This window comes from Nycticebus coucang, chromosome 1, assembly GCF_027406575.1.
Source record: "Nycticebus coucang isolate mNycCou1 chromosome 1, mNycCou1.pri, whole genome shotgun sequence".
NCBI classification, from domain to species: Eukaryota; Metazoa; Chordata; class Mammalia; order Primates; family Lorisidae; genus Nycticebus; species Nycticebus coucang.
Window position 1 is genome coordinate 104,404,250 of NC_069780.1, and position 72,089 is coordinate 104,476,338.

The 72,089-nt window shown below is 36.1% G+C and overlaps 2 protein-coding genes across 8 annotated transcripts; one reads left to right on the top strand and one right to left on the bottom strand.

Moving 5' to 3' along the window:
* Positions 1–1,980: 1,980 nt before the first annotated feature.
* Positions 1,981–29,506, bottom strand: CEP44 (centrosomal protein 44). Of its 6 annotated transcripts, XM_053585345.1 has the most exons (13): positions 29,266–29,506; positions 27,794–27,902; positions 25,145–25,283; positions 24,203–24,350; positions 22,879–23,025; positions 22,442–22,561; positions 8,278–8,451; positions 6,819–7,025; positions 6,397–6,504; positions 6,057–6,132; positions 3,229–3,350; positions 2,939–2,976; positions 1,981–2,182 (listed from the first exon to the last, which is right to left on the bottom strand). In XM_053585345.1, exons 3-13 carry the CDS (start codon positions 25,231–25,233, stop codon positions 2,140–2,142), a joined length of 1,272 nt encoding a protein of 423 aa, XP_053441320.1. In that variant the 5' UTR covers positions 25,234–25,283; positions 27,794–27,902; positions 29,266–29,506; the 3' UTR covers positions 1,981–2,139. The 6 variants fall into 6 exon arrangements, 4 of the variants coding, with proteins under 4 accessions (XP_053441320.1, XP_053441340.1, XP_053441312.1 ...); XM_053585365.1 differs by lacking the exon at positions 27,794–27,902 and having other exon boundaries at positions 25,145–25,223; XM_053585337.1 differs by lacking the exon at positions 27,794–27,902.
* A 277-nt stretch (positions 29,507–29,783) lies between these two features.
* On the top strand, positions 29,784–59,312 carry FBXO8 (F-box protein 8). 2 transcript variants are annotated; one of them, XM_053585382.1, is made up of 6 exons: positions 29,784–29,998; positions 38,835–39,171; positions 42,180–42,306; positions 54,692–54,810; positions 56,802–56,998; positions 58,714–59,312. In XM_053585382.1, exons 2-6 carry the CDS (start codon positions 38,843–38,845, stop codon positions 58,899–58,901), a joined length of 960 nt encoding a protein of 319 aa, XP_053441357.1. In that variant the 5' UTR covers positions 29,784–29,998; positions 38,835–38,842; the 3' UTR covers positions 58,902–59,312. The 2 variants fall into 2 exon arrangements, with proteins under 2 accessions (XP_053441357.1, XP_053441366.1); XM_053585391.1 differs by lacking the exon at positions 29,784–29,998 and adding an exon at positions 45,814–45,931 and having other exon boundaries at positions 38,838–39,171.
* Positions 59,313–72,089: the final 12,777 nt, after the last annotated feature.

The window sequence follows — 72,089 nt, forward strand, 5'->3', positions numbered from 1 at the left end:
ACTTCAAAAATGTTTCTTTTTAAAATTGAAATGGAGTTTTTCAAACAGGGAAATATGATCTTATGTTTTATGGAAAATCACTTATTTTATGAACCACAAGGTGGTGCTATAATTCCATGCTGGTACTGATATGTCACTTAATTGGTAGTTTATTCTCTTATAACTGTAATCTCTTGATTTTTATAAATGTATCTGTATTGCAATTGAAAAAACAAAGATAACAGGCTTCATTAATTCTATAAATGTTTACTGCAACTCTATTAAATTCAGGGTTGTATGATTCTGTATGCTAACATAAAATTTCATATTTTTAAAGTCTAGTAACTAAGCATTTGTTAGGATACTAAAAAGGATATTTTTACTTATAATTTAATAAGTATTTATTGTTTTATATTTGACAGTGAAATACTGAATTATATAATATAAACAACTGAATAAATAAAATATAATCAGTTGATCTATATAATAAAAAAGAAAAATACACTCCTGTTTTCATTCGAAATAATGGGGGCAGTGCCTGCGGCTCAGTGGGTGGGGCACTGACACCCATATACCGAGGGTGGTGGGTTCCAACCCGGCCCTGGCCAAACTGCAACAAAAAATGGCCGGGCATTGGGGCGGGCGCCTGTAGTTCCAACTACTTGGGAGGCTGAAGCAAGAGAATCGCCTAAGCCCCAGAAGTGGAGGTTGCTGTGAGCTGTGACACCATAGCACTCTACCGAGGGTGACAAAATAAGACTGTGTCTCCAAAAAAAAAATGGAATCCATTTTCTTGAGGATTATCCAGTTTTGAAAAGATAATTAACTAGCAGTTTTGTTTTTTTTTAAGAGACAGAGTCTCACTTTGTCACCCTCAATAGAGTGCTGTGCTGTCACAGTTCACAGCAACCTCCAGCTCCTGGGTTTAGGCAATTCTCTTGCCTCAGCCTCCCGAGTAGCTGGGACTACAGGCGCCCGCCTCAACGCCTGGCTATTTTTTGTTGCAGTTTGGCTGGGGCTGGGTTTGAACCCTCTACCCTTGGTATATGGGGACAGTGCCCTACTCACTAAGCCACAGGCACCACCCAACATAGCAGTTTTTAAATGAATTTCATTTACCCCTTGATTTAGCTTCATCTAAGGCTTTTTTCTCTAAGAAAAAAAAAAAAGCCCCGCCAAATTCTCACCATTAAAAAGCAAAACATCTCCCTGTACCTATAACACTGTGCAGCCACAGTGTCAGTCTGCCCTGCGGGCCTGAATGTGCTACAGGGCTGAGCACTAAATACTCGCTGTGCTCCCCACTTGAGCCTTCAGACCCACTTCCACATAGCAAAAGGGAATCTTATTCTTCAATTCTCAGTGTTAATTGAAAAGATGTCACTTTTTTATTTAAGCACAAAATAGCTGTATTTTGCATTACTTAATTTTTAACTATTTTTTTTTTTTTTTGTAGAGACAGAGTTTCACTTTATGGCCCTCGGTAGAGTTCCGTGGCCTCACACAGCTCACAGCAACCTCCAACTCCTGGGCTTAAGCGATTCTCTTGCCTCAGCCTCCCGAGCAGCTGGGACTACAGGCGCCCGCCACAACGCCCGGCTATTTTTTGGTTGCAGTTTGGCAGGGGCCGGGTTTGAACCCGCCACCCTTGGTATATGGGGCCGGCGCCTTACCGACTGAGCCACAGGCGCCGCCCATGCATTACTTAATTTTTGATGAGCACTTTTAACTTCTTGGTACAATGTATTCATCAGTACAGATAGCAAGATGGTATACGAGAGCCTCCCGGGTACAATACCGAGTCCCAGTTGGAATATTTCCAACAGCATGTAAACCCTCCAGCCTGTACTTTAAAAAACATACTACTTAGCAACTGCCAACAAATGTTAACACAGACATAAAGCAATGTGATGACATCACTCTGCAGGAGAAATGCACTGGAACATAAGGTTTCCCTAAGAAAAGTGAAACAGAGTAAAACAGTATAATCATAGCTGTGTGTTCAAGTATTTTTATTCAATAATGAAAAAACTCATATACCAAATGGAATTTATATTAACATAAAAGTGCACTATATTAAAATTGTATTAAGAATTCTTAACATATACAAAACGTACAATAGCCAAAGTCCTAGAGAAGTTCATGTAGAAAATTCTACAATTAATGATTTGGGCATTTCAGTAACTCTGCAGTTTCTTCAAACCTGAAACATAATAAACAAGATAATGTATTAAGTAAACAAATAACTTATAATGAGGCATAGGATTTAAGTTGTTGAAATTATGTTTTTTGGCCCGAAATAATTTGAATGTTGTTCTTATTTATAAGTATAGTTATTAATAAGTAAACTTAAGTATATTACAGCCAGAGGGGAAGAAAAACAACTAGAGTTAATTTGGAGGCTTATATTCTTGGAGTGTAAGTTACTTCAGTACTTTTAAAATTTCAAAAGAAAATTAGTGTTTTAAAATAGCAGGCTGTATAATAATCTAATATATAGTTTCATATTTCCTTTGAACTGCCCTTTACAAAATCATACATAATTTCATTCATACTGGATAAAAATATCATTTTCAGTATTATCAATAACCTGAAACAAAGGACCAGTGATACTTTAACAGTAACTGAAAATATCTCCAAACCATCCATCAATATATTAATATTCTGATAATATTATGAATCAAAAACAAATAATACTGATAGACTACCAACCAAAATATCTCTAAAGTCTTTAATCTGCAGTTAATTCCATTAACAATGTTTTACATTACTTGTTGGAAACCACAACAGTGACTCATCTCACAAACACATACTGTAGGTGGATTTATTATCCACTGGAGTCCTGAAGGAAATTCCATAACTGACTGAGAGACCCCTTTGAGGTCTCTCATATCTACTTGCAATCCAATACAGTTCCCTACAGAGAAATGAATTCCCGTTGCCCCTTTCTGTTACTTACATTTTTTTCATCCTTTCCATTTTCTGGATTGTTGTTTCCTTTAATTTAAAAAGCAACAAATTTAGGCAATTTCTCAAAGAAAACCACCATTAAAGATGGACCATGAACATATAAAACACAGTCTGAAACACTGCATTAAGTACTATTTACTTGTCCGAAAGAATTTTTGAAAGATTTAAGATTTATACAGTGTTGCTATTTTCTGGCTAACAGTATATACAACTAAAACTCAGGCTAGTTCTCCTGACCTTAGAAAGGAAATTGTCTAAGCAGCTGCCAGTGTTTCTTACCTGAGAAATCTCATTCAAACAGTAATGAATGGTCGAGGCTCTGGGGGTGGAATCTGTTGATACTGAACTGTAACCAGAGGACAGAGGAATACTCACTGGTCTCTCTCCTTTGATTTTTCTATCTGTGAACAAATTAAGTTTTACATTACGTTTTCCTCTCACAATAGAGCAAAATGTCTAAAAGTGTTATTGATAGGTGGAAGAATAGCATTATTTTTATAAAAATAGGCTATTTGTATATACAGATCAAAGAAGAGTTTTCAGTACTCTTTAAGGTAACAGCTTAGATCTAGATGTTAAAAGAATTGGCTGATAATAATTACTAAAGGCAATACAATCATTGTCATGATAACAGTTTGAATAAACAGGTAAATTAATAATTTTTTTTTTTTTTACTTTTTGAGGCAAAGTTTTACTTTGTCACTCTTGGTAGAGTGCTATGGCGTCATAGCTCACAGCAACCTCAAACTCTTGGGTTCAAGAGACCCTCTTGCCTCAGCCTCTCAAGTAGCTGGAACTATAAGCCACCTGCCACAACACCTGGCCATTTTTAGAGATAGGGTCTTGCTCTTGCTCAGGCTGGTCTTGAACTCATGAGCTAAAGTGATCCACCCACTTTGGCCTCCCAGAGGGATTACAGGCATGATGAGTTACCATGCCCGGCCTAATAATTTATTTTTAAATGAAACCTACTGAATCATGTATATTCTTTTCTTAAAATGATGAAATCTTTGATAGCCTTGTATAGGACTTAACAAGAAAAAAAAGTGGTATCTACAGATATTAAATAATGAATAGCAATGAATTTGTCTTGATGCTTTCATTCTGCAATGTCTAAGGATTTCATAAAAGTTTTACCGCTGATGGCAAGTAGCAACTATTACTAAAACTGATTACCTATACCTTTTAAAAATCAAGAAACATTCTACCCTAAGTTGATGCTTATGGAAAGAAATAACACTTGAAATTTAAGATCACATAGTTTTCTAAAAAGCTAAAATACTGAACATTTCAGGTATTCATTTGACAAAGTGAGAGTAAGTCTTTCCTACAAAGGAATGAGAGTAAGGACCACAACAACTAGTAGAGGACCAGCCCTTATTTCTCAGGGAGCCACAGTCTTTTCTGCCCATCTTTCTTGCCATTTGTCCCATTCTCCTATGTTTTTCTGTATAATGGCTTTCTCAGCTCACTCACCAGCATTAACTTGGACCACATGGCTAGTCCAGTCCCGGGCTGACATCATTTGAGTGACTTACTCTTGTTGTCCTAATTCCAGATCCTAAGAGAGAGAATGTAATTTGGCTCTACACACTTTAGGGCTGGCATCCCCTAGACTGGGTGTCTATTCTTGGTCCACTTGGTTGAGGCCAGGGGGCAAGATCATATGATACAACCCTGAAGGCTACCTAGACCCAGATTTCCTGGAAGGAACTGTAGACAACAGGTGGTTTTAAGAAATAATGTGAAACTAGGCAGGCAGTGTATCTACCTCATATACCATAGATCTTGTAATATTTTCTATGGGTAGAAATAGGTACTCTCTGAAGGTAATGAACATTTCCTATGTCACTCCAAAAAGACAGGACCCAGAACAGAGAACAGGACTGGGGAGACATCAATAAATAAGAGGGTGAAGGAATGGCCCTCCTAGCCTTGCTTTTTGGGTCCAGAGTTTGTGGTTGTTAGCCTTATTCAAGTGTATGCCTCATTGTGAGAAAAGGCTGGGATAAGGGAGATGGCACACTATTCAGAGATATCCCTATAAGGATTCCAGAGTTATGGAGTGAGGCATGTAGGGAGAACACCAGCTATACTTAATAGCCAGATCACTTAAGTGCACGTTACATTTTTCATATTGCTTTCCCAAGCCTTTATCAAAGTCTTATTTGATAACTTCAATAATTCCTTAGCTTCACTATAGGGGATTGAGAAAAGAAACAGTACCTAAGTTCAGGTTAAAAATGAAAGGGAAAGCAGTGGACAGCTGTTCAGAGCATCAGTCAGTAGTGACCACTAAGAGAGCTCTGTGAAAAACGGAAATCTTCCAACACTAGATCTTCCAGGCAACTCTCCCTACATGACCTTTCACTGTCAACTTTGAAGGATTATCATTTTATTCCATGAAGAGAACCAGTTGAGTCCTTTCCTATTTAATAATCCATAAGCCAGTACTTCCAAATCAAGGACCAATGTGTATATCCAACTGATTTCTGGATATTTTGTCCTGTTTCATATATAATTTAATATGTTCAAAAATGAACTTATTATTTTTCTCAAATCTTCTCCTCCTCCTGAATTCTCTATTTTATTAAAGAGTAATGACCATTTACTCAAGCATATGGGCCAAATGCTAGTCAGTCCAACCTCTTCCCCCAACTTCTATCTGTAACCACTGCTTATCTCCCAAATAAATCACCTGCTCTTTATCCTATCACTGTCATAGCAGAGTAATACTGTCCTTGCCTATCTTTCCTTTAATAAATCACCTTCCTGCTATCTTGATGACCTTTCTGAAACACAAATCCGAGAATGTTAGCTTGAAAAGCAATCTTTCCAGGGCTCTGGGATAAACTCCATGGTTTGATCCTTTTACTCTTCTGTTTCAACTTCCTTCGTGTGCCCACAGCACCCTTCCTCCTAATCGTACTGGAACACACCACACTGGTACCTTGAGTAGTCTGTTGGTCATTACTGTGTTTGACTTAAGAGCTTTGCAATCTTTAAACAATAAAGCTCAAGAAAATTAAAATGACCAAGTACCCATAAAAGCACTTTTCTGAAAACTCCTTATCATACTACCAGTCTAATACCCTTTAGGGACTTACCAAGATTCGGAAGATCCATGTCACTACAAGAAGTGTAGTCTTCACTCATTTCATTAAACTCTATACATCCATCAGTCTGGAACAACACAGTGAGATATTCAGAAGAAAATAAAAAATGTTCTCATTTTATATTCTTACTGCCAAACATAAAATAAAAAGATGAAAAGATAAACATTTAAATTTTTTAAATTATTTTAATTTTTAATTTATAAATAAATATGTATTTATATATACTATATATTCCTATGAATAAAAAATCTTTTAATATGAATAATCTTTTAAATATGAAAGCAGATAGCAAACTTTTCAAATCTACCAACTTCTTCTAGGAAAAACAGACCCAAAATTGAAATCCTGAGGTGGGGGGAAATTTCTTAGATTTGATAAAGCAATGGCTAATTTGGTAAATATTTCTGTGAGATCCACAATATGATTGTAGTAAATGAATCTGAAAAAGGAAAGGAACAGTTATAATTTTAATTTTTTCTCTAATTTTTTCAACACTGTGAAAATAAGACATTTGTACAAGATATAAAATAATTTCAAGCTTTTCATAAACAAAGTCAATCATGTTCTCATTTCATTACAGGTTTTTCAGGTTATCTCATTTGATGAAGAGAAAAACAATGGCCAGAGCAACAACAAAATCTTTATCTTTAAACAAGACTTCATTCTAACTAGCCTTCCCATTACCAAAAAGGACACATATAAAATACTTTATTGTGCCTGATATATTCTCTAAGTGTAAAGAAAAGTAAATACCTTTTTAGACAATAGCATTTCTGTTTCAAGAAGAGTGATCCGACTCAGAAGATGAGTCCAGGTCTTCTCATTCACCATAACTTTCCCTTTCATGTTTTCTTCCAGGTATTCTAACCTTTTCTCTATCCAAGTCAGTTTTTTAAGCTTTTCTTGGCATTCAGCAAGCATAGTCTGTAGTATAATAATCTCAGGACTAACTTTTATATCCTATAATGATTAGAAAGTTTAAAAATAATATTACACGAATTACAGTTCCTTTAAAACAAATGTATTCTCACTGCCACTGTCATTTCAATAGTTAGGAGAGACAGGATGATATGAGGGCTCCGAAGGCTGTCTCTGGAGGCAGACTATTTGGACCCCTAGACAAACTCATCTGGGATTTATGACCATCTAAAAACATATGCATAAGATTACCTACTTCATATTGTTCTTGTGATGAGCAAATGAGTTATTTTGTATAATATTCTTAAACCAGACCAAGTAGTAAAATAAAACTGTCATTAACTAGCTTCTTGGAAAACCACGTAGCACAAAGCTAAGAGGAAGGGACAAAACAACAGTGCCCTAAGATTGCTTGGTTTGCCATATAATAGAAAATAAGTTGAATGGCCATCTGGTAGTTTTTGTCAGTGCCCAGTATATATTGACATACTGAGATGTACAGAAGTCACAAGACATAGAAGGATTAAAGAAAAAGTTTTAGCAGAAACCATAGAGCAGGGATCCTCAAACTGCGGCCCGCGGGCCACATGAGGCAGTGTGATTGTATTTGTTCCCGTTTTTTTTTTACTTCAAAATAAGATATGTGCAGTATACATAGAAATTTGTTCATAGTTTTTTTTAAAAAGCTATAGTCTGGGGCAGCGCCTGTGGCTCATGGAGTAGGGCGCCGGTCCCATATGCCAGAGGTGGCGGGTTCAAACCCAGCCCTGGCCAAAAAAAAAAAAAAAAAAAGCTATAGTCTGACCCTCCAACGGTCTGAGGGACAGTGAACCGCCCCCTGTTTAAAAAGTTTGAGGACGCCTGCCATAGAGCATTTGTGGCTATTAAGAACTTAAGAACAATATAAAGGGTATTTCAAGAGGGACAGAAAAGGACAAAAAGGACCCAGAAAAGAAAATTAAAAGGGAATGAAGCATCCATCTTTTTCATTCACCAGTATAGGAAATGGGCAATAGAGAACCTCCACTGTACACAGTGTCTCTCTTGAAGCTGAGTGCTGTGTCTTATTCTTCTTTACATTATTTGTAACACTCAGCCCAGCATCCTAAACATAAGCAGCAAATAATACCTGTTGAATCATATACAGTAAAACATGCTGATTCTTACATGGTGATAACATAAGTAATGTGTCACGATTAACAGGTCAGAAGTGCCCCAAAGTTAGATGCTGAAATAATCACATACATCAAAACAAGAAATACTGGCATCTGTTAAAGAGGTCTAAGACTCTTACTTGCTGCTCAGCCTTGATTTCAGGGCCCTTTACTTCGGGTATCTTTATTTCAGCAGGCTTTAAGTCAGACACAGCCACTGCTTCACTAACACCTGTTACTGTGCTTATCCCTATGTCTTCAGGCCTGTCCACACTGTCTTCATTATACAAGTGACGGATCACCACTGCTTTCTTCTGCATGAAGAAAAATGTGTAAGAAATGCTTTAATGTTTTCCTCCCACAATTACTTTCAAATATACAGTATTTGTGCAAAAGAACAATCTTCTTTTAAAGATTTTAAAAAGTTTAAATTACCACACACAATGTATACTAAAACACTATAATTACAAACATTCGTAATGATTTATGTGTGATGATGAAATTGTGGTTATAATTTTCAAAGCATTCTTATATTTTTGGAAATACACTAAAATATTTATTAAATGATGTCTAGTACTTGCTGCAAAATATTCCTGTTTGGGGAGGGAAGATGTTGGGGAATAAAGATTAGCAAAAGAGTTGACAAATTGTTGAAACTGGATGATGAGTACTTTTATAAATGTATGCAATGTTCCAGAGCCAAAAGTTATTTTTAAAAAAGCCTGTCACATAATTCACATATAAATAATCAAAAACTGCTTCTGTGAGTAGACTCATTAACTTTTTTTTCTGTTAAACAAACCACAACATAATAGATCTTCAATTAATGATGCAAACTTCATAACAACAAAAGGAAGTCCTGACAAAAAGGCACTAGATCAAACTATGCATTTACACAGGAATCTTCCACCTACTTTGTTTTCCTAAGTCTGTATTTGCACCATAAAAACTGTGAGGAAAGGGGGGAAGAGCAAGATGGTGGCAGAGTAACAGCTTCCTTGCACCTGGGCACGATGAGACTGGGGAAAGAAGACTCCAGGCATCTCTGGCTGGTGGGATCTGCCCAGAAACACCCCTTTGGGGACACAGGGAATCAGCGAGAGACTTCTGGACCCCAGGAGGAGGACAAAAGCAGTGGAGAAATGGCAAGTGGGAGCGTGTGTTTATTCGGTCTAATCCCACCAGCAGCTGTAAGTATAGCAGCAGTGAGATTGCAAACTGGAAAGGCCTTCCCTGGGAGCTGTTTTGGTTTCTCTTTTTTGGACCTGGCACTCAGCTGAACTATCTTGGGAGAACTTGGGCAAGAGTGCAGAGGACTTTAAGTGTTGTCTAGGGCCCCAGACTGAGCCACTGAGTCAGATGGACCTAATAGTGTTTGGCTGTGGGCTGCAGGGAGCCATTGTGGGAGAACTGCCCCAGCAAGCTCCACCCTCAGGGTAGCAGAGCAAGGAGCAGGCGGGAGACCTTGGGTGAGTAATCTAGTGACTGAGCAGCCTAAAGGCGGGGACTGAGACACCTTACAGCCTTGGCCCTCAAGGGCATAGTGAAACCAGTTTTGGTACACTGGGTAAGTGGACAGCCACCTCAGCAGTGATCCCAGCAACAAGTGCTTTCCTGGGAAAACTTCTACATAGCCAAGCTTAGCAGTCTAAAGCGCCTTTTAAGCAGATTGAGGAGAGATTTATGCTCCTCAACCCCTGGAGGGTTTGAGAAATGAGCAGAAGCCTCCAGTCTCCATTTCCTATAGCCATGTCAGCATTGTGATTAACATCTCATACCTCAGAAGATCACCTGTTGCACAGACAATATTCAGCAAGATATATATACTGCTTTTTCTTTTTAATTTCCACATTTTCCCTCTACATTTTCCCCTTTCTTTTCTTTCCTCATTTTTCTAGTTTAAATATAATTATCCATTGTGGCCTTCTTTAACAATTAGAACTTCATTTTTGTTAGTGTTTCTACCTGTATTATTTGGTTTTTCCCCTAATTTTATCCCACAAAGTTTTCTGTTTGCTTGTTTTAGTTTGATTTATAGCATTTTTGTCTTCCTCTCTACTTGGTGGAGGTGGGGTATTGTGTCTGAACAGATTATTAAAGAGCTGCTGACCTCAAGGGAACCACCTACCTCAGCACCCCCAGAGGTTGGGCGTATTTAAGACTGGGTCGAAGAACCCTACTGTACACCTATACTGCTCCTGCCTCCCTCTTTCTGTGCTTCTCTTCTTTTTGTCAACATGCCCTTTACTCACCCCCTCTCCTTTCTCTTTTTACTTTTTTTTTCTTTTTTTCCCTTCTTGCTCTTCAGTCTTCTCATCCTTCTGATCCTATACCAAAAAGACTCATTGAAACCCTAGTCCAGCTAGTACAACCTTTCTGGAAGGAAGTATGGAGAAACCTCAAAGCACTCAAGCTAGACCTCCCATTTGATCCTGCAATCCCATTACTGGGCATCTACCCAGAAGGAAAAAAACCCTTTTATCATAAGGACACTTGTACTAGACTGTTTATTGCAGCTCAATTTACAATCGCCAAAATGTGGAAACAGCCTAAATGCCCACCAACCCAGGAATGGATTAGCAAGCTGTGCTATATGTACACCATGGAATACTATTCAGCCATTAAAAAAAATGGAGACTTTACATCCTTCGTATTAACCTGGATGGACGTGGAAGACATTATTCTTAGTAAAGCATCACAAGAATGGAGAAGCATGAATCCTATGTACTCAATTTTGATATGAAGACAATTAATGACAATTATGGTTATGGGGGGGGAAGCAGAAAGAGGGAAGGAGGGAGGGGGGTGGAGCCTTGGTGTGTGTCACACTTTATGGGGGCAAGACATGATTGCAAGAGGGACTTTACCTAACAATTGCAATTAGTGTAAACCTGGCTTATTGTACCCTCAATGAATCCCCAACAATAAAAAAAAAAAAAAAGAAAAACCAGTTCAGAACAACCCCACCGAAGGGACCGTGAGGAAGCTACTGCAGAGGATTTCACCTATAAAGAAATTTTAGAAATGACAGAGGGAATTTAGAATACACATGATGAAAACAATGAAAGAAAGGATGGAAACACTGAAGGAAACTGCTGAAAAAGTAGAAAATATCACCAAAAGGAAGTCCAAAAACAGAATTAAATAAGAGATGAACAATATGAAGAATATAGAAAGGATATAGCAGAGCTGAAAGAACTGAAGCAGTCAATTAGGGAACTTAAAGATGCAATAGAAAGTATCAACAATAGATTAGACCACGCAGAAGAAAGAATCTCAGAGGTAGAGGATAAAGCTCTTGAGATAACTCAGATTAAAGAAAGCAGAATGTTCACTGACAGAATTATGGGACTTTATGAAGCGTTCAAACATATGAGTTATAGGTATCCCAGAAGGGGAAGAAGAATGCCCCAGGGGAATGGAAGCCACACTAGAGAATATTATAAATGAAAATTTCCCAAATATCACCAAAGATTCTGACACATTCCTTTCACAAATATGTCGGACCCCAGGTTGCCTCAACTCTAACCAAGCTTCTCCAAGACACATTGTGATGAACCTGTCCAAAGTCAAGACAAAAGAAAAGATTCTTCAAGCTGCCAGTGCTTAAGCACCAGTTGACCTACAGGGGCAAATACATCAGGGTGACTGCAGACTTTTCTAATGAAACTTTTTTTTTTTTTTTTGTAGAGACAGAGTCTCACTGTACCACCCTCGGTAGAGTGCCGTGGCCTCACACAGCTCACAGCAACCTCCAACTCTTGGGCTTAAGCGATTCTCCTGCCTCAGCCTCCCAAGCAGCTGGGACCACAGGCGCCCGCCACAACGCCCGGCTACTTTTTGGTTGCAGTTTGGCCGGGGCCGGGGCCGAACCCGCCACCCTCGGTATATGGGGCCGGCGCCTTACCGACTGAGCCACAGGCGCCGCCCCAAAATGGCCATCTATATTTAATCTACTTAAACAGAACAATTTGCAGCCCAGAATTCTATATCCTGCAAAGCTAAGCTTTAAAATTGACGGAGAAATCAAATCATTTACCGGTATACAAACACTGAGGAAATTCGCCACAACAAGACCAGCTCTACAAGAAATACTTCAACCTGTTCTATACACTGACCATCACGATGGATCAACAGCAAACTAAAAAGTCAGCAATTAAAGCACAGAACCTAACTTCCACACTGACCCAAAAGATAAAAACATGGATTCTCACAAACCAAGATGAATAGAACACTACCACACTTATCAATTATCTCAATAAATGTTAATGGGTTGAATTCCCCACTGAAGAGGCACAGATTGACTGGATTAAAAAACACAAGCCATCCATTTGCTGTCTGCAGGAAACACACCTACCTTCAAAAGAAAAATTAAAACTCTGAGTTAAGGGTTGGAAAACAATTTTTCAGGTAAACAGGATTCAGAAGAAAAAAGGAGTTGCAATCTTATTTTTCCGACACATATGGATTTAAAGCAACTAAAGTCAAAAAAGACAAAGATGGTCACTTTATATTGGTCAAGGGAAAAATAAAACAAGAAGACGTTTCAATTCTAAATATTTATGCACCCAATTTAAATGCTCCCAGATTCGTGAAAGAGACCTTACTCGGTCTGAGCAATATGATATCCTATAACACCAGAATAACAGGGGACTTTTACACTCCTCTTACAGAGCTGGACAGATCTTCTAAACAGTAATTAAACAAAGATATAAGGGACTTAAATGTGCTTGATAGACATATATAGAAAACTCCATCCCAAAGATAAAGAATATACACTCTTCCCATGGCCCCATACAACATTCTCCAAAATTGATCATGTTCTAGGACACAAAACAAACCTCACCAATTCAAAAGAATTGAAATTTTACCTTGTATTTTCTCAGACCACAAGGCACTAAAGGTGGACAGTAACACTAACAAAAACGTTCAACCCCACACAAAGGCATGAAATTTAAACAACCTTCTGTTGAATGACAGTTGGGTGCAGGAAGAAATAAAAGAGGAAATCATTAACTTTCGTGAGCACAACAACAATGAAGACACAAGCTACCAAAACCTGTGGGATACTGCAAAAGCAGTTGTGAGAGGAAAATTTATTGCTTTAGATACCTACATTCAAAAAACAGAAAGAGTGCATCAACAATCTCACAAGCCATCTTATGTAATTGGAAAAAGAAGAACAATTTAAGCCTACACCCAGCAGAAGAAAAGAAATCTCCAAAATTAAATCAGAGATCAATGAAATTGAAAACAAAAGAATCATTCAGCAAATTAATGAAACAAGGAGTTGGTTTTTTAAAAAAATTAATAAAATAGATAAACCATTGGCCAGAATAACTAGAAATAGAAAAGTAAAATCTCTAGTAACCTCAATCAGAAATGATAAAGGGGAAATAACAACAGAAGCCACAGAGATACAAGAGATCATCTCTGAATAGTACCAGAAACTCTATGCCCAGGAATTTGACAGTATGAAGGAAATGGATCAATATTTGGAATCACACCCTCTCCCTAGACTTAACCAGGAGAAATAGAGTTCCTGAACAGACCAATTTCAAGCACTGAGATCAAAGAAACAATGAAAAATCTTCAAACAAAAAAATGCCCTGGTCCAGATGGCTTCACACCAGAATTCTATCAAACCTTCAAAGAAGAGCTTATTCCCATACTGCAGAAATTATTCCAAAAAATTGAGGAATGAATCTTCCCCAACATGTTCTACGAAGCAAACATCACCCTGATACCAAACCCAGGAAAAGACCCAACTCAAAAGGAGAATTTCAGAACAATTTCACTAATGAATATAGAAGCAAAAATTCTCAACAAAATTCTAGCCAACACATTACACCTTATCATCAAAAAAAGTCATACGTCATGATCAAGTAGGTTTCATTCCAGAGATGCAAGGCTGGTTTAACATATCCAAGTCCATAAATGTTATCCACCCTATTAACAGAAGCAAAAACAAAGACCTTATGATCCTCTCAATAGATGCAGAAAAAGCATTCGATAAAATCCAGCATCCTTTTCTAATTAGAACACTGAAGAGTATAGGCATACCTGCCACATTTTTGAAACTGATCGAAGCTATCTATGACAAACTCACAGCTAATATTTTACTGAATGGAGTAAAACTGAAAGCTTTTCCTCTTAGAACTGAAACCAGACAAGGTTGTCCTCTGTCACCTTTACTATTCAACATAGTGTTGGAAGTTCTAGAAAGACAAGGAAATAAAGGGAATCCAAATGGGAGCAAAGGAGGTCAAAGTCTCCCTTTTTGCTGACAATATGATCTTATACTTAGAGAACCCAAAGACTCAATCACAAGACTCCTAGAAGTCATCATAAAATACATGTCGGACATTTCTGACAAACCCATGGTGAGGACAGGATACAAAATCAATGTCCACAAATCAGTAGCCTTTGTATATGGCAATAACAGTCAAAATGAGAGCTAATTAAAGACACAACTCCTTTCACCATAACTTCAAAGAAAAATAAATACCTAGGAATACACCTAACAAAAGGTGAAGGACCTCTATAAAGAAAATTATGAAATCCTATGAAAGGAAATAGCAGAGGATATTAACAAATGGAAAAGCATTCCAGCTCATGGCTGAGAAGAATCAACATTGTTAAAATGTCTATACCTCCCACAGCAATCTACCAATTGAATGCCATCCCTATTAAAATGCCGATATCGTACTTTCAAGATTTGGAAAAAATGATTCCGCATTCTGTATTGAAGCAGAAAAAACCCCGTATAGCTAAGGCAGTTATCAGTAATAAAAACAAAGCTGGGGGCATCAGCATACCAGATTTTAGGCTGTACTACAAAGCCATAGTGGTCAAGACAGCATGGAACTGTATTGGTACAAAAATAGAGACATACACATTTGTAATTGAATAGAAAACCAGGAAATGAAACTAACATCTTACAACCACCTAATCTTCGAAAAACCAAACAAGAACATACACTGGGAGAAAGACTCCCTATTCAATAAATGGTGTTGGGAGAACTGGATATCACATGTCAAAGACTGAAACTGGACCCACACGTTTCTCCACTCACAAAAATTGATTCAAGATGGATAAAGGACATAAATTTAAGGCATGAAACAATAAAAATACTCAAAGAAAGCATAGAAAAAACACTGGAAGATATGGGGCTGAGGAAAGACTTCATGAAGAAGACTGTGAAAGCAATTGCAACAACAACAAAAATAAACAAATGGAACTTAATGAAACTGAAAAGCTTCTGTACAACTAAGCAGACAACAACCAAAGCAAATAGACAACCTACACAACAGGAAAGGATATTTGCACATATTTTTCTGCATGTGTAGTTTTTGGCCAGGGCTGGGTTTGAACCCGCCACCTCTGGCATATGGGACCAATGCCCTAGCCCCTTGAGCCACAGGCACCGCCCGGATATTTGCATATTTTGAATCAGACAAAAGGTTGATAACTAGGATCTATAAAGAACTCAAATTAATTCACATGAAAAAAGTCAACAATCCCATGTATCAATGGGAAAGAGACATGAATAGAATCTTCTCTAAAGAAGACAGACAAACAACTAACAAACATATGAAAAAATATTCGTCATCCCTAATTATTAGAGAAATACAAATAAAAATCACCCTGAGGTATCATCTAACCCCAGCAAGAATTGCAGCAAAATTGCAGATGTTGGTGATGTGGAGAGAAGGGAACTCTTTTACACTGCTGGTGGGACTACAAACTAATACAACCTTTTTGGAAGGAAGTATGGAGAAACCTTAAAGAAATCACCCTACACCTTCCGTTTGATCCTGCAATCCCATTACTGGGAATCTACCCAGAAGGGAAAAATTCTTTTATCATAAGGACATTTGCACTAGACTGTTTATTGCAGCTCAATTTACAATTGACAAAATGTGGAAATGGCCTAAAGGTCCAGCAATCCAGGAATGGGTTAACAAGCTGTGGTATATGTACACCATTAAATACTATTCAGCCATTAAAAAAGAAAGGAGACTTTACAGCCTTTCTATTAGCCTGGATGGAAGTGGAACACATTATTCTTAGTAAAGCACACAAGAATGGAGAAGCATGAATCCTATGTACTCAATTTTGATATGAGGAAAATTAATGACAATTAATGACACGGTGTGGGAAGGGGAGAGCAGAGAGAAAGGAGAGGAGAAAGGGGTGGGGGAAAGGAAGAGCACAGAGAGAGAAGGAGGGAGGGGGGTGGGGTCGTGATGTGTGCCACACATTTTGCGGGCAAGACATGATTGTATGAGGGACTGCACCTAACAAATACAATCAGTGTAGCCTGGTTTATTGTACCCTCAATGAAACCCCAACAATAAAAATAAATAAATAAATAAAAACTGTGAGTTAAGGCACAAATAGAACTTTGTATAAGGCACTAAGAAAGGGAAAATTTTCCTTTAATATTGACTTAACTTTCACCTGTCAACAAAGAAATGTACTTGTAGACTCTAACTTAATAAATCTGAGAACTTTTAAAGGCTATTCTAATTTTTGATGATTAAAGATCTAATGAAATTCACTAAACTTGGACAGATAACAAAGAAAACATTGCTCTAAGAAATTTAACAACATATCTAATATGCACTGCACTGGAATCACTGAAAGTGATGAAGTGGCCTCGCAAGGCACAGAGGCCCTTCTCCATGAAATTATGAAAGACAATTTTCCAGACATGCCAAGAGATTCTGAAATTCAGATAGCAGATACTTTTAGAACCCCAGCATGACTCAATCCCAATAAGACATCCCGCAGGCATATCATAATTAACTTCACTGAAGTTAATTGAAGGAGAAAATTCTGAAATTTTTGAATTTTTTATGTCTGAAAGCCAGACGTAAAAAATCCATTACATACAAAGGGAAGAATATTAGAATGACTGCAGATCTCTCTGCTGAAACTTTTCAAGCCAGAAAGGGTGGACATCAACTTTTAATCTCCTAAAGCAAAATAACTTTCAACCCCAGATCCTGTATCCAGCTAAACTGAGTTTCATTTATGATGGAGAAATTAAATACTTTAATGACATTCATATGTTGAAGAAATTTGCCATAACCAAACCAGCTCTTCAGGATATTCTCAGACCTATCCTCCATAATGACCAGCCCCATCCTCTACCACAAAAGTTAACTCACTCAGAAACTTTTGATCAAACTCCAACTTCCACAGTGGCAAAGGATTAAAAATGTCAACTAGACTTTCGAAAAACTCAATACCCAAAATTTTACCAGACTTAGAAATATTCTCCATTAATGTGAACTTAATGTGAGTTTAATGTGGCTTAAACTGTCCACTAAAGAGGCACAGGTTGGCTGACTGGATACAAAAACTCAGGCCAGATATTTGCTGCATACAAGAGTCACATCTTACCTTAAAAGATAAATATAGACTCAGGGTGAAAGGATTGTCATCCATATTTCAGGCAAATGAAAATCAGAAAAAAGCAGGTGTTGCAATTCTATTTGCAGACACAATAGGCTTTAAACCAACAAAAGAAAGGAAATATACGAAGGGTCACTTCATATTTGTTAAGGGTAATACTTAATATGATGAGATTTCAATTATTAATAGACATGCACCCAACCAGAAAGCACCTCAATTTATAAGAGAAACTCTAACAGACATGAGCAACTTGATTTCCTCCAGCTCCATAATAGTCAGAGATTTCAACAGTCCTTTGGCAGTGTTGGATCGATCCTCTAATAAGAAGCTGAGCAAAGAAATTTTAGATTTAAACCTAACCATCCAACATTTGGATTTAGCAGACATCTACAGAACCTTTCATCCTAACAAAACTGAATACACATACTTCTCATCAGCCTACGGAACATACTCCAAAATCGATCACATCTTAGGTCACAAATCTAACCTCAGTAAATTTAAAGGAATAGACATTATTCTTTACATCTTTTCAGACCACCATGGAATAAAAGTTGAACTCAGTAACAAGAATCTGCATACTCATACAAAAACATGGAAGTTAAATAACCTTATGCTGAATGATAGCTGGGTCAGAGATGAGATGAAGAAGGAAATTGCCAAATTTTTGGAACAAAACGACAATGAAGACACGAATTATTAGAACCTCTGGGATACCGCAAAGGCAGTCCTAAGAGGGAAATTTATAGCACTGCAAGACTTCCTCGAGAGAACGGAAAGAGAGGAAGTTAACAACTTAATGGAACATCTCAAGCAACTGGAAAAGGAAGAATATTCCAACCCCAAACCCAGTAGAAGAAATGAAATAACCAAAATTAGAGCAGAATTAAATGAAATTGAAAACAAAAGAATTATACAACAGATCAATAAATCAAAAACTTGGTGTTTTGAAAAGGTCAATAAAATAGATAACCTTTGGCTAACCTAACCAGGAAAAAAAAGAGTAAAATCTCTAATCTCATCAATCAGAAATGACAAAAACAAAATAACAACAGACTCCTCTGATATTAAAAAAATCCTTAATGAATACTATAAGAAATTTTATTCTCGGAAATATGAAAATCTGAAGGAAATTGACCAATACATGGAAGCACGTCATCTTTCAAAACTGAGCCCGAATCAAGTGGAAATGTTGAACAGACCAATATCAAGTTCTGATATAGCATCAACCACATAAAACCTCCCTAAAAAGAAAAGCTGGGGACCAGATGGCTTCATGTCAGAATTCTACCAAACCTTTAAAGAGGAACTAGTACCTATATTACTCAACCTGTTTCAAAATGCAGAAAAAGAAGGAAGACTACCCAAAACATTATATAAAGCAAACATCACCCTGATGCCCAAACTGGGAAAAGACCCAACAAGAACATAAAATTATAGACCAATATCACTAATGAATATAGATGCAAACATATTCAACAAGATCCTAACAAACAGAATCCAGCAACACATCAAACAAATTATACATCAGGACCAAGTCAGTTTTATCCCAGGATCTCAATATACATAAATCTATCAGTATAATTCAGCACATAAACAAATTAAAAAACAAAGACCATATGATTCTCTCAAAGGATGCAGAAAAAGTTTTTGATAATATCGAGCATCCCTTCATGATCAGAACACTTAAGAAAATTGGTAAAGAAGGGACATTTCTTAAACTGATAGAGGCCATCTACAGGAAACTCACAACCAATATCCTATTGAATGGAGTTAAATTGAAATCATTTCCACTCAGATCAGGAACCAGATAAGGTTGCCCATTGTCTCCACTGCTCTTTAACATTGTAACTGAAGTTTTAGCCACCACAATTAGGGAAGAAAAGGCGATCAAGGGTATCCATATAGGATCTGAAGAGATCAAACTTTCACTCTTCGCAGATGATATGATTTTATATCTGGAAAACACCAGGGATTCTACTACAAAACTCTTAGAAGTGATCAAGGAATACAGCACCGTCTCAGATTATAAAATCAACATTCATAAATCGGTTGCCTTTACATATCCCAACAATAGTCAAGCTAAAAAGCAGTCAAGGACGCTATTCCATTCACAGTAGTGCCAAAGAAGATGAAATATTTGGGAGTTTATCTAACAAAGGACGTGAAAGATCTCTATAAAGAGAACTATGAAACTCTAAGAAAAGAAATAGCTGAAAATGTTAACAAATGGAAAAACACACCATGCTCATTGCTGGGAAGAATCAACATTATTAAAATGTCCATACTACCCAAAGCAATATACAATTTTAATGCAATCCCTATCAAAGCTCCACTGTCATACTTTAAAGATCTTGAAAAAATAATACTTTGTTTTATATGGAATCAGAAAAAACCTCGAATTCTAATACATTACTCAGAAATAAAAATAAAGCAGGAGGAATCACGCTGCCAGACCTCAGACTCTACTATAAATCAATAGCGATCAAAACAGCATGGTACTGGCACAAAAACAGAGAAGTAGATGTCTGGAACAGAATACAGAACCAAGAGATGAATCCAGCTACTTACTGATATTTGATCTTTGACAAGCCAATTAAAAACATTCAGTGGGGAAAAGATTCCCTATTTAACAAATGGTGCTGGGTGAACTGGCTGGCAACCTGTAGAAGACTGAAACTGGACCAACACCTTTCACTATTAACTAAGATCGACTCTCACTGGATTAAAGATTTAAACTTAAGACATGAAACTATAAAAATACTAGAAGAAAGTTCAGGGCAAACTCTTGAAGAAAGCGGTCTGGGCGAATATTGTATGAGGAGGGCCCCCCGGGGAATTGAAGCAGCTTCAAAAATATACTACTGGGACCTGATCAAACTAAAAAGCTTCTGCACAGCCAAGAACACAGTAAGTAAAGTAAGCAAACAGCCCTCAGAATGGGAGAAGACATTTGCAGATTATGTCTCCGACAAAGGTTTAATAACTAGACTCCACAGAGAACTCAAACGTATTAGCAAGAAAAGAACAAGAGAAACTTCTCTGAAGAAGACAGGCGCAGGGCCTACAGACATATGAAAAAATGCTCATCATCTTTAATCATCAGAGAAATGCAAATCAAAACTACTTTGAGATATCATCTAACTCCAATAAGATTAGCCCATATCACAAAATCTCAAGACCAGAGATGTTGGCGTGGATTTGGAGAAAAGGGAACACTTCTACACTGCTGGTGGGAATGCAAATTAATGCGTTCCTTTTGGAAAGATGTTTGGAGAACACTTAAGAGATCTAAAAATAGATCTGCCATTCAATCCTATAATTCCTCTACTAGGTATATAACCAGAAGACCAAAAATCACATTATAGCAAAGATATTTGTATCAGAATGTTTATTGCAGCCCAATTCATAATTGCTAATAGAAAAAGCCCAAGTTCCACGAAAGGATTAATAAAATGTGGTATAGGTACACCTTAAAGAAAGATGGAGACTTTACCTCTTTCATGTTTACATGGATGGAGGAACATATTCTTCTTAGTGAAGTATCTCAAGAATGGAAGAAAAAGTATCCAATGTACTCGGCCCTACTATGAAACTACTTTATGGCTTTCATATGAAAGCTATAACAGACTTATAACCTAAGAATATGGGGAAGGGGGAAAGGGAGGAGAGGGGAGGGGGGAGGATGGGAAGAGGGATTGTTGGGATTACACCTATGGTGCGTCTTACAAGGGTACATGTGAAACTTAGTAAATGTAGAATATAAATGTCTTAACAGAGTTTCTTAACTAAGAAAATGCCAGGAAGGCTATGTTAACCAGTGTGATAAAAATATTTCAAATGGTATATAAAACCAGAGTATGGTGCCCTATGATTGCATTAATATACACAGCTATGATTTAATATTAAGAAATAATAAGAAAAATAAAATAATAAAAAAAGATGGAGACTTTATCTCTTTTATGTTTACATGGATGGAGGTGGAGTCTATTCTTAGTAAAGTACCTCAAGAATGGAAAAAAAATACCCAATGTATTCAATAATATTATGAAATCAATATATAATCACCCACCCTTTCATATAAAAGATAAAACACAATTATAGCCCAGAAAGAAAGAGAGAAGAGGAGGACAAGGGGAAGAGAGGAGGGTGGATGGGTGGAGGGAGGGTAATCAGTGGGACCTCACCTACTGTGCATTTTGCAAGGGTACATGTCAAATACATTAATAGTAGAGTAAAAATGCCTAAACACAACAATTAAATAAGTGAGGTGATTGCTATGTTAAGCAGTTTGATGTAAGCATTCCAAACGGTATATAAAATCAGCACATTGTATTCCATAAATGCAGTAATGTACAGTTACGATCTAAAAAGAAAAAAAAAAAAAGAAAGAAAGAAAACTACCAAGAATGAGAAAATATTCAAAACATTAACCCAAAACCAGATTCCAGGTTTAGGGACTATCAATAATTAAATAATTAATGTTCTTTATTGGGGAAGTATGAAAGTTTGTAAGTGAACCACCATAACCTATTACTATTACTAATGTAGGCTCTTCATGTGTTCCCGTTTTAGAGATACCAGGTACATAATCAAAAGCAAATTATGTAGATGACTACATAACATAAAATTCCTAAATCAATGCTACTCCATTTGGGAAATAAGGAAGAATTAGACTTTAGAAATATAAACAGAAAGCTTTATTTTTCATTTCTATCCTTTCCTTATAACTTTAGGAACATTACCTAGATGTTAACACAGCAGACACTCAAAAATCCCTGTATTCTAATATCTAACTAGAGTGCTTCACTAGCTGCACGTCAGAAAAGTGAACCTTGTACACTGGATTAATCAGCTAGATAACTACATGACGTGATCCCATACCTTTCCCGAAGTCAGAAACCTGCCAGTGATGTCAACGCCAATAGCTTCTGCAGGTATTTTCTCATTATTCAAAGGTTCTGATTTACTAGAACTGCTTTTCTTTCTTTGCTGTGATGAAGTCTTAAAGAAATAAAAAAGTATTAGCCAAAATAACAAATTTTGTGTGAAAGCATAAAGTTAAAATTCCATTATCACTTTAATTTTCATATATGAACTATAATTGTCAAATAATGAGGCTTTAGTGAGACTACACATATTTTAAAAACAAAATGTTAATTTCAATCTAGCAGTTTTCACAGGTGTGTAAAAATAAGTCAATAGTATGTAAAATAAACATCAAGCTTTGTAATGCAGTATTGTACTATAATCAGACTTAATACATTAAAATACTGAGCTACTTAGCATAAGTTACCATTAAAATCTATTCATAAAATTACCTTATCAAGGCCACTTAATTCTTTGTGCTTCCTTATCACACAATTCAAAATGTCACAAACAATTTGGATTTTCCATTCGGCAAACCCACATTGGATAAATTGCTTTTTTGTTAAAATTGGCTTATAATTAAACTGATCACGAAGTAGCTGCAAAGAGTAAACAGATCAATGTAATAATTAGAAATTTCCTTTTAAAATCCAAAATGATAAATGGCCACCCCAGGCAGGAGAATAACGAGAACAAGGACAATTTAACTAAATGGCACTAAAGAAATGTACAGGGCTAGTATGAGCCTCGACCAGGAAGAGAGAGGGATTCAGGTATAAAACAGGTAGAGACGTGCCAGAGGAGAGAGATGGAAAAACACAGCCAATCACCAAAAAGTCTAAAAATCCTCATAGGTATTGGAAAAATTCCTTAGCTATTAATAGAATTTGCTATTCTCAATGCTATTCTTAAACCAGATGCTAAAAAACCACAGTCCCATTTGTTTATAATTTTTCCATCATGTAATTTTTAGACAAGTCAGTAGGCCTTCCGGTCTCAAATTCTCATTTGTAAAAGGAGAGAAACTGACTAGACCAGTAGTTTCCAAAAGCTACCATGTAGTAGTACACCAAAATATCTGAGAAGTGCCTCTTAGGTTTCACGGCAGCTTTCTGAGATTAGAAACAAGAGACAGGAAGATTAGACAGAGATTCTACACATTATAAAAGCTCCTATTTCATCAAGTGCAATCTCAGTTTTGTTTAAAAAAATTCAATCTGATAAATGAGCTTTACCATTAAAAACAAAGTTTTTAAAAAATATATACTTGAGCAAGAATCAATGATAAAAGTAGGGCTTAAAAAATCAAATATGGATTAAATTCAGTATCATACAGTATAAAAGTGAATCCTAGGGTAGATATAAAAATAAGACACTGTCATAGACATCAAAAAACATGATATTTCAAAGTCCTAGTTCCTTCTTACAAACAACTAAATTAACTTAAATTCAGTAAAAATTAACTTAAATTACAACTTATACTGAATATAATCAAATTTCTCAACTTCTGCCAGTATACTCATTTTTACTGGAATTTGACACAAAAAGCACGAATGATAGCCAATGACAACGTTACCATTAGAACAGGAAACACAAAGCAAACTTGAATTCATCCTGATTTCAATAGGGACTACACTGAAATGGGATAAATGCATATGAAAACATTCTGCCAGTGATGCATGCTGTATATATTTAGGGAGTAACAGCTAACACATTATTTCCTAAAAACCATTTAATAACTCCTAAGATAATTATTATTTCATAAACTCCAAGTACCTTATAGACAGCATCTATAAAGCGCAAGTCATTCTTTGCTATGAGTTCTATATTGGACTCCATTATAAGTTCTGTCACATAAGGTGAATACGACGTAAAAGAGTAACTGATGATTGGCAAAGATGCTGCTGTGTCTCCCTTTACCAAACTGTTAGGGAAAAAAGAAAAACGCTTTTAAGAAGTGTAATTTCAAGAAAATAAGAGAAATGTTAGTAATTTATAACTTAACACTACAGCCACAATAGGGTAATATAGGGTAATATATATATTACTCTAAATAATTAGGGTAATATACAAGACCCTCTAGATCATCCCCCGTTCTAAACTGGTCTAGCCAGACCGCTTGTGAAATACTACCATTCATCTGCTCAGAAAATTAGAGCTCTTACTATGTTACTGGTTCCTGACCAAGAAAAACAACAACATAGCTCTCTAGTACCAAGTCTATTTACTACAGTGTTCACTGATTTTTTCACTGGTCTTACTTGATCTACTCCATTTTCTCCTAATATTGAAACAAATGTACTATTTTACAGAAGCACACTTTCTGGTTTTGCAAACACTTGTTATATTACTTCATTTGCTTTCTACCACAAACTTGCAAAGGTAAATGTTCTAAGCTGGCATAAACAGCTACTATTAAGAAGACAAGACTATGTCAATAGTTTAGGTGCATACTTTAATTAATTGTATTGCTCTTGTCCAAGATATAAACCAAACTTTTGATCTGGAATCTGACATTTCGATTTTAATGCCCTAATAAATCTCTTGGGTTGAAATTTTTCATGAATTAATACTTAGCTATAATCTCCAGCAATTTCAAGATAAATTTAAATAGAATACATATAAAATCTGATTTTTCTTTAGGTTCTTCCTCCATATCAAATATTATCTCAAATCACCAGCTAAAATAATGCAAAGAACCTCAACGTTATAGCTTACCCTGCACAGTCCACCTCCTCAGGATAGTTCAGCAAGCGAAGCACTTGTTCTAGGTTCCGTAAGCTTCTTTTTAAGTCACCTGTTGCCATTATTGAATGTTAGATTCAGCTCCAACTCTTGAAATAATCTAATTTTTCACCTAAAAATGAAAATTTATGAAACACTGGTCTGTGTATTTTTTGAAGCTTCTCTATTCTATTTTGTTCCTATCTCCTGTTGGTACTTACTTTTATTTATTTTAGCCTAGCTCTTTTTCTTCTTATTTTCCTCACTAGCCAAGTACAAGTACTGCCTTACATCTACCAAAAATTCCTGAATATAAGGTAAGCTTCTTCCCCACCCACCAGTATTTCTCTACAAAAAAATAAGTGTGCCTTATATTCCTGTTTGTACAATGTGTCTCATACAACACTACCTCAAATACTTTATTTGGAACAATAAAGTACCATTTGAAAAGATACATCAAGTAGAAATAACTTTCATCAATGACTATGTTGGGTGCTTTCAGAGAATACATGATACAATCAGTAAGAAAAATGGAGACAAATCTAACACAAAATTCAGTCAGAGTCTCAGGGCTCTTACCTTACATAGTTGCCAATCACATGCCTTTCTCCCCCAAATAAAAATATGTCAGTTTTTTTAAAAAATGCAAGTTTCATCTGACTAAATATGGTAGACTAAATGCACGCCCATGCATGGGTGGATGGTTTCACGGGTAAATTCTAGCAAACATTTAAAGAAGTAATACTAATGCTTATTAAACTTTTCCAAACACAATAGAAGAGGGAACACTTCCAATGCATTCTGTGAGGCTGGCATCGCCCTGATACCAAAGCCAGACAAAGACACTCCAAGAAAAGAAAATACAGTCTCATATTCCTGATGAATAAAAATGCAAAAATCTTCAACAAAATACCAGCAAACCAAACACGACAGCACATTACACAAATCATACACCATGACCAACTAAGATTTATCCTTGGGATACAAGGACAGTATTGCATATTTCAACATATGCAAATCAACCAATGTGAAACACCACATTAACAGAATGAAGAATTAAACATCACATGGTCATCTCAATAGATGCATGCAAAAAAAGCATCTGGCAAAACTCAACACCCTATCACAACAAAAGCTCACGACAAATTATTTATGGAAGGAACAACAAAATAAAGCCCATTTAAGAAAATCTCACAGCTAACATCACTTTCAAAGGTGAAAAGTGGAAAGCTTTTCTTCTGAGATCCAGCACAAAGTCAGAATGCCTACTCTCATACCCTATAATTAGCACAGCACTGTAAGTCCCCATCACAGCAAATCAGGCCAGAAGAGGTAAAATACCTCTTTATTCTGTATAATAGAAGTACATATATATGTGAACCAAAAGATAGAAACAATCTAAGATTTTAAATGAAATGGATCATTTTTTAAAATTGCCCCCAAAATAATACTATGGAATTTACTTCCAAATAACTCATTTTATTACAAGGAGTAGGGCTTTCATTAGATTCTCAAAGGTTTTTCCCAAACGAGGTTCGTAGAATAAATAGGTAGACAGTCAAATAAATTGCTAGGAGATAAAAGGCTAGTCAACCAGTAAGGCAAAACTAAAGAATGTACTTAAAAATATCTAATTGTCTGTGTACACATCACAGAAGAGTATTATATAATAATACCTTGAGTAATGAATCCTCTGAGAATGATGCTCCTTTAAAATGAAGTTACTGATATTAAAAATGACAGAAAAAAATAAAAAAGAACCAGAACAATTCACAAATCAAGTTAATGTGATTCTTTTCCCCTAGTCCAGTAAACTGCTCAGGATACAAACCATCTCCTTGCACACTCTCTCTGTATCACTACATAACTACAGGTAACAGGGCTAGCAATTTGCAAATACCTAGATTTAGTTAAGTTTTCTCTTTTAAGCCCCTAGCTGCCCGTTTCTGTAGCCATTTCCCCAGGGTGGAGCGATGCTCCTTCTCTTAAGGAACACTGTCTTTCTGTTCCTAATCTGCTCTCCTTTATCACTTTACTGATTATGCTTCTAAATGGTTCCATATGGGCATCTCAGTCACTATTTCTCAGTCAACCAATTACTAACATTTACATTTTTAGGCAGAGAAAATTTCAAGTACTGTCAAATAGGAGATAACTAGAAAAAAAGAGAAAATGATCTTGAAATCACACTATCCAAAACACTTGTCAGCAGAGTTAAGACTTATTTCACATCTAATTTTTAGGATGACTAGCAATAACGAGCATGTGCAAACAGTAAGAGAAATTTTCCAAAACCAACCTTTACTTTCCCGGGAGAGGTACAATAAAAATGAATCTGGCTATCACTGCAAAAAGGAAATCCTTCGGTTTTACCATTGGCTAATATTGTGGGTCTGAGACTGTTTTAGGTTCCAGACTCAACTACCTTAACACAATTCTTCCAGGGATGCCTATCTTCCTGGAAGACATTCTGTAACTTTAATGTAAATTGTTCTCTTTTCCCAAAGACTTCCCTTACTCTTCCAATGTATATTTTATCTTCCCCGAATGTATAATTTTATGTAACACTTTATGGTATCTTTTCATCTTTCCTTTTTTCTGATGTCCTGGAACACATTTCAATGTCTCTCACATCATTTCTACCTCTGGTCATGGCATTTCTGACAACAAAGTATGTCCCTGGAACACATCCTCTTCATTACCAGCAGAATTAATATTTGGAAGAAGAGCAAGATACAAGTACAGCCTGGATCTGTAGGTGAAGGAGATAAGAGATGAAACAGGACAGGAAAAAAAAAAGAGACCCCAAAATGTCATTATGGAAAAAAACTATAGTTACTGCTCTACAGTTTCATGAAAGGCTTCATTAAAGTTCATTACAAATCTTAATAAGATTAAGTTTTATTAAACAATAAGATTAAGATAGTGAAATAAGCCAATCTACTGTTTATGCACATTCCTCAGAGATGTTGAAAAATAACTTTACTTCAACTAATAGTTTCACCTTATAATCCTTATCAAGAGAAATTACAAGAAAAAGGAAGACACGACTCTGTATCGTATTTGGATCATTAAGGTCTCAATTTTGCTTCCTTGCTTCCCCCGCAGAGTTTTTTACAAGTCAGATCTGCCTAATTAAACCTGTGGGCGCGATAGTGAAAATGGAATACTCCAGCAGGTTTAACCTTAGCTCAATCCCCATGCTGTTCAAGGTCATTAAAACCAGCCTCCCAGTGGAATGTCACTGGGGTCCCTGTGATTATTGTTCACAATGAAGCAACCACGCCGACCGTAACAATTACAGTCACTGAAAAGAGTTTAGGTCACAGCACAAGAGGCTCCGTATCATCCCCAAACCATCTGTCAAAAATGGAGAAGCATAGTCCCAGCTACTCGGGAGGCTGAGGCAAGAGAATTGCTTAAGCCCAGGAGTTGGAGGTTGCTGTGAGCTGTGTGATGCCATGGCATTCTACGGAGGGCCATAAAGTGAAACTCTGTCTAAAAAAAAAAAAAAAAAATGGAGAAGCAAAGAAGAGAAAAAGTTAAGGTTATGGAACTATTCACAAAAGACAATAGGAAAACATTTCTCTAAGAAATAAAAACAAAAAATGTGTGGGGAAGAGACAGCATTGAAAAAACAATGGAAAAAAAAGGGAGTAAGGGACAGATAGCTCAATGTGACTGTTGCGTTCACGTGCAAAACTATTAAAAAGGCTTGCAGATAATTCTAGGGGCGGGAAAAAGTCTAACACAGTCATAATTCCAGAATAAAAAAGAATTTAAAAATCCAAGGTTTTTTTTATAGTTAGGGAAAATCTGTAGTCTTCCAGGAAGCTGTAAAAAATATTTGAAACCTTGAGGAAAAGCAAAGCGAGGGAAATAGGACATGCCTCCTGCAGTCAGCGTCCCGGCGCACCGCGGGTGACCCGACACCAATCGGTGTGGGTCCACCTGTCGCGCGTCCCAGCCCCGAGTACACCTGGTTCCGAGAAAAAGGAGCGGCCACGATCCCTCCCATTTGGTGGTTAACCCGCTGGGTGCCTCCGAAGGCACCTGCAATCTTCCCTCCCGCCACTTGAGTTGAAAGGCAGAAGTGAAAGGAAGAAAAGGCGGACCTAGTCGTCGGCCCCGGCACGGCGGCCAGATGAGGCCTGTCTTCCCAGCGGCCGAGCCAAGAGGCGGGGTCCGAAGGCCTCAGGCCTGGCGCCGCAGGGTCAGGAGAGAGCATAGGAAGCCGGCGACAGCCACCGGCTCCCAGCCCGCAGCAACGCGTCGCCGCCGCCCAGCGCCCGGGAGCGCCCCTCGCGCCGACCGTTTGGAGCCGCAGCCCTCCCCGCCCCGCCGCGCAGCATCTACAGCCGCGAACTCTTCAGCGACCTGGGATTCCTCTCGGCAGATTCCACGCAGTGCTCGTCAACACTCGTGCGGACGGCGATTCTGCCGAGGAGGCCTCCTCAGTGGCCGGCCCAATGTGCCTTGTGGATTTTAAGTCTGTGTAATTTTGATGGTCAGAGTGGCTCGGGTTGCGACACGAGGGGACAAGGGATTTGTGGCAAATCGTGAAGAGCGAAAATGAAAATGCTTCTTCGTGAAGCTCAACCCCCGACGTCACTTCCGGCAACAATAGGAAACGTCAAGACCCGGACAGGCTGCAGCGCTGGCCATTGCAGCTTGAGGTGCTCTGAGTTCAGAGGGGTCTTGGTGCTGTTTTCTGAGATCCCACCACCATCCCCTCCACCGGCGCGAGCGAGTTCTCCATGGCCTGAGCATCAGTTCTTCTTTTTGGCTGAAAGCCCCCGCCCAGAGGCAGGTTCGTCGCGGCGGCGGTGGAGATCGCAGGTCGCTCAGGTAGGCGCCGCAGTCTCGGGTGATTCCTTCAGGTCGCTCGCGTCTTTTCCCTGCACCACCTTCACGTTTCTTCTAGGGAATAAAGACAACCAATGCTTGTTAGCTGGCTGTCCGACTGGCAAGAGTTTGGGGCCAGTGACAGGGCCAGGCATTTTGAGTGACAGCGGCGGTGGCTTATGAAAGCGAGGAATCGGTGTCAAGATATGGGGATAAGCGTGTTCCTCCAGTTCTTAGGCCAGAGGATGTGGGTCGGTTTGGGAACCCAGATCATTCTGAAGAGAAGCCAAGAACCAGCGAAGAATACTTTCAGGCCCACCTGTTGCTTTTTTTGGGGGGTGAGGGGATAGTAGCGTTATTTTGGTTCCTAAGCACAATTTTGGGTTTTAGCCACTTTCCAGTAACACCAACGTAAACGCACACAGGACAGTTAGGGTTACGATGGATTGCCAATTGCTACAGGGTTTAAACTTTGTTTAAAAAATTTGGCAAAATATTAATTTGTCTTATTTGTTTCTCTGTGACTGGATAACTAGTAGTTGCTCAATGAATTTTATTTGACAGAGTTGCATAAACCTTAATCTTTAATAGATTTTTTTAGTTTTATTTTTAGATTCTGTATGTATTTACTAATGTAATAATTTATTCTACTTGTTTTACAAGGAAAATTTTTATTTTCAAAGATCCTAGATGTTTATCCCCCAAATTAGTATATCATGACTTTTATTATTGCAAAATGAAGCCAATTTATGTTTTTCATTTCAGTTTTCCTTTCCCTTCCTTTAATGTTTGGAGTGTGGTTAACTATATTTATGAAATTGATTCTTCCCACTTCCTCAACTGTACCTCTCAGGAAAAATGGTTTGCAAAATAAATCAGGTCTCAGAATGATACACATTACTCTATTTTTCAGATTGAGTCAGAAGTCTTAATTTTTATCCAGTTAACCTGACAATTTGTCTGATGAGATCATTCATTAGTTATGTTACTGATTTAATAAATTACCCTCAAATTTACCTCAGTTTAAAAAACAACAAACATTATCTTAGTAGGTCAGGAGTAAGGGTGCAGCTTAACCAAGTAACACTGGCTCAGGTTCTTTTCATGAGGTTGAAATCAAGCTGTAGTTGAGGACAGTGATCTCATCTGAAGACTCCAAGGAGGAGTGGAGGAGGATCGCTTTCCATAGGCACTCAGGTGTTTGCTGTCAGGCCTAGGTTCACCACCACGTGGGTTTCTTTATAAGACTACCTCAGGATATTAGAGCTGGCTTCCCCAAAGGCAATGGCTTTAATAAACAGCATCCAAAGTGGAAGCTGCAGTCTTTTATAATAATCTAATCTCAGAGGTGATATTCCATCACTAGTGCCCTATTGTAATTGTTAGAAATGAGTCATTAAATCCAACTCAAAAATCAAGATTTCACATAGGACATGAATCCCAGGAGTCAAGAATCATGCGTGTCATCTTAGAGGCTGCCTACCATAGATACTCTGGGCAAAAATTTAGGAGTTAATAGGAATAACTGAGCAAAGTGTATCCAAGAGAAATAGGGTCAGACAAGGAAAATGCCAGTTTGGAAAGAAATAACAAACTCATATTAGTATTATCTCTTTTGGGAAAAGTTTTCTTGTAGTTATTTTCCCCCGCTCTCTCAAGAGAGGCTTATTTCTTATTTTTCTGAGGAAACTGTCTGAGGAATGGAAGATGAATGTTATGAGTTTTCAGGGTCTACATGAGCAGCGCATATCACAACTAGAGATTTTGTGTTTCTTACCCTCCACCATTGTATAGGGTTGAAGTTGGGTCAAAATAAACATAAGCAAAGATAGCTTTTAAGGAGGAAAGAAATTGTGAAGGAGCTAGACATAAGCTTATATAGATTGCAGGTTGGGACAGCCTTTCTGTTGGTGTGATTAAATAGGAAGAGATTTCTCTTAGAAAAGAAATCTATGTTGGATGTCTCTTTTAAATTAGTTGCACAGCACCAGCACAGCTTTTGTCAGTAAGCTGTGTAAATTTGTTGGAAATAAATAGGTACAGTCCTCAGGCTCAAGGTTTGTTCCAACACTGTTTGGGCTATGAGCCAATGTAAAATCGCATATGCTGTTTATGGTAATAACGTCTAAATAAGCCAAAAGATTCATCTTCCTTTGTTATACAATTCATTTAATGGGGGATATTGTGTGGGTTTACTGTGTTTTTGCTAAGTTCAAAAATATTTTTTCCTCATTTCACAATATAAATGATTATCAAGGGATTTATCTTTCCTTTGATCATAGTTCATTGAAATTAGTCTCTCAGATTTATAACTTAATATTTGCTAATTCACAACTAATTTTTTTCTCATTTTGATTGAGATTTGGAAACTGAAGCCATTCCATTAACTGATCCATTAAGTATTAATACTGAAGGCTAAGAACTCATGTTGCTTTTTCACTGAATTATTTTACTTACATAATATTTTAAAACAATTATAATGAAAAAAATATTTCTGTAAATTTGGTTCCTGTTTCATTTTTTCTCTTTTGTTCTTTTGTTTTTCTGACAAGTTTCTTGACATGCATGCCAAATCATCCTTGGCTGACTTAAGTATATATTTTGTGTGTTCATTGTGTTTTTGCTAAGTTCAAATTCCCAAAGTATTTGGAAAAAGTACTTTTTAGTGATACAGAGATTTTTTTTAAAAAGGTATTTGTAGCTTCAGTTTGGGGGAGTTTAATTCTGTGATCAGTAGTTTGTGTAGTCTTTAATAGATTGCATAGGGTTTCATAAGATATTCGAATAAAGAAACCAGATTTTAGCAAGTAAGCCAACCTTAGAGACACACTATCTGCTGGTACAGAAGTCATTAACATAGGGGACAAAGAGCTGAGAAGGACAGATGCTCTTTGCATGTACACCCTACTCCCCAATTTCTTCCACCTCTTCATTTTACTTATTTTTTAGAGTTTTTCCCAACTCATTTTCTTTTTATAAAGTTATATAATTGTTTTTCCAATTTTTTAACTGTGGTAAAATACACATAAAATTTACCATTTTAAGCATTCTAAGCATACAGTTCAGTGGCATTTAAATGTAGTTTTGTGCCATCATCGCTATATCCATCTCTGTAACTCTTGAATCTTATAAAACTGAAACTCCATTAAACTAACTTTCCATCCTCATACCCATTCTTAGACCCTGGCAACCACCATTCTACTTTTCTGATTTTGACTAAATACTTCATACTTACCTGTAAGTAGGATCAGACACTATTTCTCTTTTGTGACTGGCTCATTTCACTAGCCATAACATCCTCAAGTTTTATCTGTGTTGTGGGATGTGTTAGAATTTCCTTTCTTTTTAAGACTGTATAACATTGCATTGTATGTGCCACATTTTGCTTACCTATTCATATATCGGTGGACACTTGGGCTTTCTCCATGTTTTAGGTTTTGTGAATATGCTGCTAGGAACATGGATGTACAAATATCTCTTCCCAATCCTGCTTTCAGTTCTTTTAGGTAGATACCCAGAAGTGGAATTGCCGGATCAATGGTTTTTCTATTTTTAAATTTCTTGAGGAAGCTCCATGCTGTTTCCACAGTGACTATACTGTATTACATTCCCACTGACAGTGCACAAGGGTTCCAGGTTCTCCTGTCCTTGCCAATGAGTGTTTTGTGATGCTATCTATTTTAAGGGGTTTCAGGTGGTATCTCATTGTTTTATTTGCATTTCTCTAATAACCTGTGATGTTGAGTATATTTTCAAGTGCTTATTAGACATTCACATATTTTCATTGGAGAAATGTCTGTTTAAGTCTTTTACCCATTATTATAAGTCAAGTTTTGTTTTGTTGTTGAATTTCAAGAGTTCCTCTCCATATACAGCTATTTTAAGAGTTCTCTCTATATATTCTAGATATTAATTTCTTGTCAGATAATATGATTTGTAAGTATTATCTGATTCTGTGTGCTGCCTTTTTTACTCTGTTGATAGTGTCTTTCAGCTTTAAAATTTTTGTGATATTCAGTTGGTCCATTTTTTTTTTTTTAGTTGCCTATGCCTTTGGTCTTATATCAAAAGAACTTGTGAAATCCAATGTTGTGAGGCCTTTGCCTTATTTTTTTCTTCTAAAAGTTTTATAGTTTTAGGTCTTTCATTTTTCTTTGGTCCATTTTGAGTTAATTTTCATATATAGTGAAAGAAATTAAACCTAAAATTTTCAGATTTGGCGTTATAGTCAAATAATAAATCTTAATTTTTACATTTGTTTAGATGCTATTTTGTTAATGTATTATAGAATGACATGAGAGAACTTTCAGAAAACAAGGTAATATTATAAATCTTTTTGAATTTAAAAAAACCAAAACCACCAAGTGGTATGCCTTTTAGTAACAAAAACTGCTCTTGCAGAACCAGACCTTTAAATTTAATGAGTTGGTGCTTTTTTATGTGTTTAACGTACCTTGTGACCTCTTAGTACTTAGCTATTTCCCTTTTCTCCTTAGAAAGACCTCCTTGTAGACTTACCCAACCTTCATTTGTCTACAGTTGTTGCCTTTAAATTTTAGGGATGTGATTGGTTATCGGATTTTTCTTTCTTTTTTTTTTTTTTTTTAATTTCTCTACCCAGTCTGTTCTAAACTACTTTGGTGGTCTATTCTTTGGGAAGTGGAGAAATAAATGTTGGGCTGCTCATTTGGTTCTAAATATCTCACAGACTCCCATGTTCGTACACCATTAAATAATACCACATGATATCACTTGAAGATTTTTAAAACCACTAAAATAAGCAAAAATAGTTGTTACTTTGTACTTAAAAAACATTGAAAATTTCTTAAAAGATATAAGTAAGTGGATTTCCTTAAGCCTTAGCAGAATTTGTCTTTTAGAAATAGCTATTTCAGTACACATTTTAGACCTTTATCTGAGATAGAATATTTATTTATAAATTTCACCACTTAGGTGCCTAAGAAATATTGAAAGCAAGTAAGCATTTGTAATAAATATTTAAATAAGAATATTCATCTGTCAGTCATTGCATACCAGTGATTTAACAGTTTGGTCAGGAAGCTTTATGGAATTGGTTCATTTCAAATAAAAGTATTTAAAGCAGAATGTAATTTTGAAACCTCCAGACTCCTTTCTATTCTTCCAGTCTTCCACTGGGTAGACTTTAATGTGCCAAATCATGTATAAACTAGTCTCCATTGCATATAGTTGCCTTCACAGCATTGGCCCTTCCAGTGCTCCATGCCATCAAATTACTAACAGCGTTAGTTACCCTCTTCTCAGGTGAAGAGTATTTCATTTGATCCTTAACTGGTTACATGGGGATGTTTTGAATGAAAGTACTAAATGTTTTACAGGTATGTTTGACATTGGATTTACTAATAGCTATTAATAAAATTTTAATCATTTTTTTATGAATACTCTACTCTTTTGAAAAGAGAACAAAACATTACAGATAGTCCATCAGGAATACCTTCTCTTTTATAAATGTAGCTGTCTACTGGAGTAACAAGTATAAAAAACTATCGTTGTAAATTTCAACAAATTTATAACCTGTATAGTTGTTGCTAATTTATCTGTAGTTTATATTGCTTTCTAAGTGGAAGCTCTTTTATGCTTTTCGTAACAATTATATAGACTAAACTGTCCTTTTTAAATTATGTCAGAATGTAATTTTCTCTGCTTTTTGCTTTAAAAAAAAAAACAGAAACTACATAATGCTTTACCAATGGAAAGATACCTTTATATACATTATCTTAGTTAAAACTCTAGCTGGCCTGGGAAATAGATAGGAGTGAACTTTAACCCTCCACCCTCTCATCTTTTTTTTAGTTGTTGTTTTGTTTTGAGAACCAGATCCTGGCTTTACCTTCTACCTGCCAGATGCTTTCTGAGCCACATTATCCAGTGCTCAATTTAAGCCATCCCCATTAAAGTCCAGAGCCTAGGGAAATCACCCTTTTTCTCTGTTCCCCTCCCAACAGCCCTGGGCGTAACAGCAGCTGCATAACCATATGCCGCTACAGAGATTCTGTAGGAAAAATATACAGAAATTAATAAATCCCTTGGATCTTGAGGCTTTGGATACCACAGTTACTATGTTTCACTATTTACCTGCAGTAGGACAAAAGCAAAAGAAAATAATTATTTAACAATTGCAATCAGTGTAACCTGGCTTATTGTACCCTCAATGAATCCCCAACAATAAAAAAAAAAAAAAGCTAACAAATAGGCAGATGAGCTCAGCAATTAATGTAATTTCTAGATTTTTTTGTTTGCTTTAAGTTAATGTTAAATTTGTGTCACAGTTAAGTTGTACTCATGTTTGGATGTGACATGGCACATTTAAACATTAAACAAATTTAAAACTTTGTGTTGGATTTCTGTATTTCTTCTGTTAGTCATTTTTACTGTCTCCATAGTTTTGCCCTTTCCAGAAAGTTTATAACTGGAATTATACAGTCAGGAACCTTTCCAGAGGGACTTCTTTCACATTGTATAATAATATACATTTAAGTTTCCTCCATGTCTTCTCATGGCTTGATAGTTGTTTTCTTTTTAGTGACAATCCGTTATATGAATGTGCTATACCACAGTTTGCATATATATTTGCCTTCTAAGCATGTCTTGGTTGGTTACAAGTTTTGATAATGATGACTAAAGCTGCCATAAACATTCACGTGCAGTGTTTTGTGTGGACGTAAGTTTTCAACTTACCTAGAGAAAATATCAGAGTGCTAATGCTGGATCAGACGGTGGTAAAGTATGTTTAGTTTTGTAAGAAACTGCCAAACTAGGCTGGGTGCAGTGGTTCCCACCTGTAACTCCAGCACTGTGAGAGGCCAAGGTGGGAGGATCAGTTGAGACTGGGAGTTCAAGACCAGCCTGAGGAAAATAACAAGACCCTGTCTATATTTGGGGGACTGAGCAAAAAGATCCCATGAGTTTGAGGCTGCAGTGAGCTGATTGTACCACTGCACTCTAGCATGGACAACAGAGTGAGACCCTGTCTCTTAAAAACAAACAAAGGAAGAAAGAAAGGAATTACCAAACTGCCTTCCAAAGTGGCCGTGTCAGTTTGCATTCCTACACTCTCGCTAGTATTTGGTATTGTTTTGGACAGACCATCGTCATGGGTGTGTACTCATATCTTGTTGTTTTGATGTGAAGTTCCCCATTATGACACATGATGTTGAACATCTCTTCATATGCTTATTTGCCAGTTGTATATTTTCTTTCATGATGCATCTGTTACATTAAGATCATTTGCCTGTTTTTAAAGTGGTTGGTTTTCTTATTGTTATTTTAAGAGTTCTTTGTATATTTTGGATAAAGTCCTTTATCATATATGTATTTTGGAAAGATTTTCTATTGGTTCATGGCTCGTCTTTTCATTTTGTTGATATCCTGTATTTTTATAATTTATAAAGCTGACATTGTTGTGGTATATGGAGAGAAACGTTATCTTTTCTGCCTTTTTGAGCACTAAACAAATTTTCCCACATTTAAAAATTATTAATGTGTTCCTTCTCTTTGTACTCCCCCCAACCCTTTATAGTTTAAGCTGCTGGGATTCTAAGCAGTGCAATGTAAAGAGCAGGACAAGTTAAAAATTATCTTAGACTATTTGTTTGGTTTTGATCAGTAGATGACATAATATGGTGGCCATAATCCAAGCAGTAGCCAGTAATTTAGTAAATAGACTCATGGATGATGTTTTTTTAATTACTAAAAAAAAAAAAATCTTTAACATTCTTTGAAGTTCTGCCCAATTTTCAAATTATTCCTAACTTCAAAATATCTGGTCATCGCTTTTTTTTTGTCTTTTTAGGTTTTTTGCTTTTGTTTTTGTTAGTCTTTATTATAAACAGTTAATTGAAACACCATATTTTAAGGTGAAGTTATGGTATAAAAATTATTTGACTGTTTTAGTGATTTTATGCAAAAGTCAGTATTTTTTGCCTGAGATTTCTGAAGTACACAGTTGTGAATAGTCAACTATTTTTGATAAAGCAAGAATATTTTGTTTGAAAAAGAGATTATAAAAGTAGTTCTTTGTATTAGTTAAAAAAAATCTTTCTGGTTTTGTTTTTCTTAATGAATTTGTTGGCTCAATAAAAGCTACTTATTGTAAAGGCAACGCCAAATAAGAAGTGTGGGCCATTTTCTAAGTACATTTGTCCATTGGGAGGTCAATACATAAAGATCTACTCTGAGTTGGAGGTCAGAGGAAGGAGTCCACCTTCTTCTCCTGCCTTTTCCCAGGTACCTCTGAAGAATCCGTAGGGCTATGTAGAGAAGAATCGGAAATTTGTCTAAAATACAGTTTTTAATTTAAAGCAACAACAAAACCAAATTTTAGTCAGCTCTTACTGAGCTGTTTATCATGGAGTTCTAGGTGTCTAATTTATAAGGTTTCTGAATTAGACTTCAGGGCCTATGTTACATTTTATTACAGTCTACGGCATAAGTGTAGAATGGCAAGAATTAAACGAAAAGCCTGTTTCACAGCTGTTATGCATCTGGGAGTTTGGTTAAAAGGGGCTAGCATAGCTTGGCCTAAGCTGTGATAAAAAACAGGGTCTAGAGGCCTTTTAACTGGAGTCCTGTACTCTGATCAGATCTGTATTTAACACTGGCCCATAAGTCCACGTAATTATAATACGTAAGAGTATTTAGGACATCAGTAACTTTTAAATCTTAGTACATGAAAAATGATTGTGTCACCTGTGGACTCTAAAAGTAGTTAGCAACTGGGATAAAGGTGATTTCTAAAATTTTCTGTCCAAGGTTTGTACTTCTGCAATGTCGCCCTCATTACCTTCTGGCTTTCTCCCAGGCTTGCAGATGGGTCAGGGTCTGTGGAGAGTGGCCAGAAACCAGCAGCTCCAGCAGGAGAGCTACGGGGAGCAAGGCTGCCTGGGCAGAGAGCAGAGCAGGGGGATGGCCCCGAGCAGCGCCCCTCACCCTGGCCATCGCAAACAAGTCCAGGGAGGCATTGACATTTACCACCTTCTGAAGGCAAGGAGATCTAAAGAACAGGAAGGGTTCATTAACTTGGAAATGCTGCCTCCTGAGCTAAGCTTTACCATCTTGTCCTACCTGAATGCAACTGACCTCTGCTTGGCTTCATGTGTTTGGCAGGACCTTGCTAACGATGAACTTCTCTGGCAAGGGTAAGTTAAACCCACCTATGATGTTTGATTCACACATCACTAAACATAATCATGCTTAAATATTCCTTTTATAGCTTGTATTATTATTTCCTTTTAACTTTGTACTTTGAGTTCTCCTTTATTAAACCCTGAAAAAATAAAAATACAGTAATTATCACAGTCAAACTTGATATATTGGGCAAAGAAAGATAATAGAAAAGAAAATAGAATAATGACTTCAGTTAAAATAGAAGTGACCAATGGAGATGTGTCAATTTATCATAAATCAGAAATCACCAGTAGTATAACAATTGTGAAATGAAAATTTCTAATTCAAAAGTTCGGTAGTTATAGTTTATACTGACTGTGGCATCCCATGGGAAGCATAGACATACTTAAAAATCAATTAATCCTCACATGTTATTGTTTTTATTGGTTACAAATGGAGTATCTGTGTATTTGTATTTACTCATTTATATATGTATTTCCCTTTATCAACTTTAACTGATGAAAATTTCATCTACTTTTAATTTTTTCTAACTACTATTTCGGTGGTGGCAAATATCTATATTAGAAAGCAAGGGGATAAACAGTTTACTTGCTGAACTTAAAGTAGACTATAGAAATTCCAGCAGCTGTTATACCAGTTTAAATTTAAACTGCAAATCTAAGCTTGTTTGGTGGAATAGTATGTTCTGTTGAACTTAAGTTACTTTTTAAATAGCATCATTCATTTACAAAAAATTGTAGGTACACGATTCATGATTTTTTTTTCTATTGAGTCCTGTAAAAGTTACCAAACTTAGAAAAATCATTGGTGCTCAGATTTTCTAGCATTCCTTTCCAAAGTTTATTTCTCTTATTATTTTAAAGTGGAACTTCATAAAGATATAGGGTATATCTAGACACAAAAGTCTTTTTAAGACTTCAAATAATTTCTAACTGGAGAATTAATAAATTAATCTAAAATGTCAAAGTTTAGTGAAAATATATTTTCAGTAATGGCATCTCTCACTTAGGCTTCCAGCCATCACAGAATTATAGTATAAATTATATAGGTTATTTCTCAGTCTTAAAAAAATAACCAACAAGCATTTTGTTATTCTTTCATTGCCTTGTTATGGTGAAAGTACTGTGTGAGAAGAAATTCTATTTATTTGTAGGGTCTAAGTAACAATTATTAATTTTTAATCAAATAAGGGAAAATGAACATATTTTTAAACTGGTCCATTCTTTTTAATCCTTTTTGTACATTTTAGTATCCCCTGTGATCTTAATTTGTGCTTCTATGTTTGATTTTAAAATAAACTTATTTCTAAGTTTATCTGAACTCAATCAGAATGTAGTCTTCATTTGGGGTTTTAATCTTAACTGTTCATCTCTGAAAATGTTTCCATTGTGGTTTGCCTCATAATTGTGCCTATTTTTGTGACACTTGGATTTCTTTTCTTAGTGACAAATACTTCCATTTGAAATTAAAGGCTGGCTTGGTTTTTATTTTAACTTTAGATGTGTTGAATACTTAATTAATGTTGGAAGGTTCTGTCTTATAGCTTAGTGAGAAAACTTGAAAGTTTGGGGACCAAAGAGATGACTAAAATATTGGTAATTTCCTAAACAATTTATTATACTTACAGTTTTAGAATCACTGATTTTATATGGTTGGTAAAAATGATGCAATGTTACAAATTAACTATTAAGAGGATAGTCTCAAATTAGATGTTCTACCCACTTATTCTCACAATTTTTGATGTTACAGTCTGAGACAATAATGTCCTATCCTGTGTGTGTGGATGAGAAAAGAAGAAAGTACAAAGCAAAAATCAGTAGTAAATATCAGAAAGTAAAGCTATTTTATTTGTCTTGACAACTAGCAAGTGTTTTTGAATATAGAGGGAGGGTAATGAGTGGGGCCACATCTATGGTGCAACTTAGAATGGGTACAGGCGATTGCACTAATGTACACAGCTATGATTTAACAATAAAAAAAGAAAAGAAAAAAATTAAAAAAAACAAAAAAATAATTTTGAGGCAAAGAATCATTAAAGTTGTATCAAGATGTTATTTCAATATTGTGTGCTTCTTGAGTAATGCACTTATATTTAAGGCTCTGTAAAAAAAAAAATATATATATATATATATTTAACGCTCTGTGGTATATGGGTGTCCATGAAGTTCCAGACATTATAGTAAGATAAAACGTTAGTTTTCAAATGGTAACCAGTAGTTACTGCCTCTGTGCAGAGTTGGAAACAACCATTCCAATCTGCAGAAAATAGTGTACCTTGAGATATTAACTGTTAGTATTATAGGTTTTATACAATTTTTAAACAAACATGTATCATTGTGATGGTAATAATGTTTTTGAAGCAATACCTTAAAAACACCTATAGTTAACATCACAGCTTTTAATTTGTCTATTGTAATACATCCGTTATTGGAAAAGCAAAAGGTTATCCTGCTAGCAATCTTTTGCCTTGATTTAGTTCTATTTCATAATAAAGCAAATGGATTACTTAATAAATCCTATTTACCTCCTTGGTTAAAGATTATAAGCTCTGGATTCATTGGGTTCAAATCCTACCTTTGTGCATATTAGCTGTGTGACCTTGGATAGTGCTTTGTCTTTCTGTTTCTTATAGCATCAACATTACATGATTGTTGTGAAGACAAAAGCAAGCTAATACAACTAAAATATTTAAAATAGTGTCTGACACCTAGTAAGCACTCAGTAAATGGGAGCTTTTATTACTTTTATTGTTAATAGTTTATGCTTAACTGTAGATAGTATGAATGAATATTATCAATCTTTGTAACCCACATTATTAGGTGCTATCAAAATTACTAAATATAAGGATCTGTCATATTCCAGCAAATAAATAAAAAACAAAGACAAACTTAAAAATTTTAAATTTAGAAACTAGAAAATCCAATTTTATATCACTGCATGTTACCATTGCATTATATGTATGCATGTTTAATTAGAAAATTAAGCATAGTCATATTTTCTTGTTCATTTTCTCTTACAGGTTGTGCAAATCCACTTGGGGTCACTGTTCCATATACAATAAGAACCCACCTCTGGGGTTTTCTTTTAGGAAATTGTATATGCAGCTGGATGAAGGCAGCCTCACCTTTAATGCCAACCCAGATGAGGTAAGTGAACAACTTGAATATTTGTATCCAGTGATACAAATTACTGTCTTTCTACAGCTTTCCAATGTCATAAACTAGCAGAGAAAGTCATTGAATAGCCTGTTCAGTCACTGAGAGGCCGAGTCCTTTAAGTCAGTGCCATCTGACATGGTGATGTCCCATTCTGATATTTCTGCTACTCACTTGTATGGCTGTACCTGTGCTTGTACACTTCTGCTGACCTGATTGTACAGTCTTTTGCTGACCTGATGGAGATATTAGCACTTTGTAAGTTAAGAGAGCACAAAATTTTAATAATGAGAGCATAGTATGTTCATCAAATTTTATCCGCAGCATTTTTCCTGTTTATGGTTTCATTTAGTAGTAGTGTTAACTTTTATCGGAGATAACCATAGAGGACAGCATTCTAGTCTCTGACATCAGAATTTTGTATTTTATCAGAAAGCATGATTTTAACAGTATGGTTCCATATTGCCATAGAAACTGCTTATAAATTCTGCTATAAAACAAGCTTGTACTAATTATTTTTTCTAACATAATATGTAAGAATGGTAAAAATGTGAAGATAATTGTTTTTCTGGTTTTTTTTTCTATTCTCATTTTATTATATCCTGGAAAAGTTCAAATTTTCAGAAATGCTTATATATTTCTAGACTTATTCTTAGAAATTTACATGCAAGTTATACAATACTCAGAAGTACAACTTTTTTTTTTTTTTTTGCAGTTTTTGGCTGCGGCTGGGTTTGAACCCGCTGCCTCCAACATATGGGGCTGGTGCCCTACTCCGTTGAGCCACAGGCGCCACCCAGAAGTACAACTTTTGAAAGCAAAAAAATTTAACCAGCAGAATTAATTAACTTAATTTTTAGAAAAAAATTTTTAATTGTTGTGGAAGTATTAAGAACTGTTGAAATCATGCAGCTAAATATTTTCCAAAATTATTTTAACTCTTGTTATAATTAGACAAATATTTCTCCCAAGTAAAATATTTGCATTTTAAACAGCAATATTGATTTTGTTAATGTGCATATAATAATACCAATAACATATTTTTTAAAACAAACTGATTTTTACTTATTATATATGATTTCTTTGTTGTTAAATTTTTCCTATACATAAATAAAAAATAACATGCCATTGCAAAAATTTACCAATATATATACTTCTTACCCTTCAAGTCTTATCCCCAAGAATATAACAAAGCATAAACATTATACAACATGGTATAATATTTAAATTCAGATATTTAATTCAGGTATTTAGGTTTTTTTTTTTCCTTCACCACTATTTAAAGATATCTTATTTTCAATGAATAGAAAACTGATAGTCTTAATGAAAGTAGAGTTATTTATAAGAAGGTGAAATTATACATTTGAAACCAAAATAATATTGTTTCTTTTTTTTTTTTTTTTTGAGACAGAGTCTCACTTTGTAGCCCTCAGTAGAATGCCATGGTGTCATAGCTCACAGCAACCTCAAACTCTTGTCTTGCCTCAGCCTCCCAAGTAGCTAGGACTACAGGTGCCCACCACAATGCCTGGCTGTTTTCGGAGATGAGGCTTTGCTCTGGCTCAGGCTGGTCTCGAACTCGTGAGCTCAGGCAATCAACCCACCTCAGCCTCCCAGTGTGCTAGGATTACAGGTGTGAGCCACTGTGCCTGGCCCTAATACTGCTTTATAGAATCTAATGATCATTCTTTAAAAGGGCAAATAAATGGGTAAACTCTCATAAATTTGCCTTTTGTTACTTGTCCATTTATTGCACATTTTCCCTGATGCCTTTGATCACAAAATATACTTGTTTTCTCTTTAGTTTTGGTCAAATCCTAGTTGTCTGCCTTGTGAACACATAGCAACATAAATATGTCACCTTTTGATCTTGCACTGTGGCATACCTGTTATGTACAAGAGATTCTGTTGCATTTAATGTATTCAAAGAATGGCATGGCTTCAGAGATTTCATTATTCTTAATTCTTTATTAGAATTAGACATTACTTGTTGCTAATTAAAACAGTTCATCCAATGAACTTTATAATAAGATACATACTTTGTGTCAGTCTAATGAGATAACTAAATGATAACTGCTAGAGGCAGAATAGTACATAAGAATCAGGAGAAGCAGCTGTTGTAAGCTTTGGTCTTATTATGCTCAGTTTACCAAGGCATACTGGCTCCTGTTATGAATTATTCTGATGTTGACTAAGACTCTCATCTTCAACTGATATCACTTGCAAGTGTAACGTTCTAAGGCAAATGTAGCTTGGTAAGTACTAAGTGTAGATTGTTACAAAATCAAAAGAGTTGGATGTAACTGATTATCTTGAATATGGTAAGTAGTCATTCTCTGCTATAGGAATATCCATTTTTTAAACAAATGACAAAACCATCCTTTTATGCAAAGATGAAAATATATATAGGTCCATGTATACTAAAATATGATATGGATGGTTTTAAGTATCTCAGTTGGAAAAACTAGATGTCAAAATACATTTCCATCTTTGCAGCTGCATCTGTCAGATGATACAGTTCTTGTTAGTACCTCCTCTGTAGAGTTTGGAGAGGGGGCAGAGAAAAGAAGTAAAATCTAAGTCGTTTTTTAATCTGAGAAAAATTAAAAATAATTTTTAAGTCAAATATTGGCTAAGATAGGAGATTGAGATTATTAATTTAAAATAAGAATTTTAGTTCTTCAGTTTTTACTTATCAATCCTACCTTCCATTGTTATTGAGAGTTGGCTGTATTTTTTTCTTTTTTCCTCCACTGCCTGATTTAAAGATATCCTGGAGGATTCCAGAAGTACTGAATTTACTGTTTTGGAAGGGCCAGATAGTACTGCCAAGAAGCATAGACCTGAACCACTCGAAGTGTCTTATGGTTCGGGAATTCTGATTCTCTGATTTATGAACGTCAGCAGGTGTTGCTGAGTAGCAAAACAGAATTCTGTCTTTACCAGAATACACTTAGGATATATATAGGCAAAAAAAGGATGTTGAAATACATGTAATAGTTCAAAAAAATGAGGGGAAATATTTTAATGGCTCTTTTACTGACTAATATAAATAATTAATGTTAATTGCTTAATTATTTACCAAGTTAAGTCTTCAAAATTGAAATCATGTAAGGGAAAGAGTTGTCCTAATAGATGTTTTTATGTAGAATTTATTTATATGAGTCGTATTTTAGCTAGAGCATTAGAAAGACTCTTTCCAATTTTTTGAGTGCTAGAAATCAGGAGTATTTTTTGGAGATTAATTTTTCCCCCCACTTGCTGGAGCACTGTCATCAGACATATTATTATTTGGGGCTTATTTACCTCTGAGCAGTAACTTCGTTTTGATGATATGTTTAAATGTAAGGGGTGTTATTGCAAGTACCTGAGATAATATGTATATAATTGCTCAGTATTATTGTAAAAAGTCTACTTTTCCATAATTTCTAGTTTTGTATACTTAACATTTTGATGGCAGGCATCATTAAAATATTATAAAAATAAGAATACTTACAGCCACAGGGAACAAGATTCTCCAAAGGACACCGTTCATGTCCCGGATGTGGGTAACCAAACTCCACAGCGGCTGCTGGCAGTGGCTCATGGGGTGGGGGAGAACTTCTGCGCAGCTGTGGTACGAGTACTGGCACGCCATTGCTATGTGCATGACACTGTGGTCTCTGCTGTCCGTATGTCTTGACCTTGTGCATGAGCTCGTGTACTTTGTGGCAGGTGACCACAATCCAGTAAAGGAATGTGCTGGAAACCATCTCTTTACATTACCATGGTATTCCCTGCATGTACAAATTGTGTGTGTTGATTTTATTCCACTACAGTATTATAATAAAGTAGTTTTACTACCAATCAGTAAGCTCTATTACCTGTGCTCCATTTCATATTAAAATATTTTCTTGACATAGTTATTTTCAAATTTAGAGTCTTAAAAATTGGTAGTGACCATGGTTTCACTTTAATAGGCTTGTTTTTTTTGTGTAAATGTTTTTAAACAGATTTTATTTTTAAAAAATCCTCATTAGGGTCAGATAAAAAAGTCCATGAAAGTACATTTTTTCTGTATTCATACAGAAAAACTGACATGCAAAGAATTTTATGCATTTTACTAGATTTGATTATGAAGATATTTTAAATTTGACCTATACATGTTTCAGATTGAAATAATACGGAAGTTCTTTTCAAGATAATACATTATCTTTGTTGTTGGACCAGCTAAAGTATAAACAAGAAATTTGTATTATAAAAAGGATCTTGGGAATTCATGTTCAATTCTTCTGAATAGTATCTCAGATATACCTACAACATTTTTTTTTTTTTGCAGTTTTTGGCTGGGGCTGAGTTTGAATCCGCCACCTCCGGTATATGGGGCTGGCACCCTACTCGTTTGAGCCACAGGTGCCACCCCTCTACAACTTTTTATATAGCAACAAAATCATATACAAATGACTAATATACAGAGGATCATATGTAACACTGAATACAAGTTTTGAAAAATATTGCTAATTCTCATTAGCAAATCAACTTATCTACAAATTTGCCATTAAACACTTAATCAGAGCAAAAGGAGCTAGTTGACAATGAGATGAAGCCCTCACCCAAAAAGAGCTTAATAACTAGCCTTTCCCGTATAAGCAAGTGAAAATGCTGAAGTTCATCAGCAAAGTTCCTTCCTCTGGGTGGGCGTTAGAGTCAAAGTGAGAAATTATGCCTCACAGACACTGAATCCCATCCTCTCTCTAGACAACTCTATACCTTCCAGCACTGGTTACAACTGGTCAGGTCATGCTAAACTGGTGGCCATCCACTTTTCTGAGAGTAATGTGTGTGTGGATATGTGTGTATGTACATATGTATGATCTCTCTCTCTTTAATCTGACCCATCAGGTGATTTTATGGTGGAGAAGGCAAGTTTATCCCGTGTCTGTAAGGTCACCTTTAGTTTACACCTTGCCTTAGCCGTGCTCTGTCCTGGCCACCCTTCCTATTTCCCCTTGTCTCCAAGAATCTTTCCAGTGTGTGGTTTATTCAGTTCACAGAGGAAACTCGTGGATATGAAATAAACCTTTTAGAAGCTTCAAAGAGAAACCAATTTCCCAGACCTTGTTCTGATCTTTATCTAACTGAGGAAGACATTGAGGCCCTAGAGCAACATTCCAATTTGAGATTATTGGAGATCTTTCTCAAGGGCTGTTGTTTTATTTTGGTTTTGTCTCTTTTTTGAGACACTGTCTAACTCTGTCACCCTGGGTAGAGTGCCATGGTGTCATAGCTCACAGCAACCTTAAACTCCTGGGCTCAAGTGATCCTTCTGCCTCAGGCTCCCCAGCAGCTGGGAATACAGGTGCCTGCCACCACACCCACGACTAGTTTTTAGAAAGGGAATCTTGCGCTTGCTCAGGCTGCTCTTGAACTCCTGAGCTCAAGTGATCCTCCCACCTCAGCCCCCTGAGTGCTGGGATTTATAGGCCCAAGCCACTGCACCAGCTCTGCCTTTTATTTATTTGTACACTCTATAACGGGGTGTTCTGAAGATTAAGTGAAATAAGACAAGGTAAATGACATGTGAAGTCCACGTGCTCACCAAAATGTAGCTATTTATTTATGCTAGAGGTTTTACACCTAGACAACTGAAAATACCAAAAGCCACGTGCCGCCCCAGCCTTTGGGTTCTTCCTTTCCTGGAGCTTTTGGATTCTAGTAGATGACTATTTGAATTTGACCCTGAGTAATGGCCCTTTGTGAAGGATGTATTGGTCACAACAGCATCTCCTAGCTTTGTTCATATTCTTCACCTTTAATTGCATTTTTTGCATGAGATAAACAATCTTTTGCACATACAGTAACATTTCATTTCAGTGGTGCTGCTTAGTTTCAAGACACTTCAATGATATCTTATTCAATGATAATTGGGGTCCAAAATTATGTTAAAATTAAAACTTCTTGGCTGAATTGGTGGTTGGATGAACAGATACTCTTATTACCTGAGCAAGTATACAAATATGCTGGCAGTGAAACTGCAATTGAAACCCTAGCTCACTTCTCTTTTTGTCTGCTATTCAGCCTTTTTTAAAATGTTTACTTTTTAAATTATCTCAGAGCTGTTAAAATGTATTTGTAAATGTACATATTAGAATCTAGGTAATATGGCTTGGCGCCTGTGCTCAGTGGTTAGGGTGCCGGCCACATGCACCGGGGCTAAACCCGGCCAGGGTCTGCTAACCAGTGACAACAATAACAAAAAAATAGCCGGGTGTTATGGCAGGCACCTGTAGTCCCAGCTACTGGGAGGCTGAGGAAAGAGAATCGCTTAAGCCCAAGAGTTTGAGGTTGCTATAAGCTGTTATGCCACGGCACTCTACCGAGGTTAACATAATGTCTCAAAAAAAAAAAAAAAAAAAGAATCTAGGTAATATGATAAAATCAATTTTTATTTACTGGAATTGTTAGTCATTTAAGTAGGCATATATATATATATATATACACACATTGCAAATATAGTATTTGTAATTTTTATAATGTAAGAATTCTTAATTAGCTACAATTGGTGTTTCTCCATATTTTGTTTATAATGCTTTGTTTTCCTGATTTAGAGACAGGTTAGAAATACAGGGGCTTTTCCAAGAAGCCCCTTGTGTGAGTGGGCAAAGGGTTCAGGTTCCCAGAACAATTTATAGAGGACTCTTCAGTGACATCATTCAAAAAGTTACCCCTTGACACAGCCACCAGCAACTTTTTTTCAATTATAATTAAAATAATGATTGTTACATTTAGTCATTAGTAGTAATTTATCATTTGTGAAGTGCTTTTTTATCTATCACCTTATTGATCCATCCCAGTCATAAGGGTGGTTTTTTTCGGGGTTATTAGAACTTACAAATATGGCTCTTTCTCTGTTTGAGGCTATTAGAACTAATTAATAGAAGTTTTTATTATTTGTTTAAAACTTTTGATGAGGTTCATATTATTTTGCCTAATGTCATTAAGCAGAAAGATTTATCCTGTACTTTGCCTCCATTTTCTCTGGACTTTATTAGAAGGGATTTTCCATTTTTATTTAGATTTTCCTTGAACTGTCCTCTTCTATGTGAGATTTTCTGTTGATATCTTTTAGCTACAGAGCTACAGATAATTTAAGGAGTGTATGTCACTGTCCTTAGCAATCCCTTAGCACCTTGCCCTTCAGTATGCTGAAGAGTCCTCCATAAATTTTTCTGGGAACCTGAAACCTTTGCCCACTCACACAACATCTGTAGAGAAACTTGGCAGCTCTATCCCTTCCTCAGAACTGAAAATTGTGAGTCCTCACTGCCCCCCAGACAAGGTGTGCTGTTCTGATGTTCTGAGTCACTGCAGTAGCTAGCAGGGTACTGTAGCTATGAGAGAACTGGCAGTGGGTCCTGGCATTCTCTCTTCTCCCCACGTCACTTCTCCCGTGAGTGTGGACAGCGCGTGCTCTGTCCACACTAGGGAAGAGGGCAGATTGAAATCTGCAGCCCAGTCTGCAGGGTGACATCATTTTTGTGTTTCTTTCCTAATTTTCATCACCCCCTTTCCTCTTTGCTGTGTGTTAACACACAGCCTTCCAGTGGGTGGCCTAGTTATGCTACCTCAATAAGAAAAAAATTGTCACTCAAAAAAATATTCTACACAGGACACTTTTAAAACCCCAGGCATCGTTTCTGCTTTAGTCTTTGAATCTAGTAACTATATTAGGAATAAGAATTATAATTTATATAGGCAACCTAAATTATCATTATAAAAGCATGTGACTTTTTTTTTGAGATGGAGTCTCCTTGTATTGCCCTTGGGAGAGTGCTGTGATGTTAACCCTCACAGCAACCTCAAACTCTTGGGCTCAAGTGATTCTCTTGCCTCAGCCTCCCAAGTAGCTGGGACTACAGGTGCCTGCCATAACATCTGGCTATTTTTTATGCCAGGGTCTCACTCTGGCTCAGGCTGGAATATGTGACATTTCTGAAGTAGGTGCTGGAGGTCAGCATTCACCATAGGAGAGAGGCATGGAAAGTTACAGAAGGGAGAAAGTGTAGGTAAAATGAAATGATAAGATACAAACACAGACGCCTAGTTTAAAACTTGCTCTTTAAGAAATCTTATGCATTTGTTTTACTGCAGCTAAAAGGCAAGGCTTTTTTTATTATGTGTAGAGAAAATATCTCCAGATAAGTTATTTTCAATTATTTAAGTTCTGTGGGGTTTTTTTTCATTAACTATAGAGCACATGTTCTCTGATTAAATAGGCAAATGAGAACTGTTGGACTGAACTTTATTAATAGATTTTTATTTAGCAATTTTGAAAGCATTTTAGAAAAGAATAATATCACAGCATTCCTCTGCACTATTGCTACAGCTATTTTCAAACAAAACAATTGGCATATTCACATCTGCCCTGTAGGGGGCTGCCTTCTGCTAATTGTTTTTTACTATCCAGAAGTAAAATTTTCATGGCATATTGACTCTCTTAATTTTTATATTACTTTTCCTATGAAAATGTTACATTTCAATTTAATTGTCACTTGTTCATTTTGCTGTGGTTACAATGTATACTTGCAAATTAATATATTGGTTCTCATACTAAAAGAAAAGTTTGAAATTTGGATTGAACTATTTTGTTTTATAAATTGTATAGCTAAAAATTAAGGATTGTTTTTAAAGTCTTCAAAATATCCTTTAAAAAAATTAAATGCAGGTCTCTTTCACCTTCTCTCCTTCATGAGAAGGACCCACTTCCAACTCCTTTTGGAAGTGCTCTAAACTTTCTCTTTGTTCTTCCTAATAAAATCTCTTTGTTACAAACTAAAGGCTTTTAATAAAAATTCTCTTTGTTACTCTGGAAAAAAAAATAAATGCAGTGTCCATTCCTCTCATATAATAGTCCAAGGACAGGTTTATTACCTTAAAAGTGGTAGCCGTGATACCTGATTTTACATTACATACAAGGACAAATTTGAATAAAACTAGCTCAATCAAATTTTTTTCTGAATTACTAAGTTATTCTTTAGGAAAACAAATTAAGGGTGCTCCCTAGTATGTGACGGTTTTGTTTTATTAGTGATTTCTTAACACCAGTCACACAGCATTCCTGCCATGTGTCCGTGCCAGTAGTCAGTAGTCTCTATTTGGTTTTGCACACCTTATTTTCTGGAATTCACTCTGTGCCCAAATACACATTTATTGGTCCAGAGCATATATGTGATAGATTTTGCTTAACTTTAACATGAAATGGGATGAATTCACATTAACTCACCCAGCTTCTCATTGCTTTTTGGCATCCTCTGGTTTATTGCTGGTGGATTCCAGTTACACTCACCTGTTGCTGATAGAAATCTTTACCACTTGCTCAGTGGTCCAGAGCAGCTGTTTCATTTACCAGTTCTCCCCAGATGATTCTTCCTCCCTAAGAAAGAAGCCAGCACGTGCTCTGCTTTCTGCTTTTCTCTTTCTCACTCTGCCTGTCCCGGACTAGTGCTATTGTCCCGTCTGTAGACTGGGCAGCTTTGTGAGCTGCAGCCCCAGTCCAGGCCTGCAGCAGACTCACTCTTCTGCACCGCAGTCTCTTCCTTTCCATGGACTCCCTTCTTTTTGGTCTTCTGATGCAATGAGGTCAAGATTACTTGAATAAAATCCATTTTCTCTTTCTGGCCTTTGATTTTACCATTTACTTTTTCCTCTTTTGTGTTAACAAATTTTTCAAATTGAACGGGCAGTACTCACTTAAAAGTGAGCTGCCTCACTGAGCTCACCCCGGGATTTCTCCTTGAACTTGAGCAGCTCCCACTGCTCTGTGGATAGAGAACATCTCCTCATCAGTGCAGGGGTTGTGAGCATGTGCACGCTGCTGAGAAGCCCTGTCTTTACATGACCACTGGTGTGCTGTGGCCTGGGGATCACTCTGTACCACTCTGCTAAAACTTAATTTAAGAATAAAAATGCTTATACCACTTATTTAAGCAAACTCACAGTTATTCACTGTATCTCACACTGTAGCACTGTTTTATATTTCATTAAGTAAAAAGATGGACATTCAGTTGATTGCCAGTGTGCTTATTGGAGACACTTGTAATCTGGTCTTGCGCCTTCTCTGTTTGTCCTTCTAAAGTCACATTCCTTTCCAGGGGAATCCAGGCTTGAAACCAATGCCTCCTTTCCTCATAAAACCAACAGAGTTGGCCTATTACAAGCTGTGGTACCATTTTTCAGGATTGGACCTAAAACTCTGTGTATATCCCTCCTCCTACATATTTGGTTGATCTTGGAGAACTCAGATGATGTATTAAGTGCTCAAAATATGTCATGAAAGAAAAAATCGCCAACATGATGCTTACTTGAGGCTAGTACCCTGTTTCCCTGAAAATAAGACATCCTCCGAAAATAAGAGCTACTTACAGGAAAGATAAGACGTCCCCTGAAAATAAGACCTAGCGCACCTTTGGGAGCACACCTTAAAATAAGACACTGTCTTATTTTCGGGGAAACAGGGTATCAATGTTAATTTATAACTAAGTAGCATCAAATGATAATAAAATGGCATAAATCATATAAAGAATTATATTCCCTTTGAATCATATTATTGGGTTTATTTTGCATAGTTTTTAAAAGAGATTAGACTTAGTTTTACATCTTTTAAATATTGATTCAGGAATGGATAAAGAATCTGTCAAATAATACCTCATTGACATACCTTTCACTTTAAATCACTTCATTTACAATAAACCCTGGAAATAATTCTGAAATGTTGTTACCCTTTTAAACTGAGGAATCTGGGAAACCATGAAGTTTGACTTAACTTTTGTAAGCAGTTAAATATATAATTAAATATACAGTCAACTCTCGATTATTCAAACTAATGGAGGAAAGGATAGAACAAGCATTGGTATTTCTATAGTTCCTGCCCCCTCAGACAATTCCTGAGAGCCTCATTCCAATTTTTTTGGCTTTCCATCTTGATCAGACCTTTTCTAGCCATCGGATACAGGAGTTAGTTTAAAATACAGCTTACAATTAAGTTGATTAGAATGTTCATGTTAATCACACTTCACTTTTCTTAATGTACATTTTTAAAATCAGTGTATTGACATTTGTTTTATTACAATTCAAATGAAAATTTGATAATGTTGCCATTAGTATATTATCTTGATGGCTCATAAAGTTCATTTTATATAAAGCGTCTTATCTATGAACTACAATTTACAGATATTTATAGCTTTTCAAAGGTATTACCTATGGTACCAAATTATTTTTAAATTTTTTAATACAAAATTTTATGGGGAAGTTTTATCTTGAGTTTTTTACAGAAAATTTTTCAACTTCTTAGATTCTAAATGTGTACATTATTTCTGAGTACTATGTGTTTGTAAAGTGAAGAAATGCCAAGGAATTTATGTGTGAAAACAGTATGTTGCATGTATATAATACATCATCATCTCTACCAATTACCTGCACACAGTGTGCCAGTATCCAGACATAACCTTTCATGGGAACACTTGGATCTGGATAGCTGCAAGTTGAAATAAACACATCTACCTTTTATTTCAATAACTTCACATTCAAATCCACCTCAGACACTTGTTTGAATGTGACCTTCATATATGCTAGAGATCACTGGTTTCAGCATTTGATTTTTTTGTTCATGTTTTGTTGGTGGTGCTTTAAATATGAAGTAGGTACAAACTTACAGATAATGCTTCTCCGGAAACCTTTGCATGCAGAAAAAAGGAAATTCAAAGATAAATCCTGTGAAAACACTGAGATTGTGTCATCTTACATGGTTTTGTCTCATGTGTATGGTAGCTAAGTTCTCAAAGAACGTAGCAAGATTTCAAGCAGCCAGCCTGGAATGGGACTTGCTTTATTTGACTTTAAGTTAAATGACTTAATTATTTTTCTTTCCAGAATAAAATTATTAGGCTTTTATCTGGAGAGTTTCTTTTTTTCTTTAAGCATTTATTTTCTTGGAAAGAATACTACTGTATATCTGAACTTTAAGAAATCATGTTTTCTATTACGTGGGAAAGTGTTTGCTACAGAAGCCTAACTTGAAGTCTATATGGTGATTTCTTCCACAGCCCTCCTCCCCCAAATTAGGCTGTATTTCTATATAGTTAGTTTTATCTGACACAAGCCAGAAAATTAAATTAAGATTTCTTTAGGAATCTTAACTTTGAATTTCCTGCTTTTCATTGCATGTAAACTATCAATCATAAATGTGTTAGTTCAAGTTATAGCTTGTATTTTGCATGATAAACCTATAAAAAAATCTATTACTGTTAGAAAGAATTTATAGCTATTGTTCTGCTGTTGCTTAATTGTTAAAATTCATAAGAAGCTACTTTTTTTATGTAGACCTGTCTTTCTGCCTTAGGGAGTGAACTACTTTATGTCCAAAGGAATCCTAGATGATTCACCAAAGGAGATAGCCAAGTTCATCTTCTGTACAAGAACACTAAATTGGAAAAAACTGAGAATCTACCTTGATGAAAGGTAAAAAAAATTTTAAGTTTTCATCTGAAATGTGCTAAGTAATGTTTTCGATGAGTTTAGTTTACTTTACAAATGTACACTACATAGTAATCACAAGGTTGCAACATTGAGTCAAGACAGGGAAAGACTCCTTTACCTTACACATCATTATTGCTGTTATTATTTTATTATTTTGGTGAGCTTTAACTAAATGATGAGGAAGTTGCCATTGGAAAACAAAAAAAGTTCATGTATACACACAAAATGGAAGCCAGCATCTTTGTAATAGCAAAAAAAAGTCAAGTATTTTCAGGAAACCATAACCCTGACTTTTGTTAAATAACTAGCCATAATAGATGTGTAAGTGTTCAGGTAAGTAAAAGTTTTGAATTCTGAAATTATTCATATAAAAACCTAGTACAAAGACACGAATCCTAGGGATATAAGACATATATATTTGCATGTAGACTACACACTTGTGTCATATGCAAATTTGAAAATGATGAAAATGTGACATTTAGTAGTACATTCTATGCAAATAGAGACAGTGATCAGTGCACTATTCTACAAGTCATTCACTTGTACTCCTTAATTCTGGTTATTAATGGACAGAAAATATTGGAACAATTTTAATTTTTTTGAGACTGAGTCTCAAGCTGTCACCATGGGTAGAGAACCATGGTGTCACAGCTCACAGCAACCTCCAACTCCTGGGCTCAAGCAATTCTCCTGCCTCTGCCTCCCAAGTAGCTGGGACTACAGGTGCCCACCACAACACCCAGCTTTTTGTTGTTGTTGCAATTGTCATTGTTGTTTTAGCTGGCCCAGGCTGGGTTCGAACCTGCCAGCTTTGGTGTATGTGGTCAGCACCCTACCCACTGAGCTACAGGCTCCACTAGGGACATTTTCATGTGACATCATCGAATTAATTTTTTTTATAGCTCAAACATAAGTTTACTTTTCATTGTAATTTTCAAACTTTTTTATTTCTCAGGATTTTTTCAATTATAGTCTCTAAAAGTTCATTAATATTCCAGAAACATTACTAGAATAGGAGTACTTAGATGATTAAAATATAATTTTTGTCTTCGAGGAGTTTACATTCCAGCATTAGAATGCTATTAATTTTCTTTTTTTTTTTTTCTTTTGGCCGGGGCTGAGGTTTGAACCCGCCACCTCTGGCATATGGGACCGGCACCCTACTCCTTGAGCCACAGGCGCCGCCCAGAATGCTATTAATTTTTTTTAAGTTATAGATGCACACATACACTTGTACAAATGTTTATACAATAGTAAATAACCTAAATGTATATCAGTAGGATTGCTGCATTCATGAAATAGTATGCTGGGAATCTGTTAAGAAGAGTAAAGTGCATCCAGATATATAAAAAGCCATGCATAATATACATGTGTAAAAAGCAAAAGCAAATTTTAAAACAATGTACTTTACAAAGAGATGGCCAACATATAGAGAATATAATATAAATATTGTGTTATGAAGATTTTGTAAATAAAGGTCTATCTAGCTACAATTTCCCATTTTCCCTGTGTATTGCAACTTTGGGTACATCCTGTATAAAATGTGGGAATTTTTTAAATTCTACATAATTAGTTGTTACCTTGAAGATATAGTTTGGCATGGTAGGTGGAGACCTTCATTACTTTCATAATTAAAATAAAGAAATCCATTGCTATTTGGATTCAGCTAAGAAGCTGTTCTTAATACTACAAAACTCCCTTTTTATTTATTTTATAAATAAAATTACTAGGTTTCACCTTATATTATTTTATTGTAACCTTTACATGGAAGATTTCAAAATAGGTTAACCTCTTAAATGATCATACTTAGATTTTTTTATTTTAAAAATTATATGTACTTTTAAAGGATTAGCTAATCTGGTAATCAAAAATAAAGTGTTTTTATCCAAAAAATGGCAATTTATGATTTTTCATATCACTTTTTTTAATAGAGAAGAGTTGACTAAAGCCATAACTCTTTTTTCATCCTATAGGAGAGATGTCTTGGACGACCTTGTAACACTGCACAATTTTAGGAACCAATTCTTGCCAAATGCACTGAGAGAATTTTTTCGTCACATTCATGCCCCTGAAGAGCGTGGGGAGTATCTCGAAACTCTCATAACAAAGTTCTCACATAGGTTCTGTGCTTGTAATCCTGACTTAATGCGAGAACTTGGCCTTAGTCCTGGTAAGAACGTATATAGTACCTTATTACTTCCTATGTCCAGCCCATCTCTAGGTTAAAAACAGAAGTATGTATGACACATTTTTTGCACTTGCATAAAAACATTCCCAGTAATTACAAATACTTGTTTTACTTTTTGTAACAGTGACTATTTCTATGGACTATATCATTTTTGAAAATTGGAAGGAATACTTTAGTCTGTCATAGATGTTTTATATATATATATATATATATATATATATATATATATATATACACTAAATATACTGTTTTAGGAAGAAAGTTACACTTAGCTACATAAATTCTTTAAAATTATTCTTGAGTGTTGGGTATATTTATTAATCTAATTGAAAACTTAAGAAATTATTTTTTAAACTCTTAATAATCCATAAATTGCATAGATAATACCATACTTGTACTGAAATTTGCTTTCAGTACAACTGATTTTCATTGTGTATGTATTTATACGTATATGTGTATATGTGTATGATATAGGCTGAATTTCCTTCATTTTTTATTGGATACTGTTTTACTATCTTTTAATATCAAACATTTTATTGTGCTCATCCTACTAAGCAGAGATTACAGAGCATTTACCTATCACATGAAATTTGAACGTGCTTTACAAGACACGATGTTTAACATAGCTTTCTTAAGATTTCAGGGTTGTGAAATATAACCACCATTGTAGTGAGGTGTCATGGCGCTTGTTACTATTATCATAATATCAAACGTGAAATCCTACCCTGAGCATACATAAAATTCTGTCACCTGGTGCTCAGGAATACAGTCTTGTCCCTAAAGATTTACTTTTGAAACTAACATATAAATTCCATTGACCTCTAAAATACATATCTCAAACAAGAATATCAATTTAATAATCTTTCCAATTGTTTATATTTTTATATTTTACTTTATTTTTTCTTTTTCTTTCTTCCTTTTTTTTTTTTCTTGAGAAGGAAGGCTCTCTCTCTGTTGCTCAGTCTATCATACAGTGGTGTCATTGTAGCTCACAGCAACCTCGATCTCCTGGGCTCAAGTGATCCTTCTGCCTCAGCCTTCTGAGTTTCCTGAGACTACAGGCACCTGCTACCAGGCCCAACTAGTTTTTCTCATTCTTGCTCAGGCTGGTCTTGAACTTCTGGCCTCAAGCAGTCCTCCCATCTTGATCTCCCAGAGTGCTAAAATTATATGTGTGGGCCACCATGATCTGGCCTATATTTTATTTTCTAGTACCAAGTTAACATGTTTTCCTGTCATTCAAGATGCTTACAAATTAAATCGGGTATTTGTAAAGGCATTCTATATGAATAAATAGGTTGCTTCTTTTTTTAGATAATACAAATATATTTATAGATAGGTAGATAGATCACATTTGAAAGGAAAGATGAAAATAAAGCCAATTCTGAAATATTTAAATCTAGAATGAATTTTTACTAGGAAGCCTTAAACTACTCTAAAATTCTTTAGGACTGAAGAAGATGCTTGCTGAATTGATATCCATATAGGGTGATGACTGGGCTTGGCCAGGATTGAGTACTTTCCCAGGGTGTTAAGCCAGGAGAAGCCGAGACAAGGAGGGAAGAGTTGATCATCATCCTAGGTTGACTTCCTAGCTAATTTCGACCTCTTACCATTGTAGACATTTTTGCATTCTATGATGCCTTTGGAGTCATACTCTTTGAACTGGCTAGTAATCTGAGGCATTTACCTTCCAGATGGTGTCTACGTGCTGTGCTACTCTCTGATTCTACTTTCTATCGACCTCAGTAGCCCTCACGTGAAGAATAAAATGTCAAAAAGAGAATTTATTCGAAATACCCGTCGTGCTGCTCAAAACATTAGTGAAGATTTTGTAGGGCACCTTTATGACAACATCTACCTTATTGGCCACGTGGCTGCGTAAAAGCACAAGTGCTAGGACTTCAGCTTTGCCTTCAGATTGAAGCCACCCACAGGCTGACTTAGCAGACTGCATCCACACTGGTTCTTCCAGTCTGTGTATACAATCAAGCTTGAGTGTACAACCTATTTTTCTTTTGCTCTTTTTTAGTATTTTCTTAAGGAACTAAATAATTTTGCAGAATTTTTTCTTATTTTGCCTATCATGTTTTGCACAAAGCAGAACCACTGCCTGACACAGCTATTAAGGAATGTTAGACTGAATTATATTCTAAAAGATGGTGTATTTGTGCATTAGATTTGCCTGAAAAACTTCACCCATTTTCATTCTTTTTTTAAATACCATGTAATGTGTACATATTTAAAGAGATTTATAATCATAATTATTTTATTGTAATGGTTCTTCCTTTTCTCTTAACTGAGTTCTGAAACTTGTTTGATTCTGATCTGGGATTATTTTCTTCATAAAAGTTGGATCCGACTTCAGATGGAAACCAATACCAGCCGCTTTTTCCTTTGAATTCTGAAGAGTGTTGATTTGTTATTACTATGCAAAACCATTTCTTATTTTATAATATAAATTTATCATTTGATTTTTCATTTTTAAAACTTCTGAGTTAGTTAAGTCTTCATTGATTATACCATCTAGGATTATTTTAAAGGTCAAAATTTAAAGAACAAGAACAAAACAAAATTTAAAGAACACTCACAAGAACAAAATAAAATGTTATTAGAACTCTGGTAACCAATTTTTGCTTGTTTATATCTGATGTGATTAGTCAAACTTGACGATATTCCTAATCTTTTTTTTTTAATTAATATATTACTATATTCCTAATCTTTTTCTTTTTTATTAATATAAGAGTATATGCAATTAGATTACATTGTTTGCGTTTGTTAGGTAAAGTCTGAGTTGTAGTTGAGTCCTTTTGTCCAGGAGGTGTGCCATATGCCCCTATATTGTACCCATTAGGTGAGAGCTTACCAAGGTGTCCCCTTCCCGTTTCTTGAATTTAATTGTGTTTTTCTCTCCTGTGTGCCTATAGTTGTTCATTTACTAGTTTCAACATAGTATTTAGTACATTGGATACTTGCTTTTCCATTCTTCTTTACTAAGAAGAATGTGCTTCAATTACATTCAGGTTACTACAAAAGATGTAAAGTCTCCATCTTTTTTGGCTAAATAGTATTCCATGGTATACATAGACTACAGTTTATTAATCCATTCATGGGTTGATGAGAACTTGGGTTGTTTCCACATCTTTGTGATTGTGAATTGAGCTATGATAAATATTCAAGTGTAAATGACTTGATGATAAAATGACTTTTTTTCTTCTGGGAAGATACCTAATAATGGGCTTGCAGGTTCAAATGGATTGTCTGCTTTTACCTCTTTGAGGATTCTCCATACTTCTTTCCATGGAGGCTGCACTAGTTTGCAATCCCACCAACAGTGTAAAAGTGTTCCCTTCTCTCCACATCCATGCTGGCATCTGCAGATTTGGGACTTTGTGATGATGTGGGCTGTTCTCATTTGATTTGCATTTCTCTGATGATTAGATATGATGAGCATTTTTTAATGTGTGTGTTGCTCATTTGTCTTCTTGGGAGAAGGTTCTGTTCATGTCTCTTGCCTAATGATTAATTAGGTTGTTTGTTCTTGTTGATTTGTTTTGAGTTCTTTGTAGACTTTGGTCCCTAGCCCTTTGTCAGATTTGTAATATGTGAGTATCTTCTCCTATTCTGAAGTTGTCTGTCTGATTTGTGGATTGTGTCCTTAGCTGTGCAGAAGCTTTTAAGCTTGATCAGGTCCCATTTATTTCTTTTTATTGTTGCTGCAATCGCCAATGGGGTCGTCTTCATAAAATCTTTCCCCAGGCTGATATTGTTAAAAGAGTTTTTCCCAAACTTTCTTCTAGAGTTTTTGACATGGTAAATAAAATGCTTTGAAAACCTGGGATTCTGATAAACGTTTCTCCAGAAAGTTTTTTTTTTTTTTTTTTTTACAGCAGGCAGTTCAGCTGGCTGAACTCCTAACTAGAAGCTCTGACTTTGACTTATCAGCAGTTGGTGGCAGTGTAGATTTCAGTTCCGTTCTTAAACCTGACTGTAATTGAAATCTCTTCTATATATGCAAGCTTCAGAGACTGGTCAGAAGTTTGGATGGAGTCATACATAGAATTTGGGGTGCTCTCTCTGATTCTCTCCTTATCAGGATTTCCCTCTGAATTTTCTGTCACTGTCCCAAAGTCTGTTCTGTGTTTCTTCAAGCCAGTAAAACTATAGGCTCCCCATGGTGCAGAGTGGGGACTGCCTTCAGGGTAAGAGCTATAAAAATAGGAAACTCACCCAATGATAATCAGTTCTTCCAGGGGTTCTCTCCTCTGTAGGGGGAACCTGCTTTTGGTTGCTTTTCATTGCTTTCATTTGAGTGGTTTTTATGTTTTGTCCAGAAGGTAGCTTTATCTGTTGGCAGAGGGTTTGTCTGAAAAAAGTAGTTGGCCAACACTTGATGTGGAACCCTCTGCAATAGGGTAGTATTCTTTTTACTACCTCCTGTGATTACCCAGAAGGGATTTGTTCCTGGTTAATTTTAAAAGTAGGTAGATAAGAATTTTTATTCCATCTATGCAATTAGCTATGTAGGAATTCATTTTCCATCTATGAAAAAAACCTTAATATTAAACATTTACTAAATGTTTAGTGAATTAGCAATTCCGTGTTTCTTAGTGGTTGTCTTACTGCCGTGGAGGAGATACACAAGCCTGGACTTTGCCTGCTAGATGCCAGGAGCATCCTCTGGTTATTGTGACATACAAACATGGTCGTCACATATTTCCAAGTGCCTGCTGGGGACACAAGTCACTGAAGTTGAGAACTATTGTGTCTTCTTTCAGATTTAGCAACTTTATCTTTCTGAAACATAAATATCCTGATGACACTTATCTATGTGAAGTCTTTCAGCATCTCCCTTTGCCCTACAAAATAAGTGTAGCCTCCATAGCATAATATATTTGTTAGACCTTTGACAATAGGGCCTCACCCTACCTAGTTTAAAGCCGTGTCTGCTTCAGTGTTCCTTAACTGGGGTCTGGTTCAGTCTGTCTTTTCTTCTGATAACCTTTTTTCCTCCTCTGGATCCAAAGTTCCCCTGCTAATCATCTGAGATCTACCTCAAATGTAATTTCTGTATCAAAGCTCTCAAAGACTACCTCTACCATAAAGTCCACTAGTGTTCATTGCTTCTTCCTCTGTAAACCACTTTGTACAAATCTCTGCTTTGCTTTAATAATTATACTATAATTTTCTATATGTCTAGCTCCTTCATCCAAGAGCTACTCCAGCCTGTTATTATGTTATATTTATTATAAGACCTGAACTAGGGATGTTGCAAAAGGCTTAGAGAGGAGGGATGAATTTTAAAAACCCTAGAGATTGATAAGATTTTGCTGAAGGGTTTTTATTACAAGAGGCTGTTATCAGAGGTAGTTACAAGGAGAAGCAACTAGTGGAATGAAATGGAAAAAATAATGATTCCAATTTTTGTAACTTGAAAGTGTTATTAGAATAGTCATTGACTATATCTAAAGAGAAGAGCTAGAATTGAAAAGGGAGTTGAATTAGTTTGCCTTGGGTCATATTGGTGGTTAAAGTATGTTGTACTAAAGCATGGGCAAAGATAAATCCTGAAGAGAATATGTTGCAGAACAAGAAAAAAATCGGAAATCAACATTTTAAGGTTGGATAGAGCAAAGTCAGAAAAAGAGTGCTCATTAACTGTAGCAGAGAAGAATGGTATCCAGCAAGCTAAGGAAGAAGAATTTCAAGAAGGGTGGTGAGCTTTCCATTTGCTAAAAACCAAGTAAGTAGTTTTTTGCCAGGCAGCCTTTCTGAATCCCCCTTTTCCACTTGGGACTGAATCCTTTGAAGCTAGGAAATCACAGTACTGCTAATGGTTCTACCTTGTCACTGGGTACTCTCTGACCCGATGTGTAATCTGAGCTCTGCTGAAACCCACAGAAGTGCTTGTGGTCCACTGTAATTCAAGCCTGTCTGTACCCTCCTGCAATAAGGGCTGTGCTGTTTCAAACCCAGAACTTACATACCAACTGGGTCCTGCCAGTGAATCCTTCCTACTGACAGTCACCAGCTCTGTTTTCCAAGATGTAGGTCATAATTTGAAAAAGTTCTTTCAGAAAAAAAGGGAGAAAGAAAGAAGGAAAAGAAGAAAAGGAAGAAAAGAAGAGAAAGAAGAGATAAGAAAGAAGGAGATGAAGGAAGAAGGAAAGGAGAAAAAGAAGAAAGAAAAGGGGAAAAATGCTTAACAAATTCTAGAACTTCTAAATTTGTCACCAATAGGAGTTTTCCTGAGTACATTCTGTGAAAACTAACATACTCTATAATCTAGATGAATGCTATATTCATACTTATTCATTTGCTGTTTTCCTTGCTGGAATGCTATTAACTCTTCCCCATCTTTACCTGTTGAATGTTATTTGTCCTTCCATGTCCTCTCAGACTCTTTCCTCTCCAGGACAACTTCCTTAGTTCTTGCAGGTGGACATTTCATTCTTACATCTCCCTCCATACTTAATGTGGACCTTGGCGCATACATAGCACCTTTTCAATAAATCCAACTGAATTCCTTTAGCTCTGGTTTAGTTTCTACATAAGCATATAGAAAGATGGTTTTGCTATTTCTCTTTTTTTTTCGGGGGAGGGGAGACAGTCTCACTATGTCACCATCCGTAGAGTGCTGTGGCATCACAGCTCACAGCAACCTCAAACTCTGGGACTTAAGCAATTCTCTTGTGTCAACCTCCTAAGTAGGTGGTACCACAGGCACTCACCACAATGCCCGGTCAGCTATTTCTCCTTTTAAAAAATGTATCTAGACCTTTCAGGTGTATGCAATTTACAAATCAATATATTAATTTTTTTAAATACCAGGATTCACCTATGTATTATTCTAGACATAAATTCATCCCTCCAGGAGTTCTAATTTTAAATATATGGATAAAGCACTGCTAGGTGTATTCATGTAAAAGATAACAGCCTATTTATGCTAATTAAAATCTTTTTTCCTGCCTCTAATGTGAATTTTACAACTGCCTGCAATTTGTTTGTTTCTTCTTCTTCTTTTTTTTTTTTTTTTTTTGAGACAATAGTCTCACTATGTTGCCCTTGGTAGAGTGCCGTGGTGTCACACTCACAGCAACCTCTAACTTTTGGGCTTAAGCAATTCTCTTACCTCAGCCTCCCAAGTAGTTGGGACTACAGGTGCCCACCACAATGCCAGGCTATTTTTGTTTTTGTTGCAGTTGTCATGTTGTTTAGCATGCCCAGGTCAGGTTCCAACCCACCTGCCTCAGTGTATATGGCTGACGCCCTGACCACTGAGCTCCGGGCACTGAGCCTGCAATTTCTTTTCAAACATTCATAAGTGAATATGTCTTCTTCTAGGAAGCCACCTTAAGGAAATAATCCAAAATAGGGAAAGGCAGTATGCATACCCTTAATCTCATCATTGTTTTTAAAGAGAAAAAAATGAAAACACTGAAAATCTAACAAATAACCAATGCATATTTGAGGACAGATACCAGATACTCTGCCAAACACTGGTGAGGAAAAACAAAATCCACGCTCCTGATGTATCACTACAGAGCAGTGACGATACCAGAAAATACTTACAAATATTTAAGAGTATGTAAAATTGTACATAGATGTATATTGTACATACACTATAAGTACTATGTAAAATAAGCAAAAACCTATTAAGTAGAAAAGTCTGGAATAAAATATACCAAAATATTATGGATAATGAATTTGTTTTTATTTCCTCCTTAAAATCTTATTAAAGATCATATACAAGGTGACCATAAAGATCCTGTGCAATTTAAAAATGCACACTGAGTTTATGGGCACCCTGTATTTTATGTAGAACAAAATAAATTCATCTCACTATTCAGAAAAGTAAAATAAACAATATCCCTAATGTACCAGTACAGTTTCCCCTCAATGTTTCCATGTGTTTTTTTTTTTTTTTCAAAATTTGTTTTATTTTTAAAAGACACTTGGTTGACCTATTGAATCGTATTTGGGTGAATGTTTTGTACTCAAGCTTAGAAAAGTGGATTGTTTTATTTTTGTCAAATCAAATTAAAGACCAACAGGAGAAAGATACCAAATCTTTACTGAGAAAGTTTTTATTTGTTAAAAAAACAGGCTTCATTCTTGGCTTGGTTGGACGGGAAGGTTGGATTTAATTTAAAATGATTAATGAGATTTTGTCAGGCTCCTTGACTCTGCCACTACTGCTGTTTGTCAGTGCAACAACCCGGGGAGCCCAGTCGCCACTCTGTCGCCCACAGACACTCTCCGGGGGAAAAATTAACTGGGAGGACTAGTGCCAGCCCCATGTCAATGCCATTGTCGCTATGGTATTGACAACTTAAAAGTCTGAATCAGAAATGTGTATGCTGGGGGACACACAAACTTAAGATACTGTTTTTAGTCCATTTGCAAGTAATCACGTGTTAAAAATTTAAGTTGCTGGTACAAAAATCTTTACTTTTGTCCCTCTCTCCTCCCTAATTTGTTTTAAAGATTAAATAAGAAAATTTAGGATCTCAGGTTACTTTCTGATTTTTTTTTAATGAATTAAAGCATTTTTTAATGTAAAATCATTTTTCACTTTTAAAAATACTTTTTAAAAACAAACCCATGACCACAAGAGGGACTCTATCTACCAAAATCAAATATTTTGATCTGGTTGTTTGTACCCTCACATTAACCTGACATAAATTGGTTTTTTGAAAAAATGATAAAAAATAAAAAAGTATGACTAATTTTATAATCAGGTTTTTAAATGAAGCTATACGGTTGCAATCTGACCTACTGAACACTTTTTTTGTTTACTTATTTAAAAATAATGATTAAAAGCAATTACTAAAGAAGGCTAATTATTAGGCAATATTTGGTATTGTACAATTTACTGTATTCAGTGTTTGTGTTGAACTGAGAGTTAACAAGTGTACTGATACAATTTAAACACCAAACCCAAGAAAAATGACAGTACCAAATTACAGTAACAGTTATACAAATTATCTGCATTTGTCCCAATCACCAATACCAATAAAATGCCACTGGTCATTATTTTATTTTAAAACCTATCCAAAAGGGTTCATGCCACAGGAAAGGAAATTCTTCGGACAAAATCCTCATAGGAAACATCTTGAGGATGAGACAAGGACTATGTAAAAATGTAACATAATGTGCGTTTGTTGATTTTTATAAAGACAAAACCATGAACGGTCCTGCTGTACAATTTGAGAGTGGTTGTCTCTTCTGAGCTCTATAAGAACATACTGTAAACAAATCTATTATCATGACAGAACTTTAAATCCAGAAGTAAAGGAAATGTCAGTTACAGGGATAACCTATAGAATATGATCATCTCTGTCTTCACCAGCTGGCAGGAAGTTGATTGTTGGCAGTGCAATCAGAGCCAGCGCAGTGACCTGAATTCAATGCTTCCTATTTTCATCTGACTCAAATAGCCAGATACATCTCTCAATAGAGGAGATTTTATATGTTTAAAATTTGAATTTTGTATCTGACTGAAATAGCCAGATGCATCTCTCAATGGAAATGATTTTACACATTTAACATTTGATAGCTATTACAATAAAATCACTTTCTACCATGGACCGCTAGCATTTGCATCCATCTTTCCTTTTATTATGTAAGTAGAACTGTGTTTTGCCTTTTTCTTCCCCAGTTTCCCTGTCCTTCCACTCAGGATGTTTCTAATCCTTTCATTTATTATTACGGCAATTTATTAAAGGCTTAATATCACCCATCAGTTGACAGTTAGGGACTACCATCCTAAAGCCAATCGAATAATGCATTCTGTACAGGGCCAGGCACGGGGGGCTCCTGCCTGTAGTCCAGCACTCTGCGAAGCCAAGGCAGGAGAAGGCTTTGAGCTCAGGAGCTCAAGACCAGCCTGAGCAAGAGCAAGACCCCATCTCTACTCAAAATAGAAAAACTGGGCATGGTGGTGGGTGTACTCCCAGCTACTCGGGAGCCAGAGGCAGGAGTATTGCTTGAACCCAAGAGTTTGAGGTTGCTATGAACTATGACACTATGGCACTCTAGTCAGGGTGACAGAGTGAGACTGTCTCAAAAAATAATAATAATAAGGCATTTTGTGCTTTTCTCACTGTTTAAATAAAATTTTGTTTCTCACATATTCCAGTTCCACTACACGTAATCAGGTTCGCAATTGCCCCCAAATACCTATAATAGGACAGTAAGGTTAAAGCATTGTTTTACATTACAATGACGTTTTAATTTAAATATTAAAGATAGCCCATTTTGTGCAAGGAAGGAATTTACTAGGTACTGGGAAAGAGACAAAAAAGAAAACTGGTCACCCCCATTTCATCAAGGATTTTGGTGAAATGCAGCCATAATCACACTTTTGTGATAATTCATATGTGTCATAGCAATTTTGCAGAGGTTTGGAGGATCACAGCAGGGGTCCTCAAACTGCGGTCCGCGGGCCACATGTGGTGGTGTGATTGTATTTGTTCCCATTTTGTTTTTTACTTCAAAATAAGATATGTGCAGTGTGCATAGGAATTTGTTCATTGTTTTTTTTTAAACTATAGTCCGGCCCTCCAACGGTCTGAGGGACAGTGAACTGGCCCCGGTTTAAAAAGTTTGAGGACCTCTGATAGGAACCAAGAGAGACATTGCCTCCAAGTACCTTTGGTTTATAACTAACCTTCATCAGCAGAAGAAAAGGTGGTAAAAGGTCTTTGCAAATTGACAGAGGTGGCTCATGCCTGTAATCCAGCACCTGTTTGAGGTGAGATGGTCACTTGAGTCTCAGGATAGCTGTGTTCTTAGCAGAAGTGGGCTATGGAAGACACTCTCTGTGCAGAGTTGAGGCTCTTTTAAACTCCCTTTCACTGAGTCTGCTTCTGGCCCTCAGCATGGAAGTTTCTCCTCAAAGTCTTTCTTCATATGCAAAGCAGCCAGCCATCTCAGGTCCCCAGCAGGCCTACACCCACACTCACGTCAGGGCCACCCCAGTGTTCCTCTGCCTCTGCAGCCAGGCACCTGCCTCATAACGGGGGACTGCAGACTTTATTGTCTAAACCAGGACACTTTTGAGCATGCTAAAATGCTAAACCAGATGGCACTTCAGGACAACAGACATAAATCTGGGATCTATGGCCCCCCACCCATGAGTGTAACACAAGGTGATAAATGCAATAATACAAGCTTGAACATTTGCCAGTAGAGACATTTTGAATGTAATACACCAAAGGGTCAAAATTTGTTTCCAATGAAAAAAATCTCAAAATTATTTTTTAATTGGCATCATGATTAAAAATAATACCCTCAACACTGTGTTGAGCTGGGAATATTTGCATCGTGCTGCATGGCAGAGCCCTGGCTCTGAGAGAAAATACTCTTCCACTGTCTTGGAAATGTATTCGCTAACTCAGAATTCCTGCAGCTGAGCTCATTTTGCACTTGGCCAATACTATGTGGAAATGAGTCTCAGAAATCTCTGGGGAAAATGTGGAAATGTTTCATTGACACTAATGATAATAAAATCAAAATTATATATATGTAACATATAACTTACTATTTTACTAGACTTACTCTGATAAGGGCTTTGAATTCTTTAACTCATTTAGCCTTCTTTAGAGGTTATAAGTTAATGAGACCTGGCTATAGGAATCTTTCTTTGTGAAAAAAATCATAGTTTATCCATCCCTGAGGTTACCAATTTTACCTTGTGTAGGGCCCTGGGCAAGCAGGGCAGGAATAAATTGATGTCTGCTGTGTACTGAGAGGAACAGAATATCACAGAAAATGTTTTCTCTTTACTTCAAACAATAGTTTGCCTAAAATTCTTGTAACTCCAAAACACCCACATCTACCAGAAAACAATCAACATTTCCAATTTATGTATAAAATATTGTTTTTCTGGGTGGTGCCTGTGGCTCAAAGGAGTAGGGGCCAGTCCCATATGCCTAAAGGTGGCAGGTTCAAACCCAGCCCCGGCCAAAATATATATATATTTTTTTTTCTTTGCTTATTCACAACTACCATCAAAACTCATGGCCACACTTATAAATCTGCTCTGATTCACACATGTCAAGTGTATTGAGAATGACCCCAGCCAAAGTAAATATGTAAGGAGAAAGTTTTCAGGTATATATGATAAATCATTAATGTTGTAGTGATTAGGAAAAGTAATAGTAATTAGTTCTTAGGAAAAGAACACATAGACTTGTTGGAGAGAGCCTCTTTACACAGAGAAATATTTACCTCTAACATCTCACTTTAGAGAATGCATACTAATGTGAAAACAAAGACCCTTTTTTCATATAGTGAGTAAGGACAGAAAAACCTCAAAGTCTGTATTTAAATGAGTTTACATGGTATTTAAACCGTTTTTTCAAAGATGGAAAGTTTTTTGTTTTAAATCTCTTTGGAAGATGTAAAGATAAAGATCCAATTCCATTTGGGAAGGATATCACAGTTCTGTTCTGGAAGAGATCTGATTAAATGAAGCAAAGTCTTACTCATAAGGAGTCTCTGAAACCAAAATACAGTACAACGTCCATAGATAACCACCTCCTTAAGTTGCCCTCATTCTCACGGACCGGACATACACCACCTGGACCTATCAGCACAGTAGGCCTAGTTCCTTACGGTAACCACCTCCACGTGTTGACCAGTGTGTTGCAGTCCCTCTGGTGGTCAACCCACAGAGGATTGCATGTTATGTATGTATTGGCATATGTGTCTGACTAGTGTAAGCATGGATGTTATTCTAAGATGTTAGAGTTTTGGACACAACCTCACCCCAAATCAGCAAATTAAAGTGTGATATCTAAATTTATTTAGGTAAGTTTGAATAACACTGATTGAAGGCTTTACAGGCCTGTGTATAGCCAGATGTCCAGACCATTAGTCAAATTTCCATAAGGCACACATGTGGGGACACAGAGAAATACCAGGAGGAAAAGAGGAAAATGTCTTCAGATACACTTGGGGAGCTGGCGAATGGGCCTCCAGGGATGGCAGCTGGCTCTCTTCCCTCCCTGAAGAGGCAAACCCTAGGTGGAAATTTTCATAGAAAGTCACTATTTTCACCAAATTTTGCTTTTCTGTCACTTTTGCATCCTTTCCACCTAGTGGCTAACCTGAAAACTACAAGATTTTTTTTCTCCCTTAACAATTTTTGTGTTCTTCAGAAAGAGTACCTAACTCTACCTAGGACAGGCGGTTTGTTTCTTCTGTTCTTTGGTTCTCCTATATACCGCCAGTACGTTAGTAGATATTCAATAAATACTGTTACATGAGTGAGGAACACTTAACTGGAGGTAAGTGTTTAAAGACTATTTTTATGGGAAATATAATTGAAAATAAAGTCACAATATGATGGTGGCAATAAGTGTTTCCTCACTGAAATGAAAGCCCTGAGTTATTTAGAAAGAATAGTGAGGTCTATATTCTTCTGTTAGAGATGTATCTACCTTAAAAGGCTTACGAGGAAGAGAAAATGTCATTATTGCTCTGTGTAAATAAGTAATCAAGATACTTTAATTAAAATATTGAAAGCCTACTTTCTTTTTGTCCCAACTGCCCCAAATAAAACAAACCACACGGTAGAAAATGCCTTTTCTACACATCTGTAATACTAGCACTCTGGGAGGCTGAGGTGATTGGATCACTTGAGCCCAGGAGTTTAAGTTTCTACCCAGGACAACAGAGTGAGACTCTGTCTCAAAAAAAAAAAAAAAGAAAGAAAAGAAAAAGAAAGACCCTTTCTCCTTTGTCTAAAAACCATTATTAGCTCTATTCTTGTTTTGGGCTGTGATGTTTGCTATCCCTATTTTCTGCTCCCCAAAATTATGAAGCCCTTTTAACCCTCCTTTTAAAAAGAGTACATATGCAAATGTGTGAATTTTTTTCATTTTTTATTTTTCAAAATAACATTTCATTCTACTTTAGTGAGCCTAAGGTGTTAATGACTGAAACATATTTCTCCTGACATAAAGATTAGTGATGAAAAAAAAAAAAAGCAGACTAATGATAAATGTTTTTAAGTAGAGTGTACCTTTAATGTCTCTTTGATTTTCTGGACTTTCTTTTGAAAATAATACTTTAAAAAGCTAAGTAAGTGATTATGTGTTAGCACCTTAAAATTTAGGCTGGAAAAATTTTATTAGGTAATCCACCTCAAATTTCTTTTGTAGGAGTATTTTTTTCTATTCTAAAGTCAGCGAAGAAAAAGTGTATACATAAAATAGTAAGTCAGTAGTTCTTTAAAAGAACCTATTGTTTTAAAATCAAGCTGATCTAAGATTGAAAATATCCTAACACATTTTAAAAGTATAATGTTGATATATAAATCTTATTTTATATTAGCAAAAGCTGTATATATTCATTACATAAAACTCATGTATGTTACATAGAATTAAAACTCTCCCCAGAGAGCATAATTTTAAATAAATATGTACACATCCAAATATGTATTAAATTCAAAGCAAATGATGACTTAATTTTGACAAAGTCAGTGAGAAATGCAACCTTACACATCCATAGCCCACAAAACAGCAAAGGGTTTTACAATGTAATTGCCTTCTAGGGTAATTTCTGCCCTGGGATAGGGGTGGAGGATGTAATTTAAATAACATTTTTCTAAGTCCAGTTATTTCCTACATATCTTTGTGATTGAGTTACAGTAATAAATATGCACATACAAAATAACACACACATACAAGTTTAAAATAGCACTTATGTTTTACTGTATGTAAAAGAATTTGTTTTTCTGTTATATCCCTGAGTCAAGGTCTAAAGCATTTATGAGAACAAGTTATAGGTCTCATTATCATAAGGCCCGGAGGCAGTGGTTGTGTATTGTTAGGTAGGCCCGTCAGGAAGGCAAAGCAGTGCAGACCACTGTAACAGGCCACACAGAGCAGTTACACAGTGATGCTTTCAGCTCCTGTTATGTTGACAAGACTCCTTCAGGTACGAGATTAAAGTGTTCCTGTATTATAATAAGGTTAGAGACCATTTTAATGGAATAAAAGGATTACTCCTGCTGCATTGGGGATAGGAATTTGGGGATGTGTGAAATGGGTATCTTTTCCCT

Coding starts and splice junctions, on each gene's coding strand:
- CEP44 (XM_053585337.1), bottom strand. CDS start 25,233: ATGGCAACAGGTGACTTAAAAAGAAGCTTACGGAACCTAGAACAAGTG. Junction 23,026..24,202: donor TTATAGATGCTGTCTATAAG/GTACTTGGAGTT, acceptor TACTCTTTGCAG/CTACTTCGTGATCAGTTTAA. Junction 2,183..2,938: donor ATGGAAAGGATGAAAAAAAT/GTAAGTAACAGA, acceptor ATTATGTTTCAG/GTTTGAAGAAACTGCAGAGT.
- FBXO8 (XM_053585382.1), top strand. CDS start 38,843: ATGGGTCAGGGTCTGTGGAGAGTGGCCAGAAACCAGCAGCTCCAGCAG. Junction 42,307..54,691: donor TTAATGCCAACCCAGATGAG/GTAAGTGAACAA, acceptor TTTCTGCCTTAG/GGAGTGAACTACTTTATGTC. Junction 56,999..58,713: donor AGAACTTGGCCTTAGTCCTG/GTAAGAACGTAT, acceptor TTTACCTTCCAG/ATGGTGTCTACGTGCTGTGC.